The 71,481-nt window shown below is 46.8% G+C and overlaps 3 protein-coding genes and 1 long non-coding RNA gene across 4 annotated transcripts; 2 read left to right on the top strand and 2 right to left on the bottom strand.

Moving 5' to 3' along the window:
• The first annotated feature begins 5,032 nt into the window (after positions 1–5,032).
• On the top strand, positions 5,033–7,014 carry LOC122390929 (keratin-associated protein 21-1-like). Its single transcript, XM_043384385.1, has 4 exons — positions 5,033–5,214; positions 5,574–5,644; positions 5,921–5,977; positions 6,379–7,014. Exons 1-4 carry the CDS (start codon positions 5,206–5,208, stop codon positions 6,800–6,802), a joined length of 561 nt encoding a protein of 186 aa, XP_043240320.1. The 5' UTR covers positions 5,033–5,205; the 3' UTR covers positions 6,803–7,014.
• Positions 7,015–18,860: 11,846 nt separating this feature from the next.
• LOC122390930 (ctenidin-1-like) lies at positions 18,861–22,873 on the top strand. Its single transcript, XM_043384387.1, has 4 exons — positions 18,861–18,932; positions 20,402–20,478; positions 20,758–20,814; positions 22,303–22,873. The coding sequence occupies exons 1-4, from the start codon at positions 18,924–18,926 to the stop codon at positions 22,739–22,741; spliced, it is 582 nt and encodes a 193-aa protein (XP_043240322.1). The 5' UTR covers positions 18,861–18,923; the 3' UTR covers positions 22,742–22,873.
• A 12,364-nt stretch (positions 22,874–35,237) lies between these two features.
• Positions 35,238–43,100, bottom strand: LOC122390922. The gene is made up of 5 exons (XM_043384376.1): positions 43,041–43,100; positions 37,256–38,243; positions 36,769–36,994; positions 35,926–36,117; positions 35,238–35,242 (listed from the first exon to the last, which is right to left on the bottom strand). The coding sequence occupies exons 2-5, from the start codon at positions 38,189–38,191 to the stop codon at positions 35,238–35,240; spliced, it is 1,359 nt and encodes a 452-aa protein (XP_043240311.1). The 5' UTR covers positions 38,192–38,243; positions 43,041–43,100.
• A 15-nt stretch (positions 43,101–43,115) lies between these two features.
• LOC122390916 lies at positions 43,116–45,585 on the bottom strand. Its single transcript, XR_006258249.1, has 3 exons — positions 45,466–45,585; positions 44,813–44,890; positions 43,116–43,304 (listed from the first exon to the last, which is right to left on the bottom strand). It is a non-coding gene; the product is annotated as an uncharacterized LOC122390916 (long non-coding RNA).
• Between the last annotated feature and the right edge of the window lie 25,896 nt (positions 45,586–71,481).

The raw sequence follows: 71,481 nt of genomic DNA, 5'->3' as shown, positions 1-71,481 counted from the left end.
CCTTCGGTTATCGGTAGCACCCTCAGAATCACCGGCGTATAGGGCCCTCAGAGCCGCCGGTAAGGGACCTTTGAGGCACCGGTGTGGGGCTGTCATGCAGGTGCCGGTGTAGGCGCTCAGAGGTGCTAGTGTGATTCTCTCAGAGGCGCCGATGAGGGTCCTTACAGGCGTTGCTGTGGGCCCTCATAGACGCTGGTGTGGAGCCGTTACAGACGGGAGTGGGGCCTTTAGAGCCGCTGACGCGAACCCTCTACAAGCCGGCAGGGGGTTCTCAGTGACCGGCAAGGGGCCCTTAGGCCGGCAGAAGAAGTTTTGTGGGGTCCTTACTTAGAGACCGGCATGGTACTGTCAGACGCCGGTAGGGCCCTCAAAAGTCACCAATGGGTGGCCTTTAGACGCGCAGGTGTTGGCCGTTGGGTCCTCAGAGCCACCGATATAGGACTTTAATATAGGCACTGGTGTAGGCACTCAGAGTTGGGCGTGTGAAACCCTTAGAGACACCGGCACCGCTGTGGGCCCCCTCAGGCGCCGATGAGTTGCCGTTATTCCCCAAAGTTACCGTTATTCGGCCCTCAGAAAAATAAGTGTGGGACCATCACATGTGGGAAATGTCCCTAGAACTGGCCCCTCATAGGCCGATAAGAACTCTCAGAGGCCAGTAACGGCCTTTGGAGACCACCGAGGGACCCTTAAAGCCGTAAGAGGTCCTCAGAAGCCGGAGTGGGGCCCTTATGGAGATCTTAGTGTGGCTATTTAGGGCCCATGAGGTGTTCTAACGAGCCCATGGGGCCCTTCTGAGTCTAAATATGATCATCGTTAACCTTCAGCGGTCAAATGGCGCCGGTCAAGAGCCCCTCGGACCCGAGGGTCCCTTTGAACCCAATGGGGGGGGTACGTGTCCCCTAAGAGCCCCAGCTACGCCACTGTTTCATATGCATCATTTCAGGTATTTTAGGCTCGCCCCCCCCCCCCCCAACTTGAAAATCGTTCCCGGGCCCCTGGCGAATGGTGCTGTTGTTGTTTCCGTATGACGTCTAGAAGTTCCAAAAGTTCATTTTTCGAAAATTTTGTGTGTCGTGACGTCATAAAAGTTTGAATAACTCCCACATTTTTGAACCAATTTTTCTAAAAATTGGCATGTTAGTGCACATAGACCACTTCTCTAACATATATTCCGGTTTTTTGATAAACACAAAATCTTGGATTTTATGTTGAATTTCCCAAAAAAGTAAGTTTTAAATGTGGGTCAATATCCAAAATTTTCAAAAAACCGAGATAGCCAGTTGATAGACAAAGTAGAATCACGTAAAAACATTTTTGTTCCGTCTTGATTCCTTAAGAAATAAAGATTTTAGCGGCGTTTCAAGTTTGGCAGTTTTTGAAGCGAAAATGGCGTGACATGATGTCACTTAACCCGCGCCCGGCTGGGGGTCCTGGATTTCCACGCCCTGCTGGGGGGTGTTTGAACACCCCCCCCCCCTTCTAACTCGGCTCCTGGGCCACGTAGCGATACGCGGAAGGCGGCGTTCGAAAGAGCGTCAAAAACAATGACGAAATTACTTAGGTCAACTTTTTGGTCAGGTCAAAGGTCAGGTCACCAGAGGTCATTGAAGGCAAAATTTCGCCGATTTCCAGGTCGAATGTCGACAATCTCCAAGAAGCCAACGCATAACTCGGGAACCAATAGAGCTACAGCGCCGCGGAAAAGCGCATTCGATAGCCCTATTAACGCCCTTTCTGAGTAGTTCTCTCAGATTTGACCTAACGTCAACGGTTTTTCCTGCAGGGGGCAAAAAACTGCAAAAATAGCCGATTTTTTCGGAAACAGTTTTTCTGCAATAACTTTTGACCCAATCCTTGTACGAGCTTACTTTTACCGGCATCGTGTTCCTCTCGTCAAGTCGCATCGAATGAACTATAATTTGACCTTGAAAGGTCAACTTGAAAATTTGACCTCAGTTCAAGGTCATGACCTGACCGAAAAGGGTCATGTTGCATATCAGTCGATCCGTATCGTCGAGCTGAACACATCTAAGGCGTTTTCATCGCTCTAGCATGCCTCTATCAAAAGTTATTTGCGAAAAACTGTTAGATACCATTCGTGACCTAAGATGACCTCAGGGCATAAACAGAGGTCACTGACACCATTTTCATGTGCAGTGTGTCTAAACGACTTGTAATGCAGTGTTTGGGCATGGATGAGATAATAATGGATTGGTGTCTTCGCAGTTTTTGGCGACATTGAGCTCTGGCCTGCCATCTAGCGGGAGAATTATCGTAAGTTAGGAGCAAGCCGTGTGAACGCCGATGATTAGCATTGTGACACACGGGAGTGTGGTGTAGTAGCAGGCTTGTTGTGCAATTTTTCAAAAGGTTATGTCTTTATATGTCAGTAAAAGCGAAGAAATTAATAGATTTATATGCAGGGTCAGTAATAAGATAAGTAGTTCCATGTTATTTCTTCATTTTAAATCGTGAAACAGGGAGTTATTGTAGACTTCGCCAGCACGTGTCGTTTTCGCTATTTTCCACATGAGTCTTTACTTGGCCTATATCAAACAAATTGTCCGATCAAAGAACAAAACTAACGTAAGTACTATCATAAGTCTAATGAAAAAGTTAAACGGAATTGCTAACGTCATTGCCGCTCAATATGTCATTCAAGACGCTCTATGAAAAGGACCCAACCAGTGCTGCGTAGTCGATGAAATTTCAGTGACTTTGGCTCCAACTCCGATTCCGGTATCCAAATATCGACTCCGACTCCTCCGGACAGAACTGTCGATTCACACAGACTCCGACTCTGTCTCCGACTCTGCAGCCCTGGTAAGTCTGTGGAGTCGATGACTTTTCGGTGACGTTCGACGCATACTCCGACTACAGCTTTTAAAAATCAACCGACTCCGAGTCGGAACAGAACCGCTGGCTCTGACTACAACTCCGCAGCCCTGGCCCAAGATAGCCGTCTAAAACAACTTTGGTGTGTGATCTTCTTGGTACATTGTTAATGTTATTTTAAACAAGGAATGGAAAAGGGAGACGAGGCCTTCACAAACAAGGATCTCCTGTTGCGGATCAATCAGCTGCTGGAACAAATATGTAGGCATGAACACCACGCATCTCATTTCATCGTTTTCCTAACGATTCTGCACCAATGTAAGCACTGATCAATGCAGTGCGAGCATCGATGTGACATTTGTGTACCAAGTTTGAGTGTTATCCGCCCAGCCGTTCTTGAGATATGGAAGCGGCACCCCGCACGTGCGCACGTGCAGTAGCATCCCCATAGTGACACATGGAAATGCATTGGCCACTGGGTGCCTAACTATTGACGAAGTTTTACTGTAATGGGCCCGGCCATTGGCGGAGTTACTTTATGTGGGACAATTTCGACACCCCTAAGTTGGCACGTGGCACGTGCCCTAACATTAACTAAGATGAAGAAAATCGGGCCGGAAATTCGGAGAAGAAGGAATAAGCCTACCAAATATGTATGACATATTGTCAAACTGCTGTACCATTGTGAGTAAATGACCATATAAAAGGTCGTACAAGCCGATGGGACTGGGCGTTTCAATACACACCGTCTTACGCATTTTATTTTCGTTATTACCTAAAGCTGCTTGACGTTTTTGGCTTTCAAACATTTAATACATTTTTTTGTCGTCTCAGGTCCAGTAAGATTACCTCCAACTCGTGGGAATATGCACTTCAAGCCAACTAACACACCACACCCACGTGTGTCATAATGCTGAGAGATGGCGTTCACCTGGCTTGCTCCTAACTTACGATAATTCTCTCGCTAGATGGCAGGCCTGATCCCAATGTCGCGGATCCCAATGTTAATTTCCACGAGACACCAATCCAATGGTTTGGGAGTGTTTATAATGTCTTTCGTCCAAAAGAGGCGCATTTCAATTTTCTCCCATTTACTTATAATGGGGAGGTCGCAAAATTGACCTGACCTTAGGTCATCGATATCAAAATTCTGAGATATACATTTTGTACATTCTATTGCTCTTAGCAATCGCCGAAAGTTTCAAAGCAATCGGTCACTCGGTGTAGCTATGACAGACATTGAAACTTTTTATGAGGTGAGGTCACTTCAAGTGACCTGGTGACCTGACCTTGAATGACCTTGGTCTGAAATTTTCACAACATGTGTAGAATTGATGTACCAAAAACTGCGGCGGGGAGCGCCGTCGTTTTGAGATATTCGCGAAAAACCACAGGGGGGGGGGGGGGGGTGTTCAAACACCCCCCAGCAGGGCGCGGGTTAAATCAGTGAGAGCTGGCTATCAGTTTGAGTCGGCTCGAGTGACGTCTAATAAAGGCATGCAGTTCGAACAATCGGTGCAACTTGGTGACAACTTAGTGGTCCCTACATATCCAGCAATGTTTCCGGCTTCGCGGTGAGCATGTCGGCTGTTGCAAAATAATTTTAACAAAACGAAGCAATTGTGATGTTACAAAATGTTTGGGACACTCTGTGTCGATAGCTCCATATCGATCAATAAAGCAGACACGCCTTATTATTCACAGGTGCCAGGAACCGGAACAAAAAAGAAAGGCCGAGCAGTACACGCACAACCAACGGTCCTGAATCAGGAAAATAATCACTAGAGAAAAAAATCAACCTCATTTTGACCACACTTACTTCGGACTTGACTTTCCAGGCTCCATCCAAGATTAGACTACAGGCTATGAAGGATAATTTCAGATCGCTTTGTTGTTTTGTTCGCGAATTGAAAAATCAAAATGTAAAAAAGCATTCTCACAGTCAGCAGCGATTCATATGTGACGTAGAGAGAATGTCTGGCGAACACTGGCACCGCCACAGCCAGCCAAGCTCTATGCCCGTTTTCCTGTGCCCCGATATGCTGGCCGAGTGTCTCATGGATTATTCGGCGTCCAGGCGGCGGCTGTGCCCGCTCTCAGGCGCCAGAATGTGAGAATTGATCTGCGGACTGCGGCCTCGGCGTCCTGCAGGGGCGCGTACCAGGCGCCACATTCTATACCCGGTAAACGGCGCGCGGGGTGGGAGCGTGCACCCGCAGTTCTGCACATGAAAACTCGGCACTACGGGATCAAATATCTGGTCACGACCGGACCCCGCCCTCGGGCTTGCCAGAGGAGGTATATATAGCGGAAACGAGGACGGCAGAAACGCAGTCAGCTCTCAGCGGCCACCACAACCTACCAGACATGATTAAGGTAAGGCTCTAAAGGCTCTAAATGGAAAATATATCACAAAGCCTTACTCAAGGAGGAATTTTGAAAATTGAAAGGAAAACGAGATTGCAAGCAAAAGGTATCAGATGTCATTCGGCATTGCCCTTCGTTTCAAATGTTATTCGTCATCCCATTGACAGCATTGTACCGCGCACACACTGTTTGCTCGTAGTTCCTAGCTAAGTTTCGATTGCAATGTAACAATGTAAGCTGCGTGTTTTACATCATGTCTAATTGTATAACGGCTAGTGGTGGTATATCACCGCCACCATGAACACCCCGAGGTTTGGTTGGATGGCTCACTAGCGCCGTCGCCGTGTTCCGTTCTGTTCTGTTTTCAGTTCGCCGTTCTCTTCGTGCTGGTGGCCGCAGCGGCTGCCAGCGGTGGGCAGAGCAACGTCCACGTGTCTACGTGAGTCCGTAGTAGTCATAGGCTTTAGCTAAGAGCATTGTACGTACAGCAATAGTGATATACCATTATTGATGTGGCTGTCACAATTATTTGCCTTAATTTCGCTTGAAAAGTTCACCTTGCTTATCAATACAAAAGGGAAGCTGCTTCCACTGCTTTCATTCTATTATTCTACTTTTAGTCATTTACTTCATTCAGCATATCATGAGTCTGCTCTTGACCCTCAACAGAAATTTTGGATACCAAATTCTGACCCGCCCTGTTTTTCTTTCTCAGTTTCACGCCATACTCGAGTAACTCGTACGGATCCCATGTGAACCATGGATACTACGTGTAAGTGCAGTTCAAGACTGGTTCCCATGAAACGGTCCTTATTTCGGGGGAAATCATGCGATTAAACTTTGCAAGTTAATCAGTGAACCGTTAGAATAGAGAATATGAAAATAGCGCTTTTATCGTAATAGACTGTTTCTGCCCAGAAAAGAAAGAAGCAATGAGTGGTGAAAAAATGGCAGCCGATATTGTCCAACTTGCTTTAAAACAGAAACACCAGAACGTTTTGATATGTAGATTGATGGGCCTGGTTCAAATCTGAACTTATTAAATATGATCGAAATGTGTGATGAAAATAGTGGCGAAAAGGACCACGAAAAAGCACCAAACAACCTACCATGTGCATTGTTCGTTAAAAACAATGTGATGTTTCGGTGACAAACATTCTGTTCCATTTTCAGTCCCGGCGGCTACGGCCGCTACGGCCGGTACGTCGGCGGCTACGGCCAGATCTACGCCCAGGGACAGGGTATCGGGCTCAGCCAGGGCGGTGGATACGGCGGTGGATACGGCGGATACGGACAAGGATACGGACGCGGCGGACTCAGCGGATACCAGTACGGATACAGCGCCGACGTCGGAAACGGATACGGACAGGGCGCCATCGGAGGTGGATACGGCGGAATCGGAGCTGGATACGGCAGAATCGGGGCTGGATACGGCGGAATCGGGGCTGGATACGGCGGAATTGGAGCTAGGTTCGGCGGAATTGGAGCTAGGTTCGGCGGAATTGGAGCTAGGTTCGGCGGAATTGGAGCTAGGTTCGGCGGAATCGGAGGCCAATTCGGCGCTTTCCGTCGTGGCTACGGTAGGCTCTACGGTTGATTATGTATTAGTGGATTCAGCTGCTTCGGAGGGGGAATTTCGGCGGAATCAGTGGATATGGACATCTAGAAATGAGCTTTGACATGTATCTGAACGGTACGTGTGATTCCCTATTCTTCATGTTCATGGAGCATGACATAGATTATCTCAACATTCCTGTGTGAGCATTATTGTATATTTTCAGCCTGTTAATAAAATATTCAAATGATAACAATCTGGTGTCTGATGCAATGCCTCAAGGCATGGATTTACAAAGCTATCCCAAAGAACTGGCTACATGCACACATTAAAACAGTCTCGGGTGCCGAGGGAGTGTTTTACGTGAAACGTGTGAACCGGCCTGCAGTTCACACCGCTGTCAGTATACGGAATGCACCGATTAGCTGTTGAAGTTCTTGAAACGATTATTCGCTTTGGTTTTTCTCGTCTCCAAAGTAACGAAATTATTTGCAGAATCGCTCGCAACACTGCAGTTGTGGCAACTACATACCAAAAAGTTTGGTCTGCGCTATCGATACGCAATTCAACGAGCGAGCAGCATACCATGAACAGAGAACACAATGAACATAATTTGAACGAATCTGCCCCTAATGTGCACCAAATGTGTACCAGATAGCCGTGGTGAAAACGGCTATTATCCATGTGTTACCAGACTTTTTGTGATTATAAACATGCCAACATGTGAAATGATGCTTGTCCCATGCATTATGGTTGATGTTATTACTGTATACCTGGCCTATTAAAATACATTAGCTGTAGGGGTGTGGTAATAACTGGTGTAAGCAAAGTGGCCACCGTCAAAAATGCATTACCCATTGACCTATAATAAGTACATAATAATGTACAACCTAGAGTTCCGCACGGCTGCAATTTTCCACAGCCTAGCCGCTCCGCAGCCATGGCTCCACAGCCACAGCCGCCCACAGCCGTGGCAAACTGTGGGCAGCCAGCCGTCAGCCGGCCGTGGATACTTTCAATGAAATGCAACCAAAAAGTATATAATAAGTTGTTTTTAGTTGAAACATATAGCCAAAAGCACATTGCAATGGGCTATAGATTCTCAAGCTCATGAAGCGTCATAGGTTAAGTGGTTGTGTATCTGGCTTTAGGCCGAAGGCCTGAAGCCTGATGCGCAACGCATGCCTACACAAGCCCTTGCAAGGGGTTAAGAAAGATGGGTAGGTAGGTACCTACATCATCAGAAAACATAAACAACGAACCAGAATAGAAGCACTAGCAATGTAGACATCTAATGCCAAATCCTGAAGCATGGTTGTGGGACAGAACAACAGACCCTGATGCTTTTCATTATCAATGTTATATGGAAAATGATACTGAAGTTGATGGACTGTCAAACAGTGATTGTCTAGTCAAAACTCTTGCTTCTTTCTTACCTTGCATATTTTCTGGGGTGTGATATGCCAGGCTTGAAGCAGCCTTCTGAGCCAGTCTCAAACTAATTTGATATGCAAGGCATCAAAACACTAGTGAGCATCCAAGAAAGAAAAACATTCATCTATTTTGATTTTTCCAAATAATGATCTTCGCTCAAATCCCCAAGGCCGTGCGAGCCACAATTGCCTCTTTCAATCAAAAATTTTACTTGAGTTTTTAATGACGTCAATAGCAAAGAAGTGGCAATAAATTGTTTTGTGTCACTATAAACAGCCAAAAATATTATAATTTATAAATGATAATGCTATACAGTTAAACACGTGCTCTCAAACAAAGATTAAGCATCAAATTTTTACATTTTCAGAAGAAGACGTCATTTTATTAGTAAAGTCAACAGCTCGCGTAAGAAATATTGTGTTCAGGGTTTCACCGTCATGTGAATTACGTGTTCAGGGTTTTCACCATCATGTGAATTAACCGTAAGTAAAGTTCATGCTCACTTATAATCTAATTCCATTAGCTCCCTTAATCAGCATTTTCTGTTAGCGGTCACTCACACACCAGTTAGAACATAAAGCGCCAGTTTTATATTATGTAATTGGACTTGCCGAAAATCCAGAAATACGTCTAAGAGTTATTTCAGATAATATTTTATGAAGCCTTTAGATTTCTTTTTCTATTACCTGAAAGAATTATTGAACGCTCGTCTTCATCTTCAATAGCTGTAAGGTGCTCTCCAATGACCAGGTGAGATTGATTTGAGAGGGATGTGACAATGCAACATGCTGCATTTTCTGAAACTGTCAAGCTCTGGATGATGAAGGAACAATTGGTACCTATAATTACTATTCTGTACCAGAGTGCAAACTCCCCTACAGCAAATGGTAAAACCATTACAGGTTTTCAAAGGCTTCACCACTTTCAATGTTGCTGGGCATCCTTTGCATGATTTTTACAGGCTAGACTGCTTATCAGAATGTAAGATTAAGGATTTAAAATTTTATATTTGATTACTTAAGATTGAGCTTGAAATCTCACAGCCGTGGCCACAGCCGTAGCCGTGTTCTTGGAGATATTTGCAGCCGTCCCGGCCCACAGCCGTGGGGCTGCAGCCAGCCGCGGCTGCAGCCGGCCGGTGCAGACCTCTAGTACAACCCCCACTCGCGTTTGGCCTCTGATCGAGCTACAGCTTTGCGCAAAAAACGAGCGGCGTGTTGCACGTGACGAGAGGAAGCCGATGATACCCAAATTTTAGGCTCCTAGGCCATCGGTTGACCTTCCAGGTCAGGTCAATGACCCAAAAGTGCGGAAAATCGGAACCTGCTAGAACGTCGTATAGTGTGGCTGCTATGGAGTTTCCAGGGTGCTGATCACGAATATCATGTTAGTTTTGATCACAGCTGATGTCTTCATGCAATTAGGCTAGGTCGGGTCAGGTCAACCTCAACCGCCTCTGACAGCTTCGTGACATGTTACGAAGGCATCAAAACTACTTCGTTTATGTTCAAATGGGCGCTAAATTCGAATTAAGCTCCAAAACCTAGCCTCGAAACATGTAAAACTCGAGAAAAAAGAACCGAGGTCATCAAAGGTCAATGACCTGACCTGACTTCAGGTGACCTTGACATCCACCCTAATGCATGGGAGCAACATCAAACCACGTGTTTGAACGCTTGAAACCACGAAAAGACTGCAAACGCACGGCTAATACGAGCCGACATACGCCGAATCGCGATTCTGGCCAAACATGGTCTCGAAAAGTAGGTCACAGGTCAAAGGTCATTTGGGTCACGGTCATGAAATTTCAGGTGTAAAATTGATCAACGCGAGGGTACTGAAAGTTTCGTCGTGATCGTCCGCTCTTTACGAGTTATTTGAAAAAAAACTTAAGGGGGAGTTGCTTCAACCCTCCCCCCTCTGTGCCGGCGAGGGTTGAGGTACCATGAAGATCAAGTCGAGATCATTGGCCTTAGCTGCACTTTGCTCAGTTTTTCAGGTTTTACTTGTTAATAGAGTTTTTTTGGAACTGCTTTATAATTTCACACTCATTGGACATTTGAGTAGGTAGTTTTATTGCTTTCGAAAAATGGTGCAAAGCTGGAAACTACGGAGAGAGAGAGAGAGAGAGAGAGAGAGAGAGAGAGAGAGAGAGAGAGAGAGAGAGAGAGAGAGAGAGAGAGAGAGAGAGAGAGAGAGAGAGAGAGAGAGAGAGAGAGAGAGAGAGAGAGAGAGAGAGAGAGAGAGAGAGAGAGAGAGAGAGAGAGAGAGAGAGAGAGAATATAAAGAAACAGTTAAGTACAAGCTGATCTCACGAGCATTCACAATCATTAAAGGGACATGTTCATGCCTAACATGGAAAATGGAGTTGAGATAGCAGTTTCGCCCGTTATTACGGAGCGAGCGAAGCGAGCGGAGTCTTTCCTTAGAAACGGAAATTTATGAGTATGAGCGGCCGGCCGGCCGTGCGGACGCTTTTGCGAGGCTTACATATATCTCAGCAACCACTTGACCGATTTACACGCGGTAATTTTTGTAGGGTAGCTTCATTCCTTCTACCAAGTATTGGACTATTGCCGATGCATGTTGGTGACCCCTTATGCACGTGCCACGTGCAAAACGAAGATGTGTCAGTTTTGTAATAGTTGCAATATCTCGGTAAATACTGGGCCGATTGCGCTGAAAATTGGCATGTAGGTAGGCACTCACTAGGCAATGCATATCCATGTGCCTGAGTTGGGGTGCTGCTGCACGTGCGCACGTGCAGGGGTAGATTTCAGATCTCGAAAACGGCTGGACCGATTGCGCTCAAATTTGGTACACGGTTAGGGAGCGGTTAGTAGGGTGCCGTGCACAAGTCAGTTGGGACGAATTTCGCACGTGCGCACGTGCAGGGTGCCGCTTCCAGATCTCGAGAACGGCTGGGCCGATTGTGCTCAAATTTGGCACATCGCTAGAGACCGGTTAGTAGGGTGCCGTGCACAAGTCAGTTGGAGGTGCCATGCCACCTCAAAGTTTCGGACGTGCAAGGCTCACCCTCTCGCTCGCTCCGTTAGTCGCCCCAAAAGACGTATTACTGGTATGCTAAAACCACATAATCCGGAGCCATTCGTCTCAAAAAATATAAATTGACAGCGCTAGAGAGCAATTTTGATTGTCTTTACCAGATCGCCAAGGTCTTTACCAGATATGACGAGAGGTGTATGACGTCAGCAAGAAAAAGTCTAGATTTCAAGTTAACGGGAACGGATTCGCGATTGGTCTTTTTTTTAATTGTGTTCAAGATTGTCCGCAAGCAGCATGTTGAGACGACACGGGCAGATGGAGCGCGAATCGTCGTAAAGCTCTTCAGAATGCTTGCTTCTGATTGGGTAATATTCTTTGACGTTTCAAGCTGGAGAACTCAGTAAGGCTTTCCAGTTTCCTCATACATTTTGCGCGTTTTTGTTTGCTGGTTGTGAAGGCAAACAAACAAAAACCAAGCTACCAATAAGAAACCAAAAACACTTTTGCGCGGTTTCTTATTTTGTCCCAGTAGCTTTGCTGTCAAGCAAAGTCGTTCAACCGAAGCCGTTGTTGATGAAGCAAAGCTGTTTTCTAGTGAAATTGTAAGTTACCAGTGAGTATTCGCAATGCTGTGAATTTTTTAAAATTAAATTGACTGAAAGGGATCCAAATTATTTCTGAAATAAAGCACCAGTTCAGGTCTGGGTCATTTTTTCAGCAAAGTAAAGCAAAGCAGGCAGGCAGGCACGGCACGGCACGGCACGGCGCGGCACGGCACGGCACGGCCGTCGGGGGAATGGTTCAAATTCAACATGTGGTATGTGCAGTATTTTTTATATATCACTGCCTTTGAAATGGAAATTCTCATTGCACAGTCTTTTATATGAATCTATGTTGGATTTTTCACAGGTGATTTTCAAGTCTGGACCCGCAATGACTTGGAACGTCTGGACGTCAGACATGCGCCGCCGCGCGTCCGTCTGGCGGTACTCACCTGTCTGCCGGCGGCGGAGGTCACCGCGCGCCGGTCTGTTGGAGCCTGGAGGTCACCGCGTACCTGTCTGCCGGGGTCACTGCGTGCCAGTCTGCTCCGATTCCTGCTGGCTGTTGGTCTACGCTCGGTGGAAAGTAGTTAATTTTAGTAAATTGTAGTAAATCCTAGTAAATTGGAAGAAACTTGATTAGTTGTAGGCACAGGGGAGCACTGCCGCTTCAACCCTATTGGCCGCAGTGTCTAACGGTGGCGGCCATATTGCGCAGACCAGGAACCGGCTGCCGCCTGTGTTGAGGAATAGGGAATTCGGGACCCCGATTTACGTTTGCGGCCGCCGTATCCGTTTCGATCAAGTTACGTAGATTAGATACAGAGCCCGGTATATTACGCAGAATTGAGTGGGGAACACGATCGTATCTTCAGAATTCCTCAAATTCACTCGCCGGACCTACATTTGCCCCGGCCGAGGGGTTGATTGAACCCACCTCGCCAATGCGCCGCTAATTAAACTAGAATTAAGCGGTTAAGTGGTCGTATGCGGCAAAGTATAATGCAGAGTGACTGGTAGGAACCCGCTTTAAAGGTCTCAGGTCAACTGGTGACCTCTGAGGTCAGGTCAAGTGATATAAGGCACGGGTTCGGTTTTTGGTAAATAACTTCGCCAAAAAATGGCCGTAGAGCCGCGATTTTGGCATCATCGTCTTCAGCTAGCTCAGGCGCATCGAGTGCTATACTTTTTGTTCGGATCAGGTTAACTTAGGGTGTTGACCTCAGGTCAAGGTCAGGTCAGCACCCCTAGGTCACGAAGTTGGTCGAAAGAGGTCATGTCGCATATCATTCGATTCGGCAGGTCTTCCTGAGTCAATTGGTGGCTTTCCCGACTCGCTAGCTCAATTTGATCGGGAGTTATTGAAGAAAAAAATTATGACCCTAGTGACGTCACAAATGACGTCACGCAAGGGCAACAATGCAAATATGAAGCATCGGACCGTGCAAGGATTGCATGAAATCACGATTTTATATGCTTGATATAGTTTCAGATCATTCCCGGCGCTAAAATAGCAATTTCCATATTTCCCCATTGACTTATAAGGGTTTAATGTATAAGATCCCTGTATCTGAGGATTTTGAAAGATGTCACCTTGTTTTCCACTCAATTCTGCGTAAGATGCCGGGTTTTGTGTCTACATAGCTTGAGCGTAACGGATGCAGCGGCCGCAAACGTAAATCGAGGTCCCGAATTCCCTATTCCCCAACACAGGCGGCGGCCGCTTCCTGGTCTGCGCAACATGGCGGCACCGTTGGACACCATCTGGCGGCCGATGCGCCTTCCACATTATAGAGTTCAGTGGTTGTAGGCCTGCTGAATTTATCTATCGTTCTGCCAATTAGTAGCAAAATGATCTCGCTGCATCTGCTTACCTCAGCAGCTGTTGTGTTCAGTGTTTATCCTGATGTACAGAAAGAATGTGTGCAACTGTTGTAACCACGCGGACCGAACAAAGTGATCTGGCCTAGGTTAGGATTGACAGTGATTTGGAAATCTAACCTTGGGACCAGAATATAGTAAATGATAGTGCTTCAGAATCAGAAGTGTTATGAAGAAGCGTCCCTGAAGTTGTGTCAGTCATTGCCAGATGGCCAAAACCAAGACTATATACACCGCGAAAACACTCAGTATTATCACAAAAAATGTATTTAAAACACTCAAAGGTTGGTTACACACCAGTTCTTCTGGCAACCCCCACTCAAACACAGACTGCTGAGTGCTGATGCCAACACCATTTGTCAATTGGACTCAATGCCAGCCATTATCGCTCTACATCACATTAGGTGTTCAACGACAAGGTTTGTGCCACTTTTAGGTACAAGTTGTGCTACCATCACATTTGATAAAATGAAAACAGTCAGCAGTGATCAACGTCAGACATAGGTGTGAAGATCAGACATTACTTTTCGCACCATCAGCACCATTTAGTCGTGTTCCAAAGATACTTATAGTTACATCAACATCAAAGCACAACCAGGCACTACTACTAACAGTTATGCCGAAAGTACACTCACAACACAATTTTTTAATTATTTTGATAACCTACAGGATGTTTGAAAGCTGGCCCTGGCTCTGAAATCCAGAATTATATTGAACATTGAGATGGGTACCTAAATTAACGTAAATTCAACCCAAATTCAATTTTCCGAACTGTTCTGCATCATGAATTTTACCATACATGGCTTAACCCTCGCCCATGTAGGGGGGGGTTGGTGCAACCCCCCCCCCTGAGGTTTTTCGGAAATAGTGCAAAAACGGCGGCGCGCAGCGCCGCCAAATTTTGGGTACCTTATGGGGCAAACCTTGCGCATCTTTTGATAAAAAAAATTTGACCGGGTCATGTCAGGTCACGGAGTTATGACGTCACAAAGGGAACAGCCTCCGGCCGGATTTTCACAAACTGAGTGCCAACGCCCGAGGTTTCCTGCCGGTGGTACGGAGATCGGTTGATGGATCGTGATGAAACTTCCCATGCATGTTGGGGCAAGTATTGGCTATCATATGGTATAAGAAACTTGACCGGGTCAGGTCAGGTCACGGAGCTATGACGTCACAAGAGGAACAGCGTCCGGTACTATTTTTGAAAAGCGCCCGAACCACTATTTTGCTAATTCTTGTCACCTCAATGGGAATATGCAGCAATATTAGCTTCTATAGGGAGCAAATGGACCTCCCAAATCCAAAAATACAATCAGATTTCAAAAACTTAAATTTTGATTTTTCGAATTTCTGCCGCCGACTGTGACCTTGCCGACTTCCGGCGCTCCCAACGCGCCATTTTTAGAGCTAGGGAAACGAAATACGTACCAAACGATGGAGAATTGATCAAGGAACACGATAGTGAAGGTTTCAAGTCGATATCTCCCGCCGTTTTGCCGCAATCGCCGCCAAAAGTTAAAAAAAGTCTATTTTTCCGAAAATTTGACCTTTGACCGGTCAAAAGTAGGTCAAATGTTGACCTAGGACCAAAAAATATACCACCAATCGCGAGATCTCGGCGAGAGCAATCCGTTGGTCTTTTCCGCTAAGCTCTACGACGCTCCGTTTTCAAACGCCAAGGGGGGGGTCGCACCAACCCCCCCTGCATGGGCGAAGGTGGCAGATCGCCGTTTACGGGCGAGGGTTAAATTATTGATGAGATTCAGCACTTCGTAATTCAAATTATTATAAATTTGAATTAGATTCAAGGGAGATTATGACCTTTTTCCACAAAATCTGAGTTAGGACCATTTTCTGACAAAACACAACAAGTTATAATGTAAATTAAAACCATTTTGCTCAATTCGGTACCTTGCCGCAAATATCTCAACTTGAAGTCACGTTAGCGGGGAGCGCTGAAAATGACCGTTGAATAAGTACTTACATCACTTTTTGGTACTTGCATGTAATTTTGTAAAATGAGCGTATTCATTACATTTGATCTTCATCACATCTAGTTAGTTAATGGTCGTCTATAGTGCCTTCAAAAGATATTCATGGTTTGGGGGTGGTTTATGTCTAAATTTACGGAACTATTTTTCCTGTTCATCATCTGTCGCCATATGCTGCTATTTTAGTAGCAACGACTCAATTTTGAATCGGTCCCGCCGACTGCACAATAAAAGAAGATAGATACAACACTTTTGCGGCATCACTGAAAAACTTATGCAGTACTGTTATCAAAATTCTCATAACACCGTTCGACAAACCTGAAGTCTTTTTGAAATAAATATGCTTGTATTTTTCGCTTCGGGCTCTGAGGCCAAAATAATGAATTTCGTAGTCGCAATCGCAAGATTTGGCTGCGTTTCTGGCGCACGTCGTTCATTTGTGGCGCAAAGTAATACTTGGAAACAAAGAAGAGTAGGCACTATGTACCCCCGAATTAGAATCTAATTAATTCTAAACTGAATTAACTCTAATTCAAATTAGAATCCTTACAACCAAGCAACGACAAGGCGATAACATAAACAAAAACCCAAGCGTCGCTGTTTGAAACAAAAGCGCCATATACTGCAACTTTTTTATAGAGAAGGACAACGTATTTCGGTGGGTGTTACAAGTACTGCAAGTACTGCTTCTTTTTTGCAAAAATAAAAACCTTTTTCACATACGAAAATGTGCTAGGAAATTTTCATATTTTATAGAAACTACAGTAGAAATAGTATAGATGTCGAGTAATTTTTATTTAAGAAAAAAGAAAGCTCATTATCTCCCTTTCACCACTGTTCCGTGATCCATCCAAAATTCTTCATGGCTATATCACTTTGAAGCTCATTACCTCCTTTTTGAGCCACAGGCGTAGGACGAACTTTGGTTCGTTTCAAAAATTAAATAAAAATAAAATTGCTTGAAAAATGTTACGTCGAAAAAATGCACACAAATAGCCACAAATCACTTTTGCGTAATTATCGAAACTGCGCAATGTCTGTAGCACATTAGTTTACCATAACTTGAAGCGATTTGTAGTTCGCTACATTCCCACAAGGTGGCTTTGTGTTGTATATGACATCACTACCGTAAATCACGTCATCATTTTGAAAACAGTTTTTCATCATTTTCATTAAAATTCGGCCAGTTAACCCGCGACCGCCTGGGGGGGGGGGGTCGGATCCGACCCCACTCCGTTTTTTTTTTTAATAATTCATGAACCGATTACGCTATCAATTTGAAACTTGGCATACCTTCTCCCCAATCAATTTGACGTCTCCTGTTTAATTTTTAAGAACTTTGTTTTTAAAAACTTTTTGAGATATATCAATTTTAGTGATGTAACTACACGGCGTTTTCAGTCAAAAAGTGGTAAATGTTTAAAAAATCGCCAAAAATCAAGTTTTAAAGCAAATTGCAAATTAGGGACATGAAGAGACGCAGCTCAGCGAGTTCTTTGATTGCTGTCTCGGATTTTCCATAAAATGCGTTTTTCACCCCTAAAAGTTCAAAAAACTGTATTTTTTGGAAAACAGCTAATAAAATCCGAAATATTGAGCATTAAAAAACGGAATACATGTTATAGAGCTCTATTAGAACATTAGATGTCCCAACTTTCAACTTTCTATCTTGATTTTCGACCCCCAAATTGTACAAAATAGCTCCAACATGCATAGGGCATGGTGACGTCATAAGCATTTTCGTGAATTAGAGGCACTTCTGAACATCGCATGTAAAAACAAATGGCACCGCTAGATTACTGGGACAAAGCCCGTCAAGAAAAGGTGCATTTTTATGTCAAAAATAAAAAGTTGAAAAATTGACTTTTTTCTTAGCCCTCGTTTAGTTATGTATGGTATAAACGATTTTTATGCTTTCAATGAACATCACCAGCACAGTGACTTGGGGTCACATATAACCATTACCATCGGATTCGGCGTGAAAAATAAGCCATAAAACATGTGTCGCACGCCCATGTAGCAGACAGTGAAACCCGTGACCTTTCGTGACCTGACCTGACCTTGACCCGTACTTAGTATGACCCCTATACGCACATGGTACCTTCACTAGGTATTTGAGGTCATTTTTGGTGAGTTTCGAGCAGCAGCTATCGATTCCGCTGTCCGTAAGCCTAATCATGCAAAACCCCAGAATTTGACCTTTGGCCTGACCTTGACCTAAAAGTTGACCTCAATCTTAAAATCTTAAGAGTCCTTTGGGAAGGTCTCGTAGAGACCTTTCGAACGCCGCCTCGCGGGGCTCGATACGACCATTGGTTCTCGAGATAACAGGGGGGGGGGGGCGTCGGATCCAACCCCCCACCCCCAGGCTGTCGTGGGTACGGAAATAGCCCAGGCGGTGCCGGGTTAATGGCATGTAGCCACCCATTTAGATATAATCGACCATTTACAAGTGTTTTGGAACCATCCACTCCGCTTTTTCAAGGTGAACATATCCCTTTAACCCGCGCCGGGCCGGTGCTCCGCGACATAGCTTCCGCGCCGGGACGGGGGTGTCAGAACACCCCCACTCGTCTAACTCGAAACCTGGGCCACGTAGCGACACGCAGTAAGCGGCATTCGAAAGAGCATCAAAAATTATGACGGAAACGATTTCGATTTTCTCGCATTGACTTATAATGGAGAGGTCGTAAAATTGACCTGACCTTAGGTCACCGATATCAAAATTCCGAGATGAACATTTTGTATATACTGTTACACTTATCAATCGCTAAAAGTTTCAAGGCGATCGTTCAATCGGTGTAGCTATGACGAGGATTGAAACTTTTTCTGAGGTGAGGTCACTTGACCTGACCTGGTGACCTGACCTTGAGAGCCCTGGGTCTGAATTCTGAAACTTTCACAACATGTGTGGAAAAGATGCATAAACAGGTGTACCAGAAACCGCAGGGGGAGGGGGGTGTTCAAACACCCCCTCCCCGGCCCGGCGCGGATTAAATGATTGAATGACTGTAAACGCTTGATTGACTGAAAAATTTTAATCAGTCAATTTTATTATTTCATCGACTCCACGTATCCGTCTAATTTGTCAATGATTTGCGACGGTACGAGGTAAAACAGCACGCGCTATCGTACCTTTCTGAGACGGAGGACTCGGCCCCGCGAGTTCTGCAGTATGGAAACTCGGTAAAACAGGATAACCGAGTTAGTCACGACCTGACCGCGCCCCCAACCGGCCAGCGTCTGTATATAAAGTCGGACAGAGGAGAGCAAATTGCAGTCAGCATTCGCTACTCCCAACGACCAGCCATGATTAAGGTGAGCACAGTGAATAATTAGTGAAAAAGTGAAGAATAATCAAGTCCTGAGACGAAATGTGACTATAAAATGAGTAAAGTGAACAACACTGTATTTGTTACACAGTGCGCAAATACTGTGGAATACGTTATAGAACTAGCGTTTGTATAATTCATACGCTGCTTCGCAGTACTTCAGTTCAAGCTAAATTTTGCTGACAGTGTTATGTGCGTAGTGCGTTCAAGGTGCAATGATTGACAAAGGCAAAATGGAGACAATGAGCATTGCTGTCCAAGTCTCGGGAAATTAGGGGAAGCCGGGGGAAGCCCGGCATAGTAAGCTCTTTTTCATTTTTATTACATACCATACATGCTGTATAAAATGTTGATATCCTGCTAGCTACCTAAGTTCATTGGCCGTGTTTTCCCAAAAATTCGGTTTTGTGGAATAAGTATAAGGTTGAGAAAATCGAGTTTTAAAAAAGTGTTGATTTTTTTGGGGTAAGCCCGGCATAGGGGTAACGCCGGCCACCTCCCCAGCGCTTTACAACAAGTTGATGAAACCATTATGTGTTTTCCAAATATTAACGGAAAGTGAAATATTAAGGTACTGATTAGCTCTGGACATCTTAGAGTTTATGTCACTACTGGCATTTTAGCTAGCGTCTACTACATATACAATACAGGTCGATGAAAATCGTGATACGAAATTGACAAAAAATGTGTATTTTAAAATTCCTTAAAATTTATTTTTCTTTTTACCTTAATGCATCATATTGCATGTCATTCGACTCGGCTGATGAAGAAGAACACAACGACTCCATTTTTGAAGCTCTAGCTTCATTGTCTGTCGCGTTATCTGCAAAAACGTAGTTTGACCCTAGTTGACCTTAAGTGACATGACTGGCTTTGTCTATGATAACATGTTTATTTTCGAAATTTATCTTTGATCTAGGTGTAAACCAAACCTGCTCAGTACCTATTATCTCATGGAAAACAGTGGTTTAGTGGCATTGCTCTCGGTTGGGGGTAAGCTTGGCTACTCGCCCGGGGTTACCCCAATGTGCTAATTTTTATTTTAGAACAGCGATATTCGAAAAAATGTCATACTTAAGCCAGCCTGCCTCGTCACCCCTCACTACAAACACTTAAACTGTCCTTACATAACATTCGTATAAATATTAGTACTGTATGGTATAACATTAGCAGTGCAAGATATCTCACTTTTTAGCTAAAAACCATTAAAATATCATTTTTGCGCTATAACTTTAACAATATGCAATTTTTGTCAGCCTTAACTTTTTTGCTGTCGTTACCTTAGCTGCCACGCTGAAAGGACAAACAGTTGAGCATTTTATTGTGAATAATTTAGCCGGAAACGGGGTGGCCGGGCTTCCCCCGCGCCCGGGCTTCCCCCGGCTTCCCCTATTATAAATGAAGTTTTACACAACACTGGTGAATCTCTATGACGGCGTTATCTCGTGTTTTCAGTTTGCCGTACTGTCCGTGTTGGTGGCCGCTGCTGCCGCCAGCGGAGGAGGTGCCCAGAGCAGTGTCCACGTGTCAACGTAAGTCCGTGCAGTGACTGAACTGCGAGAACACAATGTTTCCACAGCGAAGGCTCGATTGGATCGAACTCTGAGGTACTCTCGCAATTTGTTTGCCTCACTTTTGCCCGAAACTCTGTCTTGTTCGTAAACGTAAGAAGAGGTTTCCAATGCTTCACCCTTATCTTATTTTATAAAAAACTGCTCTCAGACTAATGTGCTAAGTGCTTGACCTTAAAAAGCGCAAGAGCAAAGATCTCTTTACTAGAATATGACCTGTCGTGTTTTTTTTTTTCCCAGTTTCAGCCCGTACTCGAGCAGCTCTTATGGATCACACGTGAATCACGGCTACTACGTGTAAGTGCATGAGCTTTCTTTCCTCATCCCTTGGTCTCTATTATTTAAGCTAGTTATGGGATGTAACTCTAGATATATCAAGCTTTTCAGAACACCACTGTACTGTAGTCGGGCAAACATAAGAAACAAAGAAGTTCAAGCGTCTGACTCTGAATCACTATGTTCGTGTTTTGCTTACTGCAAACGTAAGGTTCGAAGAAAAATTCGTTTGAAAACTCTTGAAAATGTTCCAGTATATATACATATGAAGCAATATTTAAGACACGAGAACCAATGGCATTTGCGCTTTTTTACTTAGTGTTTTAGCACGCGCACCGACGGGGGGCGGATATCCGCCCCCCCCCCCCTGAGGTTTTTCGCGAATAGCGGGAAAACAGCGGAATTCGGTACGACTATTCTCTCATCAATTTTACACATGGTGTGCAAGTTTGAACCTCTTAACTTTCAAGGTCAGGTCACCAGGTCACTTTGAATGACCCAACCTCAAGTCACTTTTTTGCAACTTTGGCACCGTGCCAGAGCTACAGTAGATGTCGGAGGCCTCACGGTGACTATGGAGGCCTTTGAAAGTCGCGGGATGTTATTAGGTCATAAGTAGCTACAATTTGTATATCTCGGAATTTTGATATCGGTGACCTAAGGTCAGGTCAATTTCTCCCCATTATAAGTCAATGGGGGGAAATCAACTCCCTGTTTTTACCACTAAAACGGGTCGGAACGGCCCCATAAACCATCCATGACTTCATCTACGATCAAGCTTCACTACCTCGAGGTCTGTTTTGCTGTTGGGCAGCTGTAAGGTCATGTGACGTCATCAAAGGTTACCCAAGGGTTTTTGCCGATAACTTCTTACAGTCCAACAAGATACAGCCGCGCGGATGGTCTCATTGTGTTCAGTTCGTCAAGGTGCATCGAATGATATACATGATGACCTCGAGGTCACGTGACCTGAGGTCAACCTTTGACCTTGACCTTTCGAGGTCAAAATATATATTATTCGATGCGGATTGACGAGAGGATCACGATGATGTCCTTAGTTTGTTCCTATCTTGACTAATTCGAAAGTTATTCGAGAAAAACTCCATATCTAGCGCCGCCATTTTGACTTTTTTGACCCCTGTGACGTCATCTTTGACCTGACCTGAAAATGACCTTTGAAAAAATTGTAAACCTTGTCCGTGCGTATCCGATGCCGTTTACCGCTTGTCGCTATCTTGCTACGTCCTCGAGATCTCAGGGGGGGGGCGGTCATCCGCCCTCCCCCCCCCCCCCGTCGGTACTAAGTTGGCGCAGACCCCCGTCGGTGCGCGTGTTAGGGTTCACCAAATTTTGATAGGCCTGTGTACTCTAAACTTTGAAGCCCAATGGGGTTTTAATTTTTATTGTGTCAAAAAAGTGCCAAGCAAGATTACACAAGTTATCTAAAAGCGCTTGCTATGAACATTCGTGTTGTTTTTCTTTTCTCGGACAACCGTTCTCTAATTTCAGTCCCGGCGGCTACGGCAGCTACGGCCGGTACGTCGGCGGCTACGGCCAGATCTACGCCCAGGCACAGGGCATCGGACTCAGCCAGGGCGGTGGATACGGCGGTGGATACGGTGGATACGGACAACAAGGATACGGACGCGGCGGACTCAGCGGATACCAGTACGGATACAGCGCCGACGTCGGAAACGGATACGGACAGGGCGTCATTGGAGCTGGTGGAATCTACGGTGGATACGGCGGAATCCGCGGTGGATATGGCGGAATCGGTGGAATCCGCGGTGGATATGGTGGAATCCGCGGTGGATACGGTGGAATCGGTGGAATCCGCGGTGGATACGGTGGAATCGGTGGAATCCGCGGTGGATATGGTGGAATCGGTGGAATCAGCCGCTTGGGGCAGATTGGCGGTGGAATCGGTGGCGGCTATGGGTATTACTGAACGAGCCTGGTGACGTCTATCTAGGACGGTGTGTGTGAAATTCTCTTTCTCTACAGCAATGCCATGGATGGTTAATGCTTCCCTATGTGTGCACCATTGAATATTTTCAGCCTGTTGATAAACTATTCAAATAATAACCATCTTGTGTCTGATGCAGAGTACTGACACAAAGCAGACGCGGATCCAGGAAGGGGAGGGGGCGCAGTGTTCACGTCCCTGAATTGACGCCTCCATAGCCCGGGCGCGCTGATGTAGGCAATGCGACATTCCGGAGGGCCAAATCAGGCAACGCGGTTCCCGGTACAGTCATTCGTCCTTGCAAAGGCCAAGGCAAAAGCATTGTGACACGTGCCTTGTCTCTAGGACCAGAGTATATTGAGTGAAGGGTAGGACGAACTTTGGTAGGAATTTCTAGTATAACTACTAGAAAACCTTTTATATGTGGTCGGAACTAGCAAAAAGTTAGTCCAAACTAGAATATGGTAGCGCTTATGGTTGGCAGTCGTGACGCGCACGTGACATTTATTTCTTTAATTTTTTAAACAACAGGTTTTAAGGGCCGATTAATGGGCAGATACATTCAATTAGCTATTAATAATTGATTATGCAAACATGCAATAATCTACACCATTCAATTCTAGCCGAAATCACGCGGCGCTCCCAGGATTCGAACTCACGACACTCGGATTCGTAGCCCGCTAAGCTATCGACTGCGCTACCGAGGACCGCGCGCCGACGATCGGAGAGGCGGATCGCGGGTGCTGGCGTGCAGAGAAATCTTTACCCTGTACGCCGTAGAAGATCGGCTGGGTTTCGTGAAAAATGGTAGAGGAATTGTCGAAAGAAAATTCATCGATCTATCATTTGAGACTAAGAGCCATTGATTCCTTCAAAGGTTGACCGAGATATCGCTCGCCGAAAACAGGTCATTTAACATGTAAACCCTATGGGCTGGTAGGAAATGTACGCCGTGGAGCAGCAGTGCTACCAACCAGGGGGATGTCGTCCCGGTTCTCCCCATGTATTATTCGCCAATCAGCTTAACACTACCGGTGACGTCACTGGTGGATCACCAATCGGGGCCGGCCGGCCGGGCCCGTAGAAGGCCAAACGCAGACGTTTTCAGAAAACCGTAAGCCGTATAGATACAGTCTTGGATGGAGTTTTGCTGTGATTCGGCTCTCCAAGAGTGCGTCAGCGGACCAGGACCAGGATAAAGCTCATAGTGTACCGGCATCTGATAAAATCCGCTCACGGCTTAGCAGCCGACTTCGACCCTTCGTCCTCGTAAAATACAACAGCTTGCCGGTTATCAATCCACCTGCATCTCCTCATCTGCTTACTGCCTATATCGACAAGTTACTGCAGCCGTTTTGGAGCGGCTCACGGCCGATAACACGCCGGGCGTGCGCTAGCCGCCGGTGCTAAGCGCTAACCATTGAGTGCGCGTGGCCGACTGCCGCCCCGATGGCGCTGGCCCCCGGAACCGACACCGGCGCGGCTGACCCATGGGGGGGGGGGGATTGCTAGAGCCGATATTGGGATAGAAGCCGGTATGGGATTAGGATGGAAACTCAGCGAGACTAAGGGATTGTGTTGTGCCTTCGGTAGGCCCCCAAAAATGACTGGTGTAGTGCCCTCAGGGCCGCCGGTTATGAAGCCTTTGGAGGCACTGGTGTGGGCCCTCAGAGGCATTGGTGCGGGGCCCCGGAGGTGCCGCTGTGGGCCCTCTGAGGTGCTAGTGTGTGGCCCTCAGAGGCGCCGGTGAGGGTCCTCACAGTTGCCATTGTGGGTCCTCAGAGACACTGCAGTGTGGGGTCATCACAGTCGGGTGTGGGACTCTTAGAGCTGCTGGCTCGAACCCTTTATAAGCCGACAGGGGCTCTCAGATACCGACAAGGGGCCCTTAAGAGGGCTGCGGTGTCTTCAGGAGCCCTGTGGAGTCCTCAGAGACCAGCAAGGTACTCTCAGACGCCGATGGGACTGGGGGCCCTCAGAGTCGTCGGTGCGGGGCCCTCAAAAGTCACCGGTGAGTGGCCGTCCCATGCGAAGGTTCCGTCTTAGGCCGTCAGAGGCTCCGGCGTTGAGCCCTCAGAGCCGCCGATATATGGCCTTAAGAAGCACTGGTTTGGGCCTTTGGAACTTCATTCAGGGATGTCGCCTGTCGGTTGAACTCAGAGGTGGCAGTGTGGGGCCCTCAGCTGGGCACCGCTTTGGGGCTTTCACAGCCGCCGGTGAGGGCCCTCGCAGGCGCCGTTGTGGGGCCTTCAACCATTGGTTTAGGGGGTCATCACAGGCGTGTGTGGAACCCTGAGAGCTGCTGGTCCCTGATAGGCCGGTAAGGGCCCTCAGGGACCGGCAAGTAGCCCTCAGAGGTCGCCAATGGGCCCTGAGAGGCCGGTGTGCGGCTCTTATGGAGAGAAGTGTGGCTATTGTGTGGCTATTCGGAGCACATAAGGTGTTCTTTCGAGCAGGGACCGCGGATTCAAATTCTCGTAGGGTGTGCAAGATGTGGCGATTGGGCCCCATCTCACGCCGGGCCCCTTCCAAAAAGTCAGCGCCGCCACTGCTCCGGAATAAGCCGGTTCTAAGGAAGCGGGGCGGGAAAACCTTCAAAATTGACGGTCGTAAGATGACTGAGCGAGCATCTTACGGTCAGGAGATGCATTAGCAGAGTAAATGCACATGCATGCATGCAACGTGATCCAAATCGATCCCCGATTTTCCCAAACAGGCCCCTAAAGGCTTACAGTGACCTTCAAGGGCCCCTACGGGCCTCAGAGAGCCCTTTTGCACAGTTGATGTTGGTACACTTCTTTTTATCATGGATTACATGAATTAGTTTAAAAATAAAACACGGCCGGCGGGATGTTTGGGCCCATCGATTTGGCCCCTATGACCTATAGGGGTCTGGCCTCCGGCCCCCTTAGCTTCCCCATTGCTCTACGGCCCACACGCTGGCTTTGGGGCCCCATAAAGGCCGCACGCCAGCTCCTGAGACCCAACGCCGGCAATTCTAAGGGTCACCGGGGCACCGCACACGGTCTTTGAAGGTCCCATAACGGCCTCTGGAATACCTCATGTACGTACATAGAAATATGGATGCCCACGCCGCTTCTTGGGCCCCCACACCGGGCTCTTTGACACCGTTCGCCGGCTCCATGGAGTACCAACTACTACCAAGCAAGCTCGCCTGGAGGTCCCCCACCGTCTCTTGGCGCCCGAGTAGCCTCGATGCCTGAATAGGGCCCCGAGACATCGACCTTGGCCAAAAAGCGTTCGTGTAGGCCCTCAGAAACTGGTGTGAGCCCTGAGATTACTGTGTGGGCTACTCAGGCACTTCTGTCGGGTCAGCATGCATCGATTTGGGTCCGAGCTAGTGAGGGTTATCAGAAGCATCCTTTAGCCCTGCGACTTCAGAGGTTGGTGTGAGATCCTAAAAAAGAAAGTGAGGGCACTCCGAGGCTTGCAAAGGGCTTTTCCTCGGAGGTCAGCCTTGGCCGAACGGCGTTCCTCAAACTGGTGTAGGGCGCTGAGATTACTGAATGTGACTCTCGAGTATTGGCATGGGGCCCTCAACTATCAGCAAGGAGCCCTCTGGAGCCGGTAAGGGCTCCTCTGCGGCATGCATAAGCCATCCGATCTCAGAGGCCGGTGTGATATCCTAAACAAGAGCTGAGTGCACTTAAAAACCTACGTAGGGCCCTCAGAGATCAGCTTTGACCAGACGGCGGTCGTGGACGCCCTTAGAAACTGACGTAGGGGCCGCCTCAGTCGGTCGGCCCTCTCACATCAGCCTGGGGATCTCAGGAATCGGCCTAGGGCCCTCAAGAGCCGGTTAGGGTACTCGGAAAGTGGCATTATACCCTGAGATAGCTGTGTAAGGCCCTCGGGTAACAGCTTGGGGCCCTCGGGCATCGGCCTGCGCCCCCGGGCATTGGCCAGAGGTCCTTGGAACCTTCAGAAACTGGTATGGGGCCCTGAGATAACTCCGTGGGCTTTCAGGTGCTGATGCAGGACCCTTAGGCATCGGCCCCAAGAGGGGTTAAGGAGGGCAGGGGGCAAGGGGCCCTCAAGAGCCGGTTAGGGCCCTCAGAAACTGGCGTGGATCCCTGAGCTAGCCATGTAGGTACTCAGACACCGGCGTGGGACCTTTAGACATCGATTTGGGGCCCTCGGGCATCGGCCTGGGCCCTCAAGAGCCGGTGGGAGCGCTAAAAAATGGCGTGGGTGGGGTTCTGAGATAACCCCTGAGATAACACTAGAACCTGTTCACGCCTTCAGCCTATTGTGAAACTTGTTAGGTAGGTAGGTAGGTAGGTACCACATAACTTGAAATTACTTGACGTAATGACATGATGTGGAAAGTGAAAATGATACCTAGGTATTGATGGAAATTTATGGACTTAGGTACGCTACAAGAAGATTGAATTGGTCAACCAATTCAAATTCAATCTACTTGTGGAGTAAGTCTATAGATTTTCATCAATAGTTACCACTTACCATTGAAGTTACTTGCTATCATGTTGATTTTAAACATAAGAACCTCATTCATTTTATTTGTATGACATGTTTGAATGCAATTTTCTCAATAAGTGAAGAAAAATGTTGGTAGTGCTCAACAACACATTGGTAATGCTCAGCTGAACATTGGTAGTGCTCGGGCACTCCCAGGCCTATACAAAACGACGCCCCTGCCTTCAGGCACCGGTGCGGGACCATCAGGCTCGCGCTGGGGCCCTCGAGAATCGGCTTGGGACACTCAAGCTCCAGGGCCGCATGGGCCCCCACAACGAACTGTGGGTGTGCAAAAATAGGCGTTTGCACACCCTCAGGATTTTCAGGGTGTGCAATTGCACACCCTGTCCCCCGGAATCCGCGGTCCCTGCTTTCGAGCCCTGTGGGGCCCTTCTGAGTCGAAAATGCCAGCGTGGACCCATAGCCGCCAATTGGCGTCGCAGGGCCCCTCGGGCCCGAGAGGCCCTCTGATCCGATGGGGGCACGTGCCCCCTGCCCCCCCCCCCCGGGTGCAGATAGAGAATGCAATCGGCAGTGCGGGACGCAACAATTGCAATCGTTCCTTCTCCCGTCGCGAGGTCGCCCATCCGACCCATATATCCCAAGATTGTCAACCCTGGGGCTCGGGTCGGCAATGTTTCGGCAAGGAAATCAGCTTTAGGTGGGTAAAAAAGTTATTAAGAGTCATTAATTGTCGTTACGTTCAGTAATAGCAACGATAAAGTGCCAAATGTACCCGACGTACGGCTTGGAGACGGGCGCCGCGCGGTATCCACCAGTGACGTCACGCTAATGCTTAGCGACCGGTCCATTGTAAATTGCGGGATGATTCTACCTCTCTTATACGGCCTTGCTACCAACCAGGCTGGCACGGTCCGCCGACATCAAAACAACGGTGCGTCAGCTGATTATTGGTCCTCCGATTCAGGAGAAATTATTAACGCGGGAACGCCGGCGCTAAATAAAGGTGGTAGGATTCACGGCTTCGCATGATCGTGTGCAATATTTTTTATAGCATCAAACGACGGGTATTGGCGATCTCGAACGGCGAGATCGCCTTTCCAAAGCCGACAGCGGGCCGGAGTTTTGTCCGACTGAGTCCTGTATGAGACAAACGTGTAAAAAACATTTGAATTTTACCAACCACCTTTGAAGTTCTAAGCTGCCTTTTTGAACACAGTTTTGAACACATAGAAGAAAAAAACAGACAGTCAACCATTTTTGAATCATTTTGCTAGTATAACAACTTTCTGTGTTGATTAACAACATGGGTGGGTTAGAACATCAAAGCATGAATATTTATATGTGTGACGAACCCATTCATGACGTCAGATAAAATCGCACTCAGGATAGTCAACTCACTCCATACACATCACTGCAGGTCATACAATTGCCCTACCAATATGTTTTGTATGGAGACTTAACCCGCGCCCGGCTGGGGGTCCTGGATTTCCACGCCCTGCTGGGGGGGGGGGGTGTTTGAACACCCCCCCCCCTTGTAACTCGGCTCCTGGACCACGTAGCGATACGCGGAAGGCGGCGTTCGAAAGAACGTCAAAAATAATGACGAAATCACTTCGGTCAATTTTTTGGTCAGGTCAAAGGTCAGGTCACCAGAGGTCATTGAAGGCAAAATTTCGCCGATTTCCAGGTCGAATGGCGAAAATTTCCAAGAAGCCAACGCATAACTCGGGAACCAATAGAGCTACAGCGCCGCGAAAAAGCGCATTCGATAGCCCTATTAACGCCCTTTCTGAGTAATTCTCTCAGATTTGACCTAGCGTCAACGGTTTTGCCTGCAGGGGGCAAAAACTGCAAAAATAGCCGATTTTTTCGGAAACAGTTTTTCTGCAATAACTTTTGACCCAAGTCCTGTACGAGCTTACTTTTACCGGCATCGTGTTTCTCTCGTCAAGACGCATCGAATGAACTATAACTTGACCTTGAAAGGTCAACTTGAAAATTTGACCTCAGGTCAAGGTCATGACCTGACCGGAAAGGGTCATGTTGCATATCAGTCGATCCGTATCGTCGAGCTGAACACATCTAAGGCGTTTTCATCGCTCTAGCATGCCTCTATCAAAAGTTATTTGCGAAAAACTGTTAGATACCATTCGTGACCTAAGATGACCTCAGGGCATAAACAAGGGTCACGGACACCATTTTCATGTTCAGTGTGTCTAAACCACTTGTAATTCGGTGTTTGGGAGTGTTTATAATATCTTTCATCCAAAAGAGGCGCATTTCAATTTTCTCCCATTGACTTATAATGGGGAGGTCGCAAAATTGACCTGACCTTAGGTCATCGATATCAAAATTCTGAGATATACATTTTGTACATGCTATTGCTCTTAGCAGTCACTGAAAGTTTCAAAGCGATCGGTCACTCGGTGTAGCTATGACAGACATTGAAACTTTTTATGAGGTGAGGTCACTTCAAGTGACCTGGTGACCTGACCTTGAATGACCTTGGTCTGAAATTTTCACAACATGTGTAGAATTGATGTATGATAAGGTGTACCAAAAACGGCGGCGCTCCGCGCCGCCGTTTTTGAGATATTCGCGAAAAACCACAAAGGGGGGTGTTCAAACACCCCCCCCCCCAGCAGGGCGCGGGTTAAACAATTTGTGGACACTTAGCATCACAATATTCAGTAATTTCTTGGAATATTGTTTAAAAGATACTCACATCTGATTGGATGTAGATGGAGTACTTGGGGTGACAGGGTCTAGAGCTGGCAGTTGGCCAGTCACTGCAGCTCTTTCTTCAGGAGTAGGGCAGCTGCTGTCTTGTGGCTTCGCAGGTTCCACTGACACTCAGTGGCGGCGGAATAGGGGGTGCAGGGGGTGCAGCTGCACCCCCATCGAAAAACATGGGGGTGCAAACATATTTTTTTGCACCCCCAAAATCCGTACAAGGGGCCCGTCGCACAATCCAATACATTTTCTCCTGAAAACCAGTGATCGAGAAGCGAACACTGATGTGGAATCATCCGGGATGTCCAGTTATGGTCAGGAGCGCCCAATGCTAGTCTTTGGGGCCCCCACACCGACTAGAAGTGTTCCGAGCCGCGTTTGGTGCTCCATGCGGCATCTGAGGGCCCCCACGACGGCCTCAGAGGGCCCTTTTATGACGATCTCTGAGGGCTCCCACGACGACCTCTGTCCCCTGGGGCCCTACAACGGCCACTAAGGGCCCTCATGACGACCGCTGAGGGTCCCACAGAGACTCTAGGGCCTCAAGGAGACTCCTGAGGCCACACTGGCCTCTGAGGGCCCTATGACGGCCTCTGAGGGCCCTTACGATCTCTGAGGGCTCTCACGACGACCTCTGTCCCCTGGGGCCCTATAACGACCACTAAGGGCCCTCATGACAACCGCTGAGGGTCCCACAGGACTCCAGGGGCCCCGCTGGCCTCTGAGGGCCCTCGTGACGGCCCTAGACCCAACTCAAGTCTGAGGGCCCATTTGGCTTCAGACGGCCCAGCGATGGCCTCTGAGGGCCCCAACACAACCAGGCTGCAGGGGCTATGCTGGCATCTGAGGGCCCTGCAACGGTCTATTGAGGGCCCTAACGATGGCCTCTAGTGGTCTTACCAAGGCCTCTGAGAGCCCTGCAAAGGTATATGGGGGCCCATGAAGACCCTCACTATTGCCAAGGACCCTCATGACGACCTCTGATGATCCTCTCGAAGGGCCCTCACAACAACTTCTGAGGACCCAAGGATGGTCCCTGAGGGGCTGAAGGCCCTGACGACGACCTCTCTGGGCCCTCACAATGGTCTCTAAGACCCAACGCAAGCTCCAAAGGCCCACGCTGGCGTCTGAGGGTTCCACGACGGCCTCTGAGGGCCTCGACACAGGCAGGCTCCAGGGGCCATGCTGACCTCTGAGGGCCCTCTTGACGGCTTCTAGGGCCTAACGAAGGCTTCAAGGGCCAACGCTGGCCTCTGAAGAACCCTACGACGGCCTCGGAGGGTCTCACCTCAGCGCAGGCAGGTGCCAGGAGACATGCTGGCCTCTGAGGGCCCGCAGAGTTCAGCTTCAGAGGACCCAACGACCTTTGTGGACCTTACGAAATACGAAGGTCTCCGAGAGCTCACGCAGGCTCCTGGAATTCCACACTGATTCTTTGGCCCCATGCCGGCTTGTTGCGGCACTTTATCTGCTCTTGGTGCCCCGTCGCTGGCCTCTGAGTCTCAATGTCGGAACTTATGGGGCCATGGGCTCTACATCGGCTTTTATGGCCCCTACATAGACTCTTGGGACTCATGACCCATGAAATGTGGGACTAAGCGGCTTCTAAGTCCTAAGAATCCCCATGCTGGTTCTAGTAGCCGCCAGCTGAATATTTGGGCTCACACGCGAGCTCCTGGGACCCCGTGCATATCCCAGGGGTCTACCTGCCTCTAAGATCCCGCACATACTTTTGGGGCTCAAACGCTTGCCCCTGAAGGCCCCACTGAGACCCCTTTCCTCTATTCAGTCCTCCATACCGGCTCCTTAGGCTAAACATTGGCTCCTGTGGCCTTCATCCCGGCTTTGGAGGGTCTCCATACAGGCTTTTTTGGGGTCCGATGCCGGTTTCTGAGAGGCCTCAAAAGACTTTCGAGCCTATACTGCCTTCCGAAACCTTTCAGCAACTTTCAAGGGACCGACCCTGATCGGAGGGCTCATTCAGTCTGGGGACTGGGGAGTCATGTAGGTCTCTGGAGGAGTCTCTATGTGGTCGGTTTCCAAGGGGCTTCTAAACACGGTCTTCTTGGAACGGTCTCGTAGGGCCCTCAATGGTCCACTGCGGATCCAGAAAAGTGGTTTGAGACGCTGCGGGTGGTGGCTAGACTAAAAGATTAGCCGATAAAAAACTAGCTGCCTGCATTTGCTTCTTTATGCTTTCATTATTTGAGATAGGTATGTACACTGCAATTTCAAACCTTTTACAGAACTTGTGTGTATGGGCATAGTTTTCCAAAATCTTCGTTTTTCATAAATCAATAATAATCACTCAAAAAAAAAATATGAAGGGGGCCCAAAACTTCCAGAGGGGCCCCTTGAGAAAACTTTGCACCCCCATCCAAAATTACCTTCCGCCGCCACTGCGACACTCTGGGGAAAGTGAATAGCAAGAATGGCTGAGTCGGTGTGTGAGTACTTATAAAGGGTAAGGGATCTTTAATATGAAAGCAAAAACTTCAATTATTGATAAAGTTTAAGAGTTAGTCAGGGGCGACTGCTTGTATCTTTGATACATGCTACCTGCATGTTAGTTATTATATTGGATGAGCTGGTATGTCCTTTGTTTTCATGCTCCTCCTTCCCTAATGTTTACTGAAAGGGTGGGAGGTAGAGGAATCCCACACTGGTGCCTTAACAAGGTGAATTAACTACTTCACATGTGCCATCACCTAGCAACATCTAGTACCACGACATCAGACTTCCGAGCTATGCTGTATTGTCACTGGTGCTACTTCTTGATATTAAAAACACTGGAATTGATCTCCTCTGCAGATTGTGGCGGTGCAATTGATGCACCCATTTGTGCTTAGTGTTTTGTGTCTCAGTGAGTAGGTACCTACCTAACACAAAACTTTAAACACAAATCTTTTTAAGTTTATTCATAAAATCATTCACAGAAGGTGAGCTATTTACTTTAACACTTACCTTGCTGCCATGTCGACATCAAGCTCCTCTTGCAGCAGGGAAGGCACAGCATTTGGCCGAAGCCTCAAATATTTACTTGTTGTGATCAGCTCTTTGTTTTTGAAATGAGCACAGCACATCTTCGGTTCTCCAGTAAGAACTCCCATGTCACCGCAGAAGTTCATCCATAGTTTGCGCCTGAAAAGAGTCCAGGTTTATTATTGAACTTGGGCTGGTGCACCTTGTCGACATGTGAGCCATGCTTTGCAGTGTGGCTGTCGACCAATTTAGGGCAAAACTTGATGCCTATAGCCTATTGGGCTGACATCATTCATGATCTATGGTCTACCTACTGCTTACCCAACATATCAATATGAGGCTGACTGTCCTATGCACTGGGAGGCGACTGGCGAGAGCTCACTGAGACTGGGCCCCACAGGCATATAGTGGCCTCCTAGTCCTAAAAGCTGGTGTCCATATGGTGAGGTGAAGTATTTAAGAATGGTGATTGGATATCGGATGTCAGACAAAATAGAGGACAATGGGCAGTGGGCGGTTCACGCGACCTATGATAATCATATTTCCTAAACTACTTGTCAAAGCAAAAACTAAACTAATTACCTCGTTACGGTCCAAGGCGGACATGAGGACAGGTGGCGCCGCCGCCGCTCGCATAGCGGCGGGAATGTGAACTAACCTGTTTACCATAGGGGACTGTGCTAACGGCCGCTGCGGGCGCCGATTCGGGCTTAGTTTTGACTTTGTACCGCAATTAATGGTTTATTTATGATAAAAAATGGACTAGCGAGAGTCGTGACGGGATCAAAATTCAATGCTCTACAAAACTAAGCCATTTTCATTGTGATGACGTCATAGACTTCACCGCCCAACCCAATAAAGCAGAAATATGTCGTGTCACCGGTGATTACATGCAAAAATTCTTTGGCATATAGCATAAAAACCAGAACACCTTTGACTGCAGCGACAATGCGGTACTATAGAAAATTGTATGGCCTACCTTATGGTGCCCATTACTTAATAATTAAGTTGAGTATTTCGTCGCCTAACTCTTTTAAATCTGGATGTCCGCTTGTCTATGGAGTTTGGACCGTAACTTTCATTAAAATTTAACTGGAACCTTACCTGCATGGATCTTTTGGAAAGGCGAAGAATGATGCATCTGGGTCACTCATCTTGGTTTTACTGCATCCAGGCACGCAGCACTTCTGATATTTTTGCCATAATTTACTCATGACTGCTGAGCTAAGTGCCACCCGCAATCACGGAAATAAAATACTCAATACTGTCCGCAAAGCTAATAAACCACGTATACCGCACGGTCATATATTGATATCTACTTGATGACCACGGTCATCTTACATTGATAATTTCAAACGATAAATGGCGATGTAATGTCGCTGCTGCGCCATTATTGCATGGAATTCGCCCCATAGAAGCCTCCCATAGGGCCCTGGGTAAACTCATGTAAACAACCTCCATAGGGTCCTGGGTAAACTCTCCCCTTTTCTATTTTCTTTAATTAAACGGGAATGGTTTGGACAGAAAAATATTTTCTACCTCACAAAAAATAAAACTTAATTTTTGATGTACTATATTTATGATAGACATAAAAAACCAAAAGAAATTATTTCAAAGAAACCGATTGTTTAAAAAAGGACAGCTGACGGCATGCCTCCCGCGTGCGTCATTTTTTTTCCCAGCCGGAGCAATACACAGGGCGGCTCTAATTGGCTACCCGCTCCGGCCCGTGACGTCAGACCGAGAAGACGTCACACAGGGATGCCGGAGAGCGCTTTCGATTCCGGAGATTTCATATCAAATGCCGTTGAGTTGATTCCGCTGTGTAATGAGGATGCGCAATGCACGGTGACTATGAATACACGGTGGCGCAATGACGTGTATTCCAAGGCCACATAACCGTGTATTCTAACCGGCGTAATAGTGGGTGAACGGAACCATATTCTTTGATTGAGATAAGTATGAAGCGTATTGTTTGATGCGTATTTAGGATGTTGTAACAGCGGAAACATTTCTCCCGAGATATTTGACTTTACCTTCCATGCTTTTTTTTAATCATATCTTTTGCGAACTTGATAGACGCAGCGGAGCCTGCCTTTCGGACTCCAACGGTCTGCATAAAACACACGTTTGGAAAACAGATGCCCTTCGCTACTTCCCACCGGGGGGGGGGGGGGGGACCGCGTCTCTTCTTCACCCAGACATGTTGGAGTAAATATTCCACTTTGAAGATAAGAGATTTGGAGTAAGAAAACAGCTTTGTAGTTCGTGGCTATAGCTTAATTAAGTTAAAAAACAATCACGCTGAAACATTTAACGAACATGGGTGTCGCACGCCAACAATTAGCTTTTGACCGCCGCGCCAGTCGGATCGCCTTCCTGACATTCATACGCTGTCTCAGCAGCACCAGAACCACTGGAACATGTATTTACACATGCGAGTACCATCAGGCAACCACTGCTCGCATTCCGCCAGACCGTTATCATCGACGCGTTTAAAGCTTTCACCGTCGATCCGCATTGAGGATTACATCCCATCTGCCATCCTGAACACATTAGGCACTGTGGGTTCGACCCACAGACACGTTTCGAGCCACACACTCCGCCAGGTTGTGTGGGGCTCGCGCTGGGGGCACCACCTGAGAACAGAGTGATTGCTTCCCGACCTTCGTTGGCACGGCGTAGGCACCGTGGTCGCCAGCGGCGGCGTCTTTTTTTTTTTTTTTTTTGGTTTCCCAGTGGAAGCACGCCGCTTGCCACCAACTGGGACCTTCCTGCGAGCCATGCTGTCGGCTGGACGCCTATCATCACGGAGCTTTTAAAGGAGCTTGCAGGGACAGCGCTGCAACCAGTGCCAAACTGGTGCAAACTTGATGCCCGCGAATTGTCCGTTTTCATGCACTCGTAGCGGCTAATGAACGTGGTCGTGCCCAGTGCGGGGCCGTACAGCTCTGGTGCACGCATGAGGTCAGCTTGCCATGACTCACACAGAGCCTGGCACCGAGCGATCAGGTCAGCTGTCCCGTCGCCCAGGTTGGTGCCCGCCTTCTCCTCACTCGCCGGGTCAGGTTGCTGATCACCAGATGCGTCACTTCGGGTAGTGCTTGGCTGGCTCGTGCTGCTCGATTCCCACGGATCTTGCCTCATTGAGGCCAAAAACCCGCCGGGTGCTGTAAGACCTGTCAACAGGAGGACCATGACCATGAAAACACACTACACGAGCGGTCCAAACACCACCACCGCGCAAGATAGTACAAAAAGATCATTTGGGCCAGAACATGGCCTCGAGAACGAGGTTATATCTCCATTACCAAAGGTCACAGGTATCTCAAGTATTCAGTGTACCTTAACCCGCGCCCCGCTAGGGGGGCTAAGAAGCATGTGTCTGACGAACAATGTACTATCTATGGTTTTCAATAACTTACCAATTTACTCGATTTAACAACACATTTCTTGAAATGCCTGTGAACGGTGAAAATCCGACCTTTGACCTGACCTGTGACGTCATCGGTTTGACCTAGGTCAATGAAATTTGGTCACAAGGTAGTTCCTGGGTGGGGCTATCGAACGCCGTTTGAATTTTGAAAATCGGCCGGTAAATTCCCGAGATCTTAGGGGGGCCGAAACGCCCGCCCCCCCCCCCCCCCTACGGGTGGTAGGGTCCGCCGGTAGCCCTACGGGGCGCGGGTTAAGACAAAATATGGAGAAAAGTCTAGGTACACTTTTGACGTGGACACCCTGGCGTCAAAAATCGCTTGTATTTAAATCCAGCGTATTTACCTTGCCTTTGATCATCGCAACTGATATTTCCGCGCTGATCTCAAACCTACCGGTGGCGATTTGGAAGTACAGGTGACGCTGTTTCTCGCTGAGGGTGGGCAGGAAGTTTAGTGCCGCATCAGCCATGGCAGGCTCCTTTTGCAGAACAGCTGCCTGGTGCTTGCACGGCGCTCCAGTGGCTCCCACACGACACGTGCACAGCTCCAGATCCGTGTCAACGGTGTACGAGACACCGGACTTGGTGAAGCTGGACACCTGGTACGTGGACGGTCCCACCTGTAAGAGTGAAAAACGAGACGAATATGAGAAAATCGATGCCGTAATGTATATTTTCTAAGCATCCGTCATTGTTCCAAGGAAATTAACCGAATACTAGGCTGCAGCCCAACCACAGGAATCATTTAGCATGTGGTTACAAAACCCCACCCAATAAATGAATGTGGTAGTTTTATTAAAAAAACGACCAATAAAAAGCCAATACAATCAGTCCTAAAATAAAAGCATCTCATGCTTAACATTTGATAGACCATTAATTACCTGCTCCACAAACGCCTTGTCGATGCCATCTGCCGACGGGCAGAAGCGCTTGCGTGCCGAGGCCGGCGTTCTCCCGTTTGCAGCGTCCGGGATTTTGCGCGAATACTCATTTTCGAGTCGGATCATCACGATGTCGACCAGCTGGGTGGTGTTGTAGACCTTGAGCCACCTCAGGATCTTGTCCTTGATCACGCGGAAGGCCGCCTCCGTCAGATTGTTGGTGTGGTTCCCTCTGACCATCAGGTCCGAGCGGAAACACATGGCCCACTCGTAACGACGGATCCAGCGCTCTTCCATGTACTTTTCGAAGTGTCCGAGCTTCTTCCTCCGTGTGAAGGCGAGCAGCTCCTCCCAAGTCCCAACGCTGGCTGAGGTCGTGCTCAGTGGTGGCTCGGAGGAGGGCACGGACACGTTGCAACGCCTCCTGTCGCTGGTCAGCGGCGACACCGCTCTGCTTCCCACACAGCCACCGCCAGGCAGCCTGGAGGTGATGTGAAATGAGCAGAGCAGTAGCCGACACTCGGGGAAAACATTCCTCAGTGCGGCTCTGAGGGCAGCGCAGTCGTCCGTCATGGCCACCACCGGGCCACGTGCTCCTCGACCTCCGAAGCTCTGCTCATCCATCAGGGTCAACAGCAGCTGGAGCCCTGCCGTTAGGACGCTGGTCGACTCTGATGACGTGACGATGGCCCCCACGGGGAGAGCGCCGACCGGGCTGTGAGTCAGGAGGAGAAAGAGGCGACTGTCGCTACGGTCCATGTTGCCGGACGAGTCGACGAACCACATTACTGCGGCTCGAGGCCACAGCTGCGAGACTCGGCGCATCAGCGGCGTGACGATAGCCACCACCACGTTGTGGTCGTCCACCTCCAGAGCAGCACGACCGCCCGATGTTCCGTCGTACTGCTCTCCGAGGCAGCGAAGGCCGTCCAGCATTTTCTCTCCGGACAGCTCGCCATAGACTTTCTTGAATTCTGTCCGGTACAACCTGTAATTAAAGGAATTGTGGTTAGACTGATGGTATGTGTTACTTGTTGATTGGGAATGGTCGGGTAGCTACTTATGAGCTACGAACAGTTTAGGCGACGGAGGCGGAAGTGACGGAACAAAATTTAACCAGTGTTCCGAACACATTTAAGAAAAGGGGCATTCCACGGTAGATCGACGAAAGCCGTACACCCTCATATTTTATTTTTTGCTTAACCCGCGCCGTGCTGGTGGCCTGAACTTTCCGCCGAGTGCTGGGGGGCCGTTTTCAAGCCCCCCCCCCCGTCTAACTCGGCTCCTGGGTCACGTAGCGACACGCGGTTAGCGGCAATCGAAAGAGCGTCAAAAATAAGGAAGAAACCACTTCAGTCATTTTTAAGGTCAGGTCACCATAGGTCACCAAAGATAAAATGTTGGCTATTTCAACATTTTGGAAACTGTCAACAGCTAACTCGAGAACCGATAGAGCTACAGCGCCGCGGAAAAGCGCATTCGATAGCTCTTTTAACGCTCTTTCGCTAACATATCCTCAGATTTGACCTCAGGTCAACGGTTTAGCCTCCAGAGGGCAAAAACTAAAAAATAACCGTTTTTACGAAGAGCTTTTCGGCACGAACTTTTGGCTCAAAAGAGCCACGACAATTGCTCTGCCAGCATCGTGTTCCTCTCGTCGAGACGCGTCGAATGAACAATTTGTTGACCTTAAAAGGTCATTTTGAAAATTTGACCTCAGGTCAAGGTCATGACCTGACCGGAAAAGGGGTCATGCTGCATATCAGTCGATTCGTATCGTCGAGCTGAACACAACTGACGTGTTTTCACCGCTCTAGTACGTCTCTTTCAAAAGTTATAGCCAAAAAAGGTTGAAAGGTATGTACCGGACAGAATTCAAGAAAGTCTATGGCGACGGAACACGTAAAAACGCCCCCTCCCCAGCACGGCGCGGGTTAAAATTGGTCTAAGGGGTTGTGATGGGCGGGGAAGCCAGCTGTGGCAATCATTTTTTTCTTCGAACAACTGCTTCCGGGATATAGCCTCGGGCGATTCCTGGAGGTCACGCTGCGACCCTATGTTTAGCGGCTTATAACTCAGAAACTTTGGTTTTCTATGATAAAAACTTTATATAGTTCAACTCGCAATTAACCAACAAACATTTTGGCTATTTCGGAATTTTAACTTTTGAAAATGTTAATCACGTGACCTCTTGACCTTTTCTTCGAAGAGTGACCTTGACATTTTTCCCACTGAAAGTTGCAATTTCGTCTGATGACGATTAAAGCCTTATCAATTTTCATTCATATGCGATAATAAAAAGGTGCCTTTCAGCCTGAGTTGACCTCAGGTCAGGTCTTTTTTCTGACATTCCCTTAATAAGTCAATGGCAGAAATATTGGCTACCACCGAAACGCATCTGACCGGTTCAAATACTTTTGAATCATGCTGAGTTAGGCTATTATTCATGGCACTGGTGCAGCTTTGCATCAGTGACCCGCTGAAAGGTCATCCACCCGTTGAACACACGACAATAATTTTCCTTTTTTGGCTGTACCTTTTGTTCTAATAAAGAAAGAGACGTGGAATAGCCACTATTGTGTTTGCTTTGGCCTAGCGTCAGTTTGCTTTGAAGGTCGATATCGACGACTTAAGGTCAGGCCAATTTCTTAACCACCACATTATAAGTCAATTGGCGGGAAAATCAGCTCCCTTATTTTTACACTAAAACGCGTCGGCATTGCCTAATATACCATGAGCAGGGCTGCGGAGTCGATGGATTTACGGCGACTCCGACTCCGACTCCGACTCCGGCTTTCAAAAACCAACTCCGACTCCGACTCCGACTCCGGGCAGAAATGTCGACTCCGATCGACTCCAACTCCCAACTCCGACTCCGCACACCTGGCAGGGCTGCGGAGTCGACAGATTTTCGGTGACTCCGACTCCGACTCCGGCTGGGGTTTCCAATATCGACTCCGACTCCGACTCCGACTCCGGTCACAACTGTCGACTCCGACCGACTCCGACTCCGACTCCGACTCCGACTCCGCAGCCCTGACCATGAGTGACTTCATATACGATTAACTTTGACTACCTTGAGACCTTTTTTGCTCTTGGGCAACTGTGACGTTGCTTTTGGGTCATATGACGTCATCATGTGGGTTTTTGGGGGGTATAAGTGCAATAATTTCGCTAAAACATGTCAAACGTTTTTCGCTTATAACTTTTTACCTAGTGACGATAGAGCAAAAATAAAAGCACCAGTGAACTCAGGACGTCCGTGCGCATCGAATGATGTACTTTTTTCCCAATTTAATTGAACTTTAAATTTTCTTAAAAATTAAGTGAACTTTAAGTAATTAATTACGTTTAACTTAATCAAAATGCATCATATCGCACACCATTCAAACCACCTGATCACAAGAAACACGACACCGTTTTTAAAGCTCTAGCGTCATCGTGTGCCAAGTTATTAGCAAAAGCGTAGTTTGACCTTAGTTGACCTCAGTTGACCCGACCCAAGCGTTCTTGCAGCTTGCAAACACCAAGTAGATGTAAGTCAAGGTAGTGCAACACAAAAACGTTAAAAGAAATCACAAATCTCGTATCTTTACACATTCGGGCAAATTTCCTTAAAAATTGTCATGACCTCTAGATTAGGTCAACCGAATTTAAAAAAACGGGTGCATATGATGGCACTCGGTGACCTAAGCATATCCTGCAGGTGGGGCGTTCCACGACAAATCGACAAATAAAAAGTTAAATTTGCACCCTCATATTTTATTCTTCGTTGAAAACTGGTGTAAGGGGTTGTGATGGGCGGGGAAGCCAGCTGTGGCAAGGATTTTTTTCTTCGAACAACGGTTTCCGAGATAAAGCCTCGGGCGATTCCCGGAGTTCGCGCTGCAGCCCTATGTTTGGCGGCCTATAACTCAGAAACTATTGGTTTTTTACGATAAAAACTTTATATGGTTCAACTCACAATCAACCAACAAACATTTTTGCTATCTCGGATTTTCAATTTTTGAAAAATTTTGATCACGTGACCTTTTGTCCTATTTTTCGAAGAGTGACCTTGATATTTTCCCCACTGAAAGTTGCAATTCTGTCTGATGACGATTAAAGCCTTATCGATTGTCATTCATATGCGATAATAAAAAAGTGGTTATCGCCCTGCGTTGACCTCAGGTCAGGTCATTTTTATGACCTGTCCATTATTACGAGCGGGAGCGACAGCGAGATCTCGAGAATAAAGCAAGATAGCGACAAGCGGTAAACAGTTAAGGGTACACACGGATAAGGTCTATAATTTTTACTGAGGTCATTTTCAGGTCAGGTCAAAGATGACGTCACAGGAGCTAAAAGGAAGTCAAAATAGCGGCACTATACATATATATGAAGTTTTTCTCGAATAACTTTAAAGGTATCCCAGCTAGGAACAAACTAATAGCACCATCGTGATCCTCTCGTCGATCCGCATAGAAAAATATGTATGTTGACCTCGAAAGGTCGAAAGGTCAAAAGTTGACCTTAGATCACGTGACCTAAGGTCAACTTTTGACCTTTCGACCTTTCGAGGTCAACATACATATGTTTCGATGCGGATCGACGAGAGGATCACGATGGTGCTACTAGTTTGTTCCTAGCTGGGATACCTTGAAAGTTATTCGAGAAAAACTTCATATATATGTATAGTGCCGCTGTTTTGACTTCCTTTTAGCTCCTGTGACGTCATCTTTGACCTGACCTGAAAATGACTTAGGTAAAAATTATAGACCTTATCCGTGTGTACCCTTTACCGTTTACCGCTTGTCGCTATCTGCTTTATTCTCGAGATCTCGCTGTCGCTCCCGCTCGTAATAATGGACAGGTCATAAAAGTGCCCTGACCTGAGGTCAACGCAGGGCGATAACCACTTTTTTATTATCGCATATGAATGACAATCGATAAGGCTTTAATCGTCATCAGACAGAATTGCAACTTTCAGTGGGGAAAATATCAAGGTCACTCTTCGAAAAATAGGACAAAAGGTCACGTGATCAAAATTTTTCAAAAATTGAAAATCCGAGATAGCAAAAATGTTTGTTGGTTGATTGTGAGTTGAACCATATAAAGTTTTTATCGTAAAAAACCAATAGTTTCTGAGTTATAGGCCGCCAAACATAGGGCTGCAGCGCGAACTCCGGGAATTGCCCGAGGCTATATCTCGGAAACCGTTGTTCGAAGAAAAAATCCTTGCCACAGCTGGCTTCCCCGCCCATCACAACCCATTAGACCAATTTTAAGCAAAAAATAAAATATGAGGGTGCAGGGCACTTGTCGATTTGTCGTGGAACGCCCCAGGTTTGAATCAAATCGACGAAGAACTCTACTTTCCATGAACAAAATAGTGCATTTTTAGTGGCTTTGACTATGTACCGGTTTTTGTGACCTTGTAACCTGACCTCAGGTCACTGGAACCTAAAATTCCCAGGTCAAGTGTCAAATAGATTCCCCAAGTTGTGTCTGAAATTGGGTAGCGCTACGTGCCATAGCGCCCACGCTATCAACGAATAACACTCATTCAGTTGCCGCTAAACTAGTCCAATTTTCCCCTGACCTTGTACCGGTTTTTGTGACCTGGTGACCTGACCGGAAAAGACTGGAACTTGAAATTTTCAGGATAGGTGCGGAAAGATTGCCCCAGAGGGTATGCCAAGTACGTTTTTTGCGAAAAACCTTAGTTGCATCTTGGCTGGTTGCCCCCCCCCCCTCGCCGAGCGAGGGTTAATAAAAATATACAACATAAATCCGCCATCCTTACCGGTGACAGTAGCCAACATCAGGACAGTGGGCGCGGTCCGCTGCGACGCGGTAGAAATCGTCTCCGAGTCCGGCCTCCTCTTGCGGAGCTGAGATGAGCTCGTCTCGCGCCTGCTCAGCCGAGTAGCCCATCCGGAACAGCTCCAGAAGACGGTCCCTGGTCGCCGTCGATACATCCCTCTCCTTCGGAAGTCGTAGTCGTAGTCGTAGTCGTAGTTCGTAGTCGCGGTAGTTCGCGGTAGTCGTAGTTCGTAGGAAGCAGCTCCTGACAAGCATAGGATTACGATAGGATGAGGTATGTGGTAGGAACGAGGGAGTAAAAAGCCGAAGAAAAGCCGAAAATAGCGTCGATTTGTTGAACGGGAGTGGGCCAGCGGTGTTCAAGTCTTTCGTGCTACAAAACGAATTGAGCTAGGTACATGCAATTGTCTGAGCATTACTTAAACGTATTTCATACTGATAGCATATATATATCCTGTCCAAATAGTGGTTCTATCTTGAACATCAGCGGCTCCACGGCTAATTTTCGGGAGGGCCCCAATGACCAGCAATGGGGCCTGGGTTTACGTGGATAGGATATCTCCAAAACGAATTGAGCTAGCCGCTTGAAACTTTCAGACTGTTTTTAACACTATAATAAGCATATCCTGTGGACAGGATTATTGGTGACATTGTACCAAAATTTTGAGGTCCTAGCTTGTGCAGAGGGACGTGTTCAAGGCTAGTTTATCGAGGGTATTTTTCGCCCAACATCGAATTTTCTTACATTTGCCGATGAGAGTTCTCAGGTTCGCATCGATGATCAATGGCCCTGTTGCACTTGCATGACAGTAGGCTACATGGCACAAGCATGTCTATGCCGCATAGGCAGATATCTGCATAGGCAGGCCCAGGGAAGGAACATTGGGAGGTGTCATTCCCCGTTCCAGTGTACCTGAATCCGCCTATGCTAAGCATAAATGGGCAACTACATGGTATTCCAATCATGTGAATACCTTACAGACGTTTAGTTATGCTCATAAAACGTTTCTTTTTCAACAAAATACTTCAAAAATATTTACCCCATTTTTACCTTGATTTTACCTAGGTACCTGAAACCGCCTATCACTTTTCAAATTTCACAAAACCCACAACATATATGAAGGACCCATGGCCATGTATACAGAAACATATCCTAAAGTTTGCATCTAAATCGAATGAAAAACATCAAAGTCATTGCAATTATAAGGGTTGGGTAAAAATGCAAAATTTTTAGAATTGCTTGCCCTCTGAGACCCTATTTTCTTTTTTTCCAACTCTTCCAACTTCCAACTTTTTCCAACTTTTTCCAACTCATTTGCATGAATCTAAAAGTTTACGTTGAGAGGAATTGAATGGTGTTTGTCCCATCAATATCACTCATTTAGTTCCCGAGATCTGACGGGGGGCTGAATCGGCCTCCTCCACCATTTGACGTCCTCCAGAAAGCCCACCAGTAATAGGGTTAAGCACAGGAAGTTTTCACTTAAGCGGGCGCAATATGGGTCTTCTCCCCTAATCCAGTGGCGGATCCAGGTGGGGGGGGGGGCAAAATGGGCATTTGCCCCCCCCCCAAACGGCATAATTTAACATTGCACCTATGGACGAGGCATGGAAAGAATCGATAAATTGTTATGGTTTGCCCCCCCCCAAAAAAAAACTCTGAGCTGGATCCATCTCTGCCCTAATCTCAAGGAAAGTGAATGGATAAAACAGACAAAAGGAGGTCAATTTATGTACCTAACTTTTACTTACCGTAAGATTGCAGAAAATAGTCGAGCTGTCCTTGCTGCATGGGCAAAGCTTAATATCAGCCATTTTCAGACATGTATCCTGAAAAATGAGGAAGTTCAACTGTAAAGTGAACTTCAACTGTGAAGTAAACGTTCAACCTTCGGGGTCAGGGTTGTAAACGACTGGAACATCCAACCGGCATCAATCATCACATCTTGCACAGTAAATGCCTTCAAAAAAGCTTGACGCTGACTGGACTCACCTTCACTACACAATCCACAGAAACGACTCAGACTGAAGCAGAGTCACAGATTAGGAGCTCGATAAAGTAAGAGTCCTAAAGGCCAAGTGGCCTTCTAAATTCTCGTACATCGTAAGTAGGTAAGTAAGTATTTTCCATGCAAGGGAGAGAAGTACCTATCAACTGAGCGCCGTGTCTGGAACACTACGCTTCTCAGATTGAGATTCCATGGAAAATAATATAAATCCAGTCATGATGAATAGTGGACACAACTTAATACTTTTCATATCCACTCACCTTGACCTGTGCCCCATGTATGGAAGACCGCTTGAATTTTGAAATGAAATTGAAATGGGCATCAACGAAGATAGAAAGTCGGCAATCCCGGCGTAAGCACCTCTTTGCACCTAGATATCAAGCGCTTCAAACTCACCCGAAAATGAACCGAAACGAAATGAACCCGAACGTGTTTTATATTGATATAATTGGTACCTTGCCCGAACCATGGCCAAGGCGAAAACAAAACAAAACGCACCATGGCGCAAAATCGGATGCAACTTGGATGCAACTCCGTAGGATGCGAAGTATTGCGAACGCTGTTGCTAAGCTACCCCTGATGCATTGTGGGTCCTGACGTCACGGGCCGGAGCGGGTAGCCAATCAGAGCCGCCCTGTGTATTGCTCCGGCTGGGAAAAAAATGACGCCTCCCGCGTCCCCTGGCTTGAAGCTTCGGCTCCGTGTTACCTTAGTATTCTATGACCGTGCTACCAACTGACTTCGGCGGGGGTCGACCTGGCTAGTGTCGAGAAGTGGGCCCTCGGCAGCCGCACTGCGGACGGAATCAGCACAAACATGCACGTCAAGGCCTTCCACAGGGTGCCCAAGTACCTGAACCTCGACGGTCGAGTGTGCAAGAGTCGACAAGCAAGCATTAGATCCAGATCAAAATACACTTCGTTAATAAACCCATTTTCCTGAAAATTGTTCGCACCAAAATTTTCAATTTATCATTATATGCTGTACTTCTTTTATTTGATTGAAAACACTGCATGTATTCCTTGCGACTTTTTGCTCATGGATTCTAAGACTGTTCAGTTTAATTGGCTGCAAGGAATCTTGTCATTAGTTTTAGTAATAATTAATGGTATTTTACTCATCGGTATTAATGCGGTCATCGGTATACAGCAACTGCTTATAGTAGATACACAGACTTGAGAGAATACAGCTAATAAATTATTTATGTATTGGATTAAAACTATAAAATATTTCAGGTGCATCGATGCTCTGTCGTTCGCGGACGACCAGATGGTGCGTGCAGGCCGCAGACGCCTGTGGAAGGAGCCGAGCGCCCACGCGAAAAACAACCAGCGCCGCCACTACGCCGCTGTCAAGCACGTCAGGGAGACGGGCGCTACAGCAACCAGAGATGGGGATGCGGTGCTGCCTACCTGGCAGGTGGTGTCTGCTCCGGGTGCGGATGCAGAAGCGCACACAGTGGAGCAGCTGCATAGGACCTGCCCGCTGCCGGGGAGATGCCAGCAGCGGTGCAACGAGTGTCGTATCTGCGTCCACCAGATGCAGTGCGACTGCTGACTGGATGGGCCAGCAAGCCATATGTTAAAGGGACCCTCCGGCCTCCCACCTTCAAAAAAGTTAATGAATTGGCATGGAAGTGATGTCCCTTGGTTCAGAAAGAGCGAAAACGAATATCTACCAAATTTCACCGAAAAATATTCACTGGTTTTCAAGATATTAGGCTTTTACTTTTGTTTACTTTTTGGGATCTCCCTGTTACTAGCGACTTTATTTGGAAGCAATAATTTGGCAGCCTTAAAGTGCGGCAGACGTTGCGCGCAAAGCAGCGTATACCACCACGTGTTAACGATGGTTTTTAGTCTAAGATTTAAAAATCGTTAGATCTCCGCTGACGTCACAAATTCTAAGGGGGCATACCAATGCATTAGCCCCTTAGAATCCGAAAACTGCAAGTTTGAAATTCCATATCTTCGAATTAAAGCATTTCTCGATGTTGTGAGTGCCCAAACCGGTATTTGCAGGCCATGGCCACCAGATTGGCTATCTCAACTCAAAACTAATATTAAGGTGGGAGGGTCCCTTTAACATAACTATGCACCTGGTATGCATGCTGGACCCTGATGCTCTGCCACTAACGTCTCAGCCTTCAGGTTCAGTCACGGTGGAGGTGGAGCCGGACCCGCTGCCGCTCCTCATGCCCTCCGTCAGCCGCCCTCTGACAGCTACAGACCCAGCGCTGCTGGTCAGGAAGGGGGAGATCGTGGAGGCTATCCCCAGCCTCCCAGAGGATGTCCTGGCGTCGGTGGCCGAACATTTTCGCCAGATTGACCAGTTGATGGCGATGGCCGCCACCCGAGCCGCACACTAGCAAGCCGCACATAAGCCTCTGCCAGCTCCTGCTAAGGACCAGCGCGCCTGCAGCGCCCAGATCGCCAGGCAGCCCCGGTTCCGGTCCGTCCGCGTCAGTCGACGTCCTGCAGCCGCGGCGGTGACCTCCGCTGACATCCAAGAGTGGGCGGGACACGGTGGAGAGTCTCTTCGCCAACGATATCGGCCGCCAACGCCCCACCCCCCACCCAAGCCGACCATACGTGCGCCACTTAAAAAAACAAAACGATGTCTGTGGCACAATAAAAAGAGTTTTCACATGTATGCTTGTATTGTACTGGTATAGGTATACATAGAACACTGTTACTAGGTTTGGTTCGGTTTCGAATTCGCGTTCGCTAATCGGGTTTCGATACTCGCGGTTGTCGGCTACAGCTGGATTTGCTCCTGCCGGGGGACGATGTCGGTCGGGTCCTGTCACTGGCGACACTAGGGCACGTGGCAACTGATCGGGGCACTATGCTTTAACTCTGGTCCATAACTGGCCAGGGCTCATAACTAAAAAACTAAATGAGATACAGACGTGTTTTTGGGCTCAAACGAAACGTTGGAGACTAACGATCATTTAAAGTGCAAAATGTGTCGGACCAGATGCTTATGTACTTGTTTATGACGTCACACGTGTCACGAAACATATAAAAATATTGTCATGTTCTAGCTATGAATGCACGAACATTTAGGTATCTATAAATTTAGAATAATCGCAAGTCTTAGCAAGGCTCATCGACGAGGCAAGTCAAGTTTGCGGACATGACCGTGTTAATTAGCGTTGATAACCTCATGTGACCTTGAATGTTCTTATAGTTATAAGACTTATTCATATAGGACCTACAATCTTTATATTTATTTCAAAAACATTTTAAACGCATGTTTTGATATCAACTTGATGTTAAAGGGACCCTCCCACCTTCAAAAAAGTTTATGAATTGGCATGAAAGTGATGTCGCTCGGTTCAGAAAGAGCGAAAACGAATATCTACCAAATTTCACCGAAAAAATATTCACCGGTATTCAAGATATTAGACTTTTACTTTTGTTTACTTTTTTTGGGATCTCCGCTGTTTCTAGCGACTTTATTTTAGAAGTGCGGCGTTTGCGGCAGATGTTGCGCGCAAATAGCATATACCACCGCGTGCTACAAAACGTTTTAGTCAAACATTTCAAAATCGTTAGATATTTGCGCTGACGTCACACATTCAGAGGGGTATTCCTAAGCATTAGCCCCTCTGAATCAAAATGCTGCAATTTTGAAATTCAATATTTCCGATTTAAGGCATTTCTCGATGTTGTGAGTGCCGAAACCGGTAATTGTGAGCCAGGGACCCCATTTTGGCTATCTCAACTCAAATCTAATGTTAAGGTGGGAGGGTCCCTTTAACCCGGTCTCCACTTTAGTAAGTCCAGAGTCTTGTATGTTTTACGTCACATGACGTCAGGGGCGGATCCAGCTTATCCGTTTGGAGAGGGCAAATGTTTCCGACCCATTCGGCGACCCCGACCCACCGCCGCGCCGGTGACTTTACAACGCTTCACTACGTCTGCAATCTGCATGCGTGTAGTTCAGGGATTTCCATCTGTTATCAGCATACCGACCTAAAGAATGAGCAGCGAGCGGTCAGCTCCATCCCTCAGAATGGTTGTGACGGAAAGACCTGCTTTTCGTCCAGATAGGCATCGACGCCGTATTATGTTTATCATCACCAAAAGCTTTGGGAGCGGAAAAGGATAGTCTTGCCCACACGACTCAGCTATGGGGAGGGCAAATACCCACCATGCCCCTCACTGGATCCGCCATTGCATGACGTGAAATGGTAGAATGTATCCCAAAACTTCTTACCAATTCCTATTGTATGGTGCGTTATGTAACATGCAACGTGCACGTAAAAGCACTTCATTGCCATACTAACTGACGCTTACTGAAGCAAAGGGATACTTTTTCATAAAGGTGGACAGCACTAATGATACCATACCACCTACGTCGAACGTATTAATACTGACTGAAGAGGCCGATAGTAACCCTGCCGATCATCGTGATCAGCGATGCGTGCTGTGGCCGGTCTCATACAGTCACTTTTCAGTTCACAGTCCCATCGCAAACTGGGCACAATGAATATTCTATTGCGCTCCATCAGATACTAAGATATGTTTATAAACTATCAAGCAAGGATGTGTAGCGACCATACAGCTCCAGAGCCCATCTATGAATTTCCTGCAATAGCCATGGAGTGGAAAGTTCCTGTTATAGACCTATAGGTACTATTTACACCGATAATGCTGTTGATATTTAGGAAATGTATATTTCATAGGAATGCTAGCAGTTTTTGAATGAACAACTGTCATTCACCGACATTGTCCGGTCTCCGGTTCCGGAGACCCTTTATTTTCTTCTCGCGACACATGAAAATGCAACTGGCACGTGTCGTGGGGGGGGGGGTCGTGCCGTCAGCTAATTACGCCCCAGGGTACGCCAGGTCGCACACAGGTCGGCGACCTTCCATTGGCCACCAGCTCGTCACAATAGACGAGAGAATGAACGAGGAGTACTGGCATTTTCCCTTAACGCACGCTAGAGCCCGTCCCATGGCTCAGCAGGAACAGAAATGACTCATTCAAAAAAGTGTTCACCCCCAACACCGGCGCAATCAGGCGCAGCTGAAATTTTGAGGACATGTAGACAACTCCTTGACCTACAGTGTGGCGGTAGTCTGAGACCGTACACTAGCGTACAATTTTTTGTAGCTCTAAAAGAACATTTACATTTTTCAAAAAAGTGTGCCAGTGTAAGGGCTGACGCAAATAAATAAATGTAACACCTATATGCATTATAATTATATAAATTGTGACTCATTATAAAGCCAAAAGTTCGCGCTATCGTTTGGTACCCAAATTATATAGTTTTGTCAATCCAAAGCTCGAAGATGTTGACGTGAAGCAAGGCGACTGTTTCTGCGTTTGTTCGCCGAAGTTTAGGTTTTGAGAGTTGTCTGACTTTGTTGTACATTTTCAACCTTTTTAAAAGTAAAGAGAATAAAAGCTTCCGTCGTTAAAGATGCTCTGATCATTTTTGAACACGATAGTGGCCAAATGAAAACGTTTAAAAATAGTCGATATTTCGCGTCCTGGCCAGTTTTTGGCCAGAGTTAAAACACGGTGCGGGGGTCGGACGCAAGGCCGGCGCAGCACAATTGAGTGAAGGGTAGGACGAATTTTGGTAGGAATTTCTAGGATAACTACTAGAAAACCTACTACATGTAGTCGGGACTAGCATAAGTTAAGTTTAAACTAGAATATGGTAGCGTTTATGGTAGGCGGTCATGACGCGCACGTGACATTCATTTCTTACATTTCTCGAATAACAGGTTTTAGAAGGCCGATTAGTGGGCAGATACACTAGGTTAGCTATTAGATCATTAGATATTAGCTATAGACTATTAGATTATCGGTTATACAATCATTCAAGAATCTACATTATTAAATTCAAGTCAAAATCGCGCGTCTCTTCCAGGATTCGAACTCAGGGTCCTCAGATTCGTGGTTCGAAACGCTACCGACTGCGCTACCGAGGACCGCGCGACGGCGACCGGAGAGGCGCGTCTCGGGTGCTGGCGTGCAGAGAAATCTTAAAGGGATTATCAGGGTTTAAAAATTGACAGGAATCGGCATAAATTTCCAATCAATGAACTCCCCAGACTCTGCCGATTCTAAATATATGCATAAAATGTAAATCGGTACCAAAATTTGCGAGATATAGCCGTTTCAAAATTGACAAAATTGTACTTACTCACGCAAAACAAGTACTTGGGCGGCCAAGTTGGCCCATCACTAAAATGTAAACAAAGAGCAGCCTTGGGAAATTTCGCCAAGGCCGCCGCACCGCACTGTCGATTTCCACAAGACGGGCATTGTCTGTTTTGTTTTTGTCTGTTGTTTTTAGGGCCTTGCAACAAGATTTCAGTGCTTGGCATTGAATTTGGATATGAACAAATTGAAGATTTGCTTTTCAATAAGACAGCAAGAGTTATCAACATTGCCAAAGTTATTATTTTGATTTTGATTTGGGTGTGATTTGAATAGCTTGAGCTTGTTTGCTGATCATCAAATCTTGATTAATATCATTTACTATATTATAAATCCTAAAAAGTCCGCCGCCCACGCCGTCGGGGTTACTCCCTAAAAGGCTTATTACGGCGCCATCGATTGACGCAGGATGGTGAAATTTTTACCAGTCGTGGGTCACGTAAAAAAACAGGTCGTATTAAATTTTGGGCACGATATGGCTGGGGGTGCGCCCGTGGCGCGTGCTCATGTGCGCCATAGGGTTAGCATTAGAATCGGCAAAAACAGGCTATTGCTCGGAAATGGTAAGGGCTACGGGGGTGAAATTTTCATGCCAAGTCGAGCGCGTGCACTCATTTGTCGTATTAAATTTTCGACGGTGTGGGTTCAGCGGTGTGCACGTGGTGGGGCCGCGACCGGCGCCGAGCAGAGGGCACGTGCTTTAGGCTCAGTTGTTCGCTTGCAGAACTGAGCGAAATCAGAGCCGGGAGGTCGTTGACCTTTGACAACGAAGGCCGACACAAGGCACCGCTCGCCAAGGGGATTCGCCAGTAAATACAATTAATTTGTTCTTGCAATATCTCAGCCGTTTCTGGGCCGATTTAGCTGAAACTTGGTAGTGTAGGGTATGGTAGGGTAGGGTAGGGTAGGGTAGGGGTAGGGTAGTGTAGGGTAGGGTAGGGGATTGTAGGGTAGGGGATTGTAGGGTAGGGTAGGGTAGGGGATTGTAGGGTAGGGTAGGGTAGGGTAGGGTAGGGTAGGGTAGGGCTAAGGTAGGGTAGGGTAGGGTAGTGTAGGGGTAGAGTAGGGTAGGGTAGGGTAGTGTAAGGTTAAGGTAGGGTAGGGTAGGGTAGGGTAGGGTAGGGGATTGTAGGGTAGGATAGGGTATAGGGTAGGGGATTGTAGGGTAGCGTAGGGTAGGGTAGGGTAGGGGTAGGGTAGGGTAGGGTAGTGTATGAGTTGGGGTAGTGTAGGGTAGTGTAGGGGTAGGGTAGGGTAGGGTAGGGTAGGGTAGGGTAGGGTAGGGATTGTAGGGTAGGGTAGGGTAGGGTAGGGTAGGGTAGGGTAGGGGATTGTAGGGTAGGGTAGGGTAGGGTAGTGTAGGTTAGGGTAGGGTAGTGTAGGGGTAGGGTAGGGTAGGGTAGTGTAGGGGTAGGGTAGTGTAGGGGTAGGGTAGGGTAGTGTAGGGTAGGTTAGGGTAGGGTAGTGTAGGGGTAGGGTAGGGTAGGGGTAGGGTAGGGTAGGGTAGGGTAGGGTAAGGTTAAGTTAAAAAAGGACCTAACCAACAAAACACTTGAACACCCCGCACCTATCACCAACCCTTACAGTTTAATTAAAAACGGCTACCCAAATCTATCCAAATAATACATCTAAAAATACAAATCAATCCCTCAAACCAATGCACCCGTAACATAACATAAATCAAAACATACAGTTATCGCGTAAACCTGTACCTCTAGTATCATTTAAATGTCAACAATTTTCAAGGGTAAATTTGAGTGTTTTATTTCAATAAATTGAAATGTAAGTGCATCAGGCACAAGAGCTAAGTTTCAATCTGATTATTTTGTCAAGAGTGGTCAATCTAATGTAACGTCTTGCGAGAAAGCTTACCTGAGTGACTGAAGAAAGCGCTACCTACAGTTTTTCAAGATCTATGTTGATCTGTTTTTTTCGAACAACAGGTTGTACAACATGATGTTGTGACATGACCTCTGTGTCCTGTACGTCTCCCCTGCTGCTGCAGCAGAGCCCCGGCTTCAACTATAGTTTGTTATGGGTGGGCTCTCCGTGAACGTCTTGGTGCGTTTCTACATATTGCTGCTGTGAAAGGACGGTACATGAAAAAATATGTAACTTGTATGTTTTTTATTGCCCTGGTACCTACTTAATGTATATTTTTGTTGTTTATGAGTGATAAATGAATAAATTTTGAGGAAAATTGAGGCATTTCAGTTTTAGTTTGTGGAACAGAACAGAAGAAGCTGCTGAGTGCGGATCATGCTTCAATTGAGAGAATCATCCTCAGTTATCTACATATAGGCATGCTTTGTAAGCTCCTTGCATTTTGCCAGCTTCTACTTGCTAGTCAAAGTTGTAAGAAGGGTTAGGGAGAACAATTGGTACACATGCTACCATGTGCAATCACCAAACGAATGAACGTGAGGGCCAAGTCCTTCACACAGCATGGATGCTTATAGGTACTGCACTAATGTATAATGTTCATTATGTTCATATTAGCAACTCACCCAGGCAGCCTGCCTTGTGGTATTTCTGAGTTTAAGATTTTGTAAGACTCACACTAATCATAAGGTCAATATCACTAATCATAAGATATTGATATGTGTGGATGAACAATGTGCAAAGGGGTCGCACGTGCCTGCTCAGTGCTCAGCCATGGATGCACGTGCCTTCTCAACAATGGGCGTGCTTGCAGACATCTCCATGGACGAACAATGTGCAAAGGGGGGGGCGTGCCTCCGCGGCCGCCTGTTGGCTCAGCCGCTGCTGCTGCTTGGCGCCGCTGCTGAGCGCTGCCGGAGACGCCGCTCGCTGCCGGAGCTGCCGGAACAGTCACCGGAGCTGCCGCCCGCTGCCGGAGCTGCGGGAGCCGGGCCCGCCGCTCATCTGTCAGGACCGCCGACGGCAGCACGCCCGTCTGTCAGGGTCTGTTAGTGCCGGCAGTGGACGCGCGCGGGTGCGGGCCGGGTACGGACGCGCGCGAGTGCGCGCCGGTACGTGCCGGGTACGAACTCGCTTGGGTGCGCCCCGGCTGTGGACGCGCGCAGGTGCGCGCCGGGTACGGACGCGGCGTGCTCGCCGGGTAAGGACGCGGCGCGCGCTTGCGTGCCGACGATGGGCGCGCGCGCGTGCATGCCGGCCATGGCCGCGCGCGTGCGCCCCAGCCATGGACGCGCGCTAATGCGCGCCGGCGATGGGCACGCACGTGCCTGCTCGGCAATGGATGAGCGACGAGCGTGCCTTCTCGGAAATGAGTATACATGCAGACATTTCATGGATGAACGCTTTCAATATGTTCAATGTGTTGAGACGGATCTGAGTAAACTGGAGAGAAACTAGGATAGTTTTAGTCCTGCTCAACTAGTTCTGCCAATAAGTACAAACACCACCTTGCTGCCAACTGCTTACCAAATACCGCATCTGTTGTACCCTTGCATGATGCATATGTACATACAGAAAAAAATACAGTCTGTTGAAATCTGAAAACATACACTGTTGAGCACTGTGGATGAATCTGTATGAACCCTGTGGCTCAGCGAAACCTTCTGGCCCAGGTTATAATTGACAGTGAATTAGGAATCAATCCTTGCGAAGAGAAAATAGATCATTGTGCTTTAGATGAGCATAATGAAGAAGCGTTCCTGAAGTTGAGTTAGTGACTTTCCATCATCCATGCCAGATGGCCAAAACACACCATTTCAATACTGTCCCAAAAATATATTTCAAAACACTTATTGCATGGCTATACACACCAGCTTACTCAGTCACCACACTCAAACCAAGGCCATATAAGGGTAGCAGTATAGCAGGCGTCACACTTGTTTTTTTGCAACCATGAACGAATGAAGAGAGGCGCTGTAGGTTAGGTTTGGTTTGGTAAGGTTTGGTGAGAAAGCATCTCTGGGTATAGCGCATCTCCTTGGTTGCAAAAAGAAGTGTGACGCCAGCTTTATGACTACCCATATAAGTAGACTCAAACACAGTCTACTGATACAAACGTCACTGGTCTCAAGTCTGCGCTCAATGCACCAGATGTACACTACTCACAATACGTCAGGACTCAACGTCAGCCACCAATTTTCTACATCAAAATTCATATCAGGTTTTCAAAGTAACAATGTATGTGCCACTTCTGTACTTTGTGCTACAAACACAGAATAAATGATATCAGTCAGCAATGCATTGCTCATTGTCAGCCAAAATCTGCAAAGTCAGTCCGCAGGCTTTGCAAGTAAGTGCAAAGTCTGCGGAGATCAGTTGCTTTACACACCACCAATATCATGCTGCAATGTGCTCAAAACATGCCTATACACCAACAACAAAGCACAACCATGAAGCACCACTGATAACACTTAACCTCAAAGCACACAACATGATAATTTATTTATTTTGAGTACCTACAGAAACAGAATGTCTCAAGGCCACTCGTGCTCACTCCGAAATCTGCCAGTCGCTCAGCCTTGAACATTGACATTATTTCATCTGAAATCTATTTTCTTCACTTGATCAAAGTTGATCTGCGTCATACATCTTACAACGGATGTCTCGAATTATTGGTAACGTTCAGCACTTAGCATTAAAAATGATAGGTAACTTTGATTCAACACTAGTTCCATCCAAGCTTCTTCATTGCTTGAGCTATATCACTTTCAAGTTTAATTACTTGAACTAAGACATTCTTGAATTACACTCGGGATGAGCTTAGTTTGAACGCACACAACACAATTTTTTAATTTGAATTATTTTGATAACCCACCACTGGCGGTCGCAGCCGCTAGCAAAAGGGGGGGCCAAAGTCACACTCGCGGGACGTAACATTTATCCGTCACCGGGAGGGGGGGGGGGTGATCGGCTAATTTTTACGTCCACGAGGCGCCGCACAGTTGGCATTACTTATGTTTCATCCATCTCATTCTTGCGTGAAATCTTTGAGCTCAATTTAAGGCAAAATCACCAGTTCCATTTACCGTCTCACGGTGTGCCCACCGGTCGGGCCGCTGCACCATGACGACGGATCGGTGTAGCATAGGTATACTGGGAGGTCAGGCACGCGTATTCATGACCTTACCACTATAAAACAATTCGGAAAAGTACAGATACCTCTTGCTAAAAAGTACAGATACCTCTTGCTTTGAACAAGCATGTGAAACCCAGAGAGCATTTTTAGACTATGGCATTTACCCATATATGTAGGTACCTAGTTGTGTGGCGGCGGGAGAGAGTAGGTACACCGACCTCTGGAGACCCCCACAGGTTCCGAGCTTTCAGAATTGGCATCTGAGGGCCGCGCGCGACTCCTGCGGGGCTTCGCAACGGCTCTGTTGGGGCTCACTCAACCTGCCTGGTCCTACTGCTAAAAAGACTGGCCCTGAGCCCTAAGGACTTCATCAGTCTCTGCCAGCCCCAGGACCCACACCGGCTCATGGGGTCCCGACGTCGAAATATGAGGGAATCAGCGCGGGACCATCAGAACGTAAAGCAATCTCGATCAGGACCAACGTAAGGCTGTGCCGGAGACTGCGTGAGCCCTCTGATCTTCAGAAACCCACCCATGTATGCTTTCATGTAGAGGCCAGTTTAGGGCCCTCAGAAACCAGTACATGGCCTGCAAACTACAAAGGCCAGTAGTTTGAGACCATCAGAGACCGATTTGGGCTCTCAGAGGCTAATATGGGTCCTTACTCATTACAGGCCAACATGGGCCCTCAGAGGTCAGCGTGGGGCCCTAAAAGACCGGCATGAGCCGTCGTTGGACCCCAGAGGCCAGCAGAGGGCCCTCAAAGGCCAAGATGGGCCCTCCTCAGAGGCCAATGCAGACCCTTGGAGGCCGGCATCGGGTCTTCAGCAGACAGTGCGGGGCTCTTATAGTTATTGGCACCTAAAGGTTCGTCTTGGGACACCAGAGACAGAAATAAGGCCACCAGAGACCGGTGTGAGACCCTCAGACGCCGGTTGAGACCCCTGAGGCCGGTTAGGGGCCCTCATAGGCCAAATGTGGGGCCTCAGAGGTTGATGTAGGCTCTTAGCGGTCAACGTGGGCGCTTGACCACCACTGAAGTTCCCTCAGAGGTCAGTGTAGGACGCTCAAAGACCGGTGTGGGAGCTATATTAATAGCTGGGCGTGGGTTTTTTTAGCCTCGTGACGATCGAATAATTGCCAGGGCCCCATACACCTATATGGGGGCCCATTGGTTGTTTGAGGGGGGGCAAATGATATGATGGCCCCCTTTATTGACCTTTGGGGGCATGGCCCTGATGCCCCTCCCCCCGGCCCCCCGCGACCGCCACTGTGTACACATGTACACATGTACACATGTACACACATGTACACATGTACACATTACACACATGCCTCTGAGATTGCATACTAGCTCATGCAAACTCTATGCAGGCCCCGGAGGTCCCCCGCTAATCCTTAAGAAACCAAGCCGGCATACGGCGTCACCACCGGGCTTCTGAGGTGCACAGCACCAACCCATGAGGTCTTACTTTAGTGTCTTGGAGCCCATCTCCTTTAGCAGGGCCCACCCGCCACTGCCGAAGAGGGTCTCATGCCAGCCATTGCTGAATGCTGGGCCTACGAGAGCCTCAAGTAAACCCACGCTGATATTCCATATTGATATAAGATCCGGCCATACTCGTGAACCGGTGCCAGCGACGCTGACCGCCAAATTGACAGAATGCGAAACTGAGCCCACTCATGAGTGAAATTTACGTCCTTTGATGGCGCAAGAAAGAAAATGAAACATACGAAAAGCTTTTCTATGACTTTTGTTCGATCTGAAAGGTGGGGCCAAAAGATAGTATGGCCCCACCTTTCAGCACCAAAGGGGGGGCCATGGCCCCCGTGGCCCCCCCCCCCTGCGACCGCCAGTGTAACCCACAGGATATCTAGAATGAGAAGCTGAGAAGAATGAGAAGAAGGTTGTGTTCGTTGTGTTACGGACCTATGCTATATTTCCCTATTTTGTCTTGGGAAAATATAATGGAGCATGTAATCCATTATATTTTCCCTAGATCCATTATATTTTCCCTAGAAATATTTAGAAAAGTCTCCGCTAGTGTAAACCCTATGGGCGTTTAGAGATGGACCACCAAGTACTCGCAAGTTTACGCGGCTGGCAGCCGCGAAAACTTTGGAGGCCCACCATTGGAAAATTAGGCAATTTTGAGACGAATGACTTTGGATTGGGGCTTCAGTCACCTTCTTCTACACGTTTCACTGAGTAAGTCCGAAATTTTGGAAAAAACCCTGATAATACCTTTAACCCTGTACGCCGTAGAAGATCGGCTAGGTTTCGTGAAAAATGGTAGATGAATTGTCGAAAGAAAATTCGTCATCTATCATCAGAGACCATTACAATATTTTTATTACTTGTAACTTTATTTCAAAATAAAATTTTCAAAAATTGCAACTGTTGGCAAGTAGCTTTGAAGCGATTGTGGCTCACCGCGCCATTATTGTCCCGAGGCCCCCTTATGATGTCATCAAAAGTGGTGTGACATGGGCCTGGGCAAAGGCACCTACAATTGAAGAAAGTCTCATCCTGTATTACCGTAATAAGTCTATTTTCTTCACTACTTGCATCGCTTATGCATCGGCATTCATAAAATATAGTAGTATGGTAACCATAATCGGCACCTTTCAGGGCCTGCGCAAGGCCCTCTAACCAGGCATGGACATCGGCCAATCGGGGCGAATCACGGCCGGCGGGAGGATGACGTCATCGGCCCATACTCCGCCGACTCCGCACACCCACGGTAGCGAAACTAAATGGTGTTTGCACCAATTGTTTCGTGATCGATTTTATTCAACTGGAATGCAGTAAACGTTCAGCGGCTTCTCACCCGTTTGACTCAATATCCTTGAAACCTTTCAACAGCAAAAAATTGCAGCCAACTTTCGCTAATTTGCGGTTAGTGCCGACGGTGCCGACTGCTGTACTTAAACCGTGGCAAACGGGTAGATAGAAAGGCGACCAAAACACACCATCTGTTTTCGTACTCGATTATTAGCATGTCAAAGGTTGATATAAATGTCAAGCTATGCACAATGCACATTCGTGGCTAGACAGCATAGAAGTTAGATTTTAGAACCCAAAGTACTGTTCGAGTTCAATCGCGGATCCAGCCTGGAGTTTGGGAAGGGGGGGGGGGGGTACTGTTCGTCGACGGCGGATGGGGACTGTCAAGGCTATAGAACTCCAGGTAAGGACACCAGCCGTTTGACCTTGAACGCCGCCGGCCGGCCGATGACGTCATTGGAGGCAAGCCGGCTCGGCGGACACACAAGGCGAATGCATAACGGAGGGGCGTTGGAACGTTGCGGGAGCCGGGGAGATATTTTAATGTGGTTGTATACCACCATTGTTATGTTTATTGATCTACAGACTGCATTCTTTTAAACCTCGATGCACTCTAGGCCTGGATGGTTCGTACATTCGTGGAACGATCACCCCGTCCGAAGTCCGTGGTCGAAGCTGTCATAGTATTAAAGACACTAAGACGGGTGCAATAACGGCGATCCGATCCCGTCTCTGGCGAATCTAGAGGGGTCGTAAGGACCCAGGCCGAATCTGACCGTCTATTTTTAGGGAAACGGGGTGGGTGAATTGACAACCGATGGCTTAAGAGATAATGAGAAGAGATCCCGTCGTCGATTGTTGTTTGACAGACAACACATGTTGTACTGGACGTATGACCATCAGAGGTAATGCCTGAACGTAGGCAAGCATAATTGTTCTGTCATACTGTTTAAGAATATAAAATGGTAATGGAGATTATTGAGGATATGATCTCTGCATTACAGGAATTCGCTAATTACTACGGCCCATAGGGGCACCGCCGGAGCTGTTGTTTTGCCATCGGTCCCAGGCAACTCCAGGGAGCTGCAGTACCCGGCGGCCAAAGCGGCCCACCTCGTCGACTCGCAGGTCCTGTGGGATTCCGTGATGCTCTAGTGCTTCACCCACAGAAGCACGGGCATAGCAGTAGGATGCGGGGCTAGGTGTCTGTCCACCTCTTCATTGAAAGAACAACGTATACAGCGCCTGGTCCCGCCGAAGCTCGGTATCGACCGTGACTTATTCACAACTGGCGGATCCAGGAAGCGGTCTTGGACACTGCGGGGGCTTACCCCAAAAAGGTTTCTCGGAATTAATTAAAAAAAAAACTCTGATTTCGATTCCTTGCGCACTGCTGTGCAGTGTGATTAACCAACATTTCCTCAGAAAAGTTGTGAAGTTTTCTTTGATTCTCGAAAAGCGATTTCGGGCACTGCCAATGTGGGGGAAGACATTTGCCCCAAATGCCTTCCCCTGGATCCGCCAGTGGGTTGCCCCACTCCGAGCTTGACTAAAACCATTTTCAAACCCCACCAGCAACCGATGGTAAGGTGAATTTAAATCCAATAACTCATCTCTGTCTGCCCGCCTAAATATGTATACAACACATGGTACGGCACCCGGCCCTGTCTGAGCTATGAGCCGATCGCGATATTTTCGGCTTTCCCCAACCCAAGCTCGATTAGGAACGTTCTCCTTCCCCACCCGATTGCTGATGTCAATTCAAATTCAATACCTCATCTCTGTCGGCCCGACCATAACCCATTCATTGCACACCGTTCAGCGCCCCGCCCCGCCAGAAGTATCCTAGCGCGCTGAGCAGTTGCCTCCAGCCGCGTCATCGCGAGGCCCCGCGCGGCCCATAAATTAATACATTGCGCGAATAGCCGTGTCGCCCCCCTGGGGACTGTGTGGAACTCATTGGCGTTTTGATTGTCGGCTCGGGGACGGTCGACGGCACTGTGCTGCTACTAGGTGTCTCCTCTGTCGTTTAAAGGGACCCTCCCACCTTCAAAAAAGTTAATGAATTGGCATGAAAGTGATGTCCCTTGGTTGAGAAAGAGCGAAAACGAATATCTACCAAATTTCACCGAAAAATATTCACTGGTTTTCAAGATATTAGGCTTTTACTTTTGTTTACTTTTTGGGATCTCCCCTGTTACTAGCGACTTTATTTGGAAGCAATAATTTGGCAGCCTTCAAGTGCGGCAGACGTTGCGCGCAAAGCAGCGTATACCACCACGTGTTAACGATGGTTTTAGTCTAAGATTTAAAAATAGTTAGATCTCCGCTGACGTCACAAATTCTAAGGGGGCATTCCAATGCATTAGCCCCTTAGAATCCGAAAACTGCAAGTTTGAAATTCCATATCTTCGAATTAAAGCATTTTTCGATGTTGTGAGTGCCCAAACCGGTATTTGCAGGCCATGGCCACCAATTTGGCTATCTCAACTCAAAACTAATGTTAAGGTGGGAGTGTCCCTTTAACGGGGCTCTGGAGCGGCCCCCGGTCAATGGCATTGGCAGCTTCAGATCTGGTGACGTAGGCAGAGCGTGAAGGTTGTTTTAATTTTCCCTTCACTAGTGCTAAACCTATGGGAGAAACTGATTTCGAGGGCAAAACTAAAAGTCGATTTATTAACTTGGTAGTCGAGATACGTAAAAACCGAGAGTACCACACGACAGCCTAAACTTTCTTCTATCGATACCCGCATCCACTTTGCGATGGTACATACATAAAACGCTGAAATATGGCCATAGGCGGGAAGATGTCATCCTAAACGGCATCACTCAGTTACATCTTGATGGCTGCTTTCTCGAATGCTCGGAACGTACCGAGTGGTGATGAACCTGACCTCAGATTCAAGCCGGATCTTGTGATACCAGCAGCTTTTTTCAGGTCAGGTCAGGTCACTGACCTTTGACGTCATAAGTGACCCTTTGCATGGTCCTCAGATGCCGCAACTTCACAAGAAATTCAGTGCCAGGGGATCTGTCACAGCGAGGTGAAACTTTTAAGTCTTGGTGGTCTCTGGAGCCCAGACATGTGCTTGGATCCGAGAGCTGGATCTATGATCTCAGTGGATCTCTCGACAAAATAGAGGGGTTGGATCTATGATCCGGGTGGATCTCTCGACAAAATTCAGGGGTTGGATCTATGATCCGAATGGATCTCTCGACAAAATTTAGGGGTCGGATCTATGATCTCTGTGGATCCAGCGGGCAAAAATTTGTGCAGGACCTATGATCTGTATGGATCTCACGACAACATGTAGCCAATGAAACCCTTATCCTACATAATTGTACACCTTACAGTGCAATACAATTGAGAATTATCACTTCTGGACATGGTTATTGGTTAAGACCACTTGTAATCATTAGGTATCATCATTAAATTTGAATTTAAATCACTGAACTCTATAATGTGGAATGCGCATCGGCCGCCAAATGGTGTCCAACGGTGCCGCCATGTTGCGCAGACCAGAAAGCGGCCGCCGCCTGTGCTGGGGAATAGGGAATTCGGGACCTCGATTTACGTTTGCGGTCGCTGCATCCGTTACGCTCAAGCTATGTGGACACGGAACTCGGCATCTTACGCAGAATTGAGTGGAGAACAAGATGAAATCCTAAAAAATCATCAGCTATAAGGAACTAATACGTTAAACCCTAATAAGTCAATGGGGAAATATGAAAATTGTTATTTTGGCGCCGAGAATGATCTGAAACTATCTCAAGCATATAAAATCATGATTTCATGCACTCTTTGCAAGGTTCTATGCTTCATATTTGCATTGTTGCCCTTGCGTGACGTCATTTGTGACGTCACAAGGGTCACCATTTTTCTTCAATAACTCCCGATCAAATTGAGCTAGCGAGTCGGGAAAGCCACCAATGGACTCAGGAAGACCTGCCGAATCGAATGATATGCGACATGACCTCTTTCGACCAACTTCGTGACCTGGGGGTGCTGACCTGACCTTGACCTGAGGTCAACACCCTAAGTTGACCTGACCCGAACAAAAAGTATATCACTCGATGCGCCTGAGCTAGCTGAACACGATGATGCCAAAATCGCGGCTCTACGGCCATTTTTGGCGAAGTTATTTACCAAAAACCGAACCCGTGCCTTAGATCACTTGACCTGACCTCAGAGGTCACCGGTTGACCTGAGACCCTTGCAGCGGGTTCCTACCAGTCACTCTGCATTATACTTTGCCGCATACGACCACTTTACCGCTTAATTCTAGTTTAATTAGCGGTGCATTAGCGAGGTGGGTTCAATCAACCCCCTCGGCCGGGGCAAATGTAGGTCAGGCGAGTGAATTTGAGGAATTCTGAAGATACGATCGTGTTCCCCACTCAATTCTGCGTAAGACGCCGGGTTCCGTATCTACGTAACTTGAACGTAACGGTTACGGCGGCCGCAAACGTAAATCGAGGTCCCGAATTCCCTATTCCTCAACACAGGCGGCGGCCGGTTTCTGGTCTGCGCAATATGGCCGCCACCGTTAGACACTACGGACAATAGGGTTGAAGCGGCATTGCTCCCCTGTGATTTAAATAAACAACATTTGTACTACATTTAAAATAAACCAAGAACATGCATATTGCTACTTTTTGTGACCAATTGTAACTTTTTCATGACAGCACTGATGACAATCTTATCAACAAGCTACAGCCACTTTAATTCAATGAACAAGCAGTACAGACAGATGCAGTGGCAGCAGGGCACTGCAGATTTTCATTTTGGTTCCATTCTTTCCATGCAACGCCAGTAGGGCTAATGTTAAAATGCCAAAATCTATGGGGGGCACTGTACCCTGGTGCCACCCCCCCCCCCCCTGTTCTGCCGCCTATGGACAGATGTTAGGGAATCAAACCTGGAAGCCAAATAGGTCAGTTTTGTTAAAAATAATCCAGCAATCCACTTCTGCCAGGTATGAAATCCCAATCCAGAATGTTCGTATGAGCTATTAGTATGTGCAACACAATTTCGATTTAGTAAGAATAGCAACCAACCTCTAATACTTTCCTAATAAAATTACAAGTTCAAAAATGGCATCAACTTCTTCAGATTACCTACTTTTGGCATCGTGCCACGTGTGATGCCATGCTGTGCTTTTGTTATGAGAGAGCCTCCCAAAAAAAAGACAAACGAAATTCACAGCTCACGTTTTGGTAATATGGTTTTATTACGTCATTATCGTTTGACCAATGAAAAATCTTAATTTGACCAAAACCGCAATGATTCCAAAAGATTCCCCGTAATAGGCCCTTTAAACTAATGACGTAAGATATTGTTATTCTTTTGAAAAATGAATAAAACAAAGATGCAAGGCGCACACCGCTCTGGGCGATGTAATACCGTGTCAGCTTACTTGTACGTCATTAAATTCAACGCTACAAGGATGATATTCACAAACAATGGGGATGTTCGCGCTAAGAGTTCCGAAAAGTCTCGCCAGGTGGCAGCACGGTATGCTTTGGACACAACGCGCCGGCCGGGCGCCGGCCGGGCTGGGGATAACATACCTTGGGGATAACACTGCGGGCGGCGACGGCGGCCGACGCGCCGCGAACGGAAACTGCGTTTCATGTCTTTTTGAGGTTCATCATTTTGCTAAAATGAGTATCTACAGTTGATTTCGATATTAGGAAGACAATGACGCGTGTGAAAGGCAAACTACTACATCGCCATTGAGCGGAAGGAAAGGTCACCAAAAGCTACGGAGTACGAAAGATTCGATGTTATCACATATTTTAACTTACACAGTTGAAATTAAAAACCTTATTACATTCAGACATATATTCACAAGCATGAAACAACCGATTTACAGCACACATTCCATGACAAGATCGCATACCTTCGGTCTTAAGTTGACCTCTAGCGCTCGTCACTGTCAGATAAGTCAATCACATCCCTGTAGTTTGTACAGACTATTGACTTAACTTCATCCGGCATGCGTTCACTCTGTAATGATGGGCAACGAATCACCGGCGATTTCTGCGTGGCTCTATATGACATCCTCGTCCGTTCCCCAGGTCAATTGGTTCGGTGACTTTCAAATTATAGCAGGCCCTTCCTCGGTCAGGCTTGATGGATCCACCGTCACTTTACGCGGTACTTTTAAGACAGACTGTACCTTCTACCAACACGACTGACTGATTACAATCTGATGCGAAAGGGACAATATCTCGTCGGTCTATCAGTTAAAGTTTAATTTTCAGCGACACAAGTGTGTAGGCTGCCTGGAAAACTTGCAACAAACTAAGTAAACTAAGCTTGGCTTGTAATGGGCACAAACTTGTAATAAAGAGGTACTTAATTAACAAATCCACAATGTTCTGTTGACGTATCGTCGAACTGATTTGAGACAAGCAAGTTGGTATATTCTTCTTGTAAGTAACGGGTTTGGGCTAACGCGACTGTAGTGAGTTGGTTTATCACAGGATCCGTAGCAGAAGCGGTTGACAAAACCTTAAGAACGGTTTCCTGGAACCTCGCGCACCTTTGAATCACTTGAAAACGCGGCAGGTCGTTCTTCCCCACGCCGGCGCGGGAATCTCCAACGACCAAGTCCTACGGCAACTTGATCTTGGCCACTCCTTCACGAACAGTCTTTAGTTCTGCCTGGAGATCACTGTAGGATCCAAAATCGAACCCCTCTGTACTCACGGGTTCAGTCGGCTCAATAGCCTGTTCTGTTTGAGCCACGTGCCGACGACCGGCGTTGGGCTCCTCAAGGCGGTCGTTGATTGCACTCACTGACGCCTCAATCACAGTGAACCTGTCTGACAGGGCACGGATAGCCGTACTCAGCTCTTCCATCACTGGACACGGAGTCCCACACCGCCTCTAATACCGGCGACCGGGGAGCGCCCGAGCTGCGCGAAGGGCGAGCACGCACTGCTGGGGCGGGTCAGACTGACCCGCCACCAGCTCCACTAGCGGCGGGTCACGTAACTACGGTTCAGGCAAGCAGCCTTCACATATGAAGCATTGCTATGACTACTCTTCTAGAGCTGATTGATCGCTTTTGAAGGAAGGAGCTGAGTGGCTGAGCCCTACCATTCACCACTTATCACCTTCAACAATTGCTTAAGGCATGCAGTTCTCTATCACTGGAAAATATCTGACAATTTGCTGGCTCTCATTTGTGTATGATGCAACATGCTTTGCACCAGTGATACTATAGGTTGCAATGTAGATCCAAGGTGTCCCAGAAGCCAGAGCAAAAATTGACACCTTAATCAACTTCATGATTGTGGCAAAACTCCACTGCTTGACTACACAGAGCACCAACTGTTTGCTCCTCTAAACTTTCACCAAAGGAAGTGTTGCTGATGTCATTTGTAGCAGCAGTGACACTGGTAACTTCAAATCACAGGATCTGGTAGCATAAGCTCTTGAATCTGGATCTTATCAATGCAGCATTGCACCTGTGAATAAATGAAAAATGGCATAAGACAGTAGGAAAAGATCTTGGCAAGTCATAATGAGATACATATGTTTAACATGCATGGATAAAAGGACATTATATACCGAAGCAATTAGCAAAACATTGCAGTTTAAGCACAGCTGAAATATAATATGATGAACTGGATACAGTGACATCATCAAGACCCATGAACTTTACACAAAGTATTTGCAATTTGGAAATGCACTTTTATTGCAGTTACCTACACAAATATTCTAGAAGGTGAAAATTTATTTAAAAAACAGCAAAAACCTTGCCCGTATTTAGGTGCTAAAAAAGCTGAGTGAATATTCTAAAATAGTGTTCACTTCAGTGTGAATCAAAACTTAGAGTAAAAAATTATTTACCTGATGAAATGAAGATATTATATCAATAATGAGTACCTTTAGGTGATGATGAGTTAAAAAAAAAACATTTTGCAGGAAAGGCTATCAGTTACTTCTGGATGATATACTGCAGTGCACAAGCTGTTCACCAACTCCTACCTGGTCTTTCAGTGGGATCCCTCTGTATGCACCTCAGAACTTCATCCGCAGGGCTGGTTCCTTCATACGCAGGTCCTCTGCCTTCATTGATTCCTCGGACTCCATCCTGACAACTCCGCACCAGAAGCATGATTGCACTGGGCACCTGTAACACCATGTAGGATGATCAATACTTGTAACAATTCATAAATAGTAGGTAGCTTAGTGTTCTATCACATATACCCTGGTTGCTGGTGTTAAAATAGATCCTATTTGTCTTTTTCCATCATAACCTTTATCTGCATGCAATATCTTTGGTACCTACCAGACAAAGTAGAACACTGCTAAAATGCTTGCAATGAATCTTATAAAAATGCATTGAATTTATATAATCATTCTCAGCAGCATGTATCATCTTTTAATGCCTTTCTCAAGGGGCAGGTCAATTTCCTATATTGATATGCCCATAAACTTATACGGGTAAATTACTTCATGTGGGCAATACAAGATCCAGCTATGAGTTAAGTTAGACTATTTTATACTCGAAGTTATGCTCGCCATTAAAAAAAATGTCTGGAAACGTGTTACATCGATGGAATTGCCGTTTGGAGTCGGTCTATCTTCGGCTTCTGCCTCTCTTCGGCTACCTACGTCAATTGAAGCCTTTCTAAGTCTCCTGTCCTTTCAAAACTTGCCTTTCCATGCTTGTGACACTTGCTGAATATAAATTCACAACCCATCTGAGCAAAATTCAACTCAATTGCGATCAAATTCACCGAAATTCAGTCCCTTGGACCGACACCGCACGGACTCCACACAGTGCAAAACACAGTGGCGCATTCGCCGCCACAGTTTCTGTGTCCAAAGAAGGCAGTGCTGCCACCTGGTGAGGAAATAAGCCGAACATCCCCATCGTATCGTAAAATTATGTGAGGCAGAAAAAATGAACATTCTTTAAAAAAAACTCCAGACATTTGAATTTCCAGTTTGATTTTTTATTTATTTTCATTATACTCGAAGGTAGAACGCCTAGCTCATTTGTTATTTGAAATGACGTCACGAGTTCTATTTAGATACTGAATAATCATTTTACGGTAAATATCCAAGGTCATTACAATTGATATTTCGCTTCCCATCGCTTCCGCAGGCTGTTGAATATTTTTATACTTGTGTTTATATCTCAGTTTATTTTATCAAATATTTCTTTCAATAGATTGAAATGCCTTTACCTAACCAAGCCACATGTGTCAGTATCATCTTTATTGTTTATCAATCAATTGTGGTAGCTGGAAAGTGGAAACTGGAAAGCCTCATGGTTGTCTAATGCAAGATTGTCTTATCAATATCATTATGTACATAGATTCTAACATGAATTGTGATGTGGTAGGTACCTAGTTATGTATTGTTCATTAGTCATTACTTTGACTTACCTCTATGTTAATTGTTAATGCAAACTTTTCTGTTGGTAGGTATGTGAACTGTGAACAATCTTCATGTCACTCAATTCTCTCAAGTTGTGACTGTCATGAGCCTCCTTTAATTTGCATTCTGTATAATGTAACTGGATGCCTTTACTAATATGTCCTTTGTATAAGACTGTTTGTTTCTAACCATACTTTGGTATTCATAACTTCTTATGAAAGAAAGTTGTTAACATTTTGAGCACCTATGAGCTATGATCCCAACGGATCTCACGACAAAATTGGGGAGCCAGATCTATGATCCGAGTGGATCTAGTGACAAAATTGAAGGGTCAGATCTATGATCCCAGTAGATCTCTCGACAAAATTGAGGGGTTGGATCTATGATCTGAACGGATCTCGGATCGGGATCCATGGGATCGGATCTCAGATCCATTTTTCCGGATCCAAGCACATGTCTGCTGGAGCCCCCAACATTTGCATATGTCGGATTTGTGCTTAGGGTCACTTAAGGTCACATGACTCCACCATTGTAAGTCAATGGGTAAAATATGGAAAGAGCCATTCGGCGCCGAAAATGATCAAGGTTATCTGAGGCACATGGAATGGAGATTTTATACAAATCATCGCAAGGTCAGTTGCTTAACTTAAGCATTGTTGACCTTATGTGACGTCATACATGACGTCACGGTCATATATTCTGGGCTTTCCTTAATAACTCGCGATCAAATTGAGCTAACGAGACGAGGAAGCCACTAGTGTGGGCTCAGCAAGACCTGCCGAGTCGAATGATGTAGACAGATTATTACTTTCTTCGATACATTTCGTGACCTGAGAGGGTAAGAGTTGACTTTGAACTGAGGTCAACACCCTTGAGAGAGAGAGAGAGAGAGAGAGAGAGAGAGAGAGAGAGAGAGAGAGAGAGAGAGAGAGAGAGAGAGAGAGAGAGAGAGAGAGAGAGAGCGAGAGAGCGAGAGAGAGAGAGAGAGAGAGAGAGAGAGAGAGAGAGAGAGAGAGAGAGAGAGAGAGAGAGAGAGAGAGACGGTATATTTTCAGTACATGGCTTTGAGGATTCTCTCATACAGCACATGTTCCATGCAGTACAAAACGCGCACACACCAAACACGTTCTACAGTTCCATACACATGTCTTCATTGAGGAGTGAGGTCATGTACGAGATTGCTGATTTTCTTAAGCGAGCACTGCAGCAGAAGGGCTGCAGCATATCCATGTTGCGAGTGTTCCGTCCGCTTACATCTGCTCTCGTAGGTGGCAGCATTTCTCGGTGAGCCGCATTTTTTAGCAATTGCCTCGCCTGTCGGAGGGACATCTTCTGTCTCCTGTCTGCAAGACTATCCATTTCAAACCTCTGTAGTAGATCCTGGTAACTATCAGGGCACTAAAGAGTCGGGTACTCCAAAGTTTTTCCTAGTACATACTAGAATTATACTATATCATCTAGAAAAACAACTAGAACTGGGAGCTTTTTATTATATACCGAAAATGATCCTAGGATATGGCTGCGCTGAAGCGCGGCGCAGCTGGCGCTCGTGTTTCAATACATTGCGCTTCATATTTATACACAAGGCGGCTTGTGGTTTCACGCGGCAAGATTACTTTACTCACGCGGTTCCATGGTGTTCTCCCTTCATATAAAGACTTACAAATTGTGCTGGCTAAGTATTTAATAACTATCGTGTGCATTAAAAAATTGGCTCTTCATTATGCATGGAATTGTGTGAACAAAGGCCTTTCTGAGTAAGTGTATGCAAATTTGTAAACTGCTGTACTTGACTGGGTGGTGGGCCAGCCTCATGCTTTCTCATTCTTTCACTGTTGCGTAACAATGTGTTAAAAAAGAAGTTTCAAGGAATTTTATCAATTGTGATTTGTGATGCATGGCGACACCTTTCGACTTAGCTGTGAGCATATTTGGTATAATCGTATTGCAAAGATTGCGTACACCGGCTTTATCTATTTGCAATGGCAGCTTTCGTACGACATTTGTGTATTGTCTTTTCCATGTTGGTCACTACTCGTTTGTATGTATTTTTAGAGGCCTGACAGGCTGATGAAGGAAGACTGAAGTCTTCTGAAAGCTATCATTACTAGGAAATGAAGCTGGTGTTATGACTTATGAACAGTGAACAGTGTCCCAAAATTTTATTTCAGGGTGAAAAATTGTTCTTGAAAATTGGAGATGAAAGTGGAAAATTGATTTCAGTTAGATGTCATTTCCCACCCGAAACTGGCAAATTTTGGGACATTGGTTTTGAACAAACTGAACAATACAATATCACTGTCCCAGGCTCTAGCTGAATAACATCAACATATAACATAATACTTTGTGTAAGCATCTCGTACAACTGTGTTGCTGTAATAATGAAATCAAAAGACATGCATCCTGCATCCATGAAAGTGGATAGTAAGTAGAAAGAAGCATTTGTTGCCACATGTTAGTGATAATTGTGTAATTTCTTGGTAATTTTAGCTTGTATGAAAACGCGTAAGATTTAGGTGATTGAAACTAAACATGGAAGATAATTTTTAGGTCAATTTTTACTTTTTCTTTTTTAATGCTGTTCTTGATATTCCACTTCACTTAAAACACACCAGTTCATAAGTTATTTCAGGGCTTTCACAATAGCCATGTCTTTGTGGTCAATCATCCTCTGAGTCAATTCCATTCATAACTTCCTTAGCCATATATCTCTGATCCTTTTTTCAGGACAAGACATGCACTACTACATGTATGCTGTGCCTGGCTCAAGATTCCTATATGTAGCCAGGCTGCCCTACCGACCCTGGCAAAATGAATGCTTCCTTGAACAAAGCTAACCAAAGGTGCCATCAACTGTCTTAATCTGAACAGGAAGGAAACCTAGTTTTCACATAGACAACAGCTTGTGTGAAGCTGTCACTTTCAGGGTGTGCACCACCCAGTGTTCATTTGTTAACATCAATAATGTGTGACCACGAAAGGAAACCATTCTGAAGGTAACATCTCTCGCCTATTCTAA

Source organism: Amphibalanus amphitrite, unplaced genomic scaffold (genome assembly GCF_019059575.1).
Source record: "Amphibalanus amphitrite isolate SeventyFive unplaced genomic scaffold, NRLGWU_Aamphi_draft 000415F_arrow, whole genome shotgun sequence".
Taxonomy (NCBI): domain Eukaryota; kingdom Metazoa; phylum Arthropoda; class Thecostraca; order Balanomorpha; family Balanidae; genus Amphibalanus; species Amphibalanus amphitrite.
This window is presented reverse-complemented; position numbering and strand designations above follow the sequence as displayed.

What these genes read in the sequence shown, in the direction of transcription:
- LOC122390929 (XM_043384385.1), top strand. An exon ending in AGCAACGTCCACGTGTCTAC is followed by an intron (nt 5,645 to 5,920) that starts GTGAGTCCGTAG and finishes TTTCTTTCTCAG; the next exon opens with TTTCACGCCATACTCGAGTA. An exon ending in GTGAACCATGGATACTACGT is followed by an intron (nt 5,978 to 6,378) that starts GTAAGTGCAGTT and finishes TTCCATTTTCAG; the next exon opens with TCCCGGCGGCTACGGCCGCT.
- LOC122390930 (XM_043384387.1), top strand. An exon ending in AGCAGTGTCCACGTGTCAAC is followed by an intron (nt 20,479 to 20,757) that starts GTAAGTCCGTGC and finishes TTTTTTTCCCAG; the next exon opens with TTTCAGCCCGTACTCGAGCA. An exon ending in GTGAATCACGGCTACTACGT is followed by an intron (nt 20,815 to 22,302) that starts GTAAGTGCATGA and finishes CTCTAATTTCAG; the next exon opens with TCCCGGCGGCTACGGCAGCT.
- LOC122390922 (XM_043384376.1), bottom strand. Translation starts at nt 38,191, where the DNA reads ATGCTGGACGGCCTTCGCTGCCTCGGAGAGCAGTACGACGGAACATCG. An exon ending in ACAAGGCGTTTGTGGAGCAG is followed by an intron (nt 36,995 to 37,255) that starts GTAATTAATGGT and finishes TCACTCTTACAG; the next exon opens with GTGGGACCGTCCACGTACCA. An exon ending in GTACTTCCAAATCGCCACCG is followed by an intron (nt 36,118 to 36,768) that starts GTAGGTTTGAGA and finishes TCCTGTTGACAG; the next exon opens with GTCTTACAGCACCCGGCGGG.